This window comes from Macrobrachium rosenbergii, chromosome 53 (genome assembly GCF_040412425.1).
Source record: "Macrobrachium rosenbergii isolate ZJJX-2024 chromosome 53, ASM4041242v1, whole genome shotgun sequence".
In the NCBI taxonomy this organism is placed as follows: Eukaryota; Metazoa; Arthropoda; class Malacostraca; order Decapoda; family Palaemonidae; genus Macrobrachium; species Macrobrachium rosenbergii.
This window is the reverse complement of record NC_089793.1, coordinates 52,221,693-52,293,430: the sequence shown is the minus strand read 5'-3', so window position 1 is coordinate 52,293,430 and position 71,738 is coordinate 52,221,693. Positions and strand designations below refer to the sequence as shown.

General features: G+C 47.1%; 3 protein-coding genes across 3 annotated transcripts; 1 reads left to right on the top strand and 2 right to left on the bottom strand.

The window, feature by feature from the left end:
* Positions 1-5,646: 5,646 nt before the first annotated feature.
* Positions 5,647-7,020, bottom strand: LOC136834157 (zinc finger protein OZF-like). The gene is made up of 2 exons (XM_067096422.1): positions 6,775-7,020; positions 5,647-6,670 (listed from the first exon to the last, which is right to left on the bottom strand). Exons 1-2 carry the CDS (start codon positions 7,018-7,020, stop codon positions 5,990-5,992), a joined length of 927 nt encoding a protein of 308 aa, XP_066952523.1. The 3' UTR covers positions 5,647-5,989.
* A 28,695-nt stretch (positions 7,021-35,715) lies between these two features.
* Positions 35,716-65,905, bottom strand: LOC136834465 (gastrula zinc finger protein XlCGF57.1-like). Its single transcript, XM_067097069.1, has 2 exons — positions 65,817-65,905; positions 35,716-39,932 (listed from the first exon to the last, which is right to left on the bottom strand). Exon 2 carries the CDS (start codon positions 39,639-39,641, stop codon positions 38,193-38,195), a length of 1,449 nt encoding a protein of 482 aa, XP_066953170.1. The 5' UTR covers positions 39,642-39,932; positions 65,817-65,905; the 3' UTR covers positions 35,716-38,192.
* LOC136834156 (uncharacterized) lies at positions 36,550-36,924 on the top strand. The gene has a single exon (XM_067096421.1). The coding sequence runs from the start codon at positions 36,550-36,552 to the stop codon at positions 36,922-36,924; it is 375 nt and encodes a 124-aa protein (XP_066952522.1).
* Positions 65,906-71,738: the final 5,833 nt, after the last annotated feature.

Sequence of the window (71,738 nt, the reverse complement as noted above, 5' to 3'; positions counted from 1 at the left end):
AGAAAGAACTAAAAAATAATTTCACTTGTTTCAATCACTAGAACTGTGGGTTTCCACTTGCTCCTTCATAAACTCTCTCCTTCATTCCCCAAATGGTTAAGCCTAACCCTTCTCTCTGTCCAAACGACTGCCTAAGGCCTTTTCCAGATGCCTTCCTCGACGGCGCCAGACAATGGGCAAGGGTGGAGCCAAAAAGAGAAGTTGGCGCCCTGCCCTGCTCTAAAACCCTCCACAAGGGTTAAATGATGCCATGCGGTCATTATAGAAAATGTGACAAAGATTGACCTTTGCGCCATCTAGCGAGACACCACAGCATAATCTCTGAAGGTTTTTTATAGTCGATGCAACAGAAATCGAGAGAGAATCACTCAGAACTCCACCAAGGGCAGATGTCCTTAACCTTGCCTGTCCCTTGAACCTTCCACATATTTGACCCCGAGGCTCAAACCAGTATACTTCTGTAGTGGCAGTTTAATTCTCTCCCCCATCGCCAGCACCCTGTCGAACGAGGACACCGTCATCTTGATGAAGGTAATATACCAAAATAAGGTTACTTAGTCAGTCACGATTCCTGTTATTTCTCCGTCTGATTTTTCATTCATTTTTCCATTGTGCGATCACCTTCAGTGATTTGTTTTGGATCTCAGTGTTAACGTAATTATGCATCAGTGTTGAACTGAGTTATTGGCACCATCTGTGCATCCGTCAGTCCCATTTGAGCATCTTATTATTATTGCAAGTAACCGTCATGCGTATATTGCAGATGAGCCTTGACTGTGGAATCCCCCGGCTCTGTCCACGTGCAGTTCCCCTTCTACCCCCACTGCGATGTTTCCTGTTGCAAAGACGTCGTCAGTGTAGAATATTTATTCTGTGTAGGATTCATTATTTTAGCAGGCCCTTATTATTACCTGCCCAGTAATTTCTTCTGATCTGTGTTTGTTATGTAAATATAATTAGTTAAGAGAACCCTGAGTTTATGTAAATTTTCCCTCACATGAAGAAGGCCCAAAGCCATCCATATCCCCGTGTTTGTCTATAAATTGTCCTAATATTGAGTCAGGCATGTAACAAATAAAAAAACTCCCTTCGCTCATCCCTTGCTATCAGAATCAAGTAAGTATCCTCTGACATTCATAGCAACATATATATATATATATATATATATATATATATATATATATATATATATATATATATATATATATATATATATATATATATATATATATATATATATATATATATATATATATATATATATATATATATATATATATATATATATATATATATATATAATGTGTGTATATATATTATATTTATTTTATGTATATAACCAACTGACTACCTAGCAATACCTACAGCTTATTGTGGAATCCGAACCACATTATGATATATGAATTTCTATCACAAGAAATAAATTCCTCTAATTCTCCATTGGCCTCAGAGAATCGGGCTGGGCCAACAGGGTGTCTAAATTTTAGCTCTACCCACCCGTGAATGATGAACTGATATATATATATATATATATATATATATATATATATATATATATATATATATATATATATATATATATATATATATATATATATATATATATATACATATATATAAATTAGAGGAATTTATTTCTTGTGATAGAAATTCATTTCTATCATAATGTATTATTCACAATAAGCTGTATATCCCGTTGCTAGGTAGCCAGTTGGTTCTTAGCCACGTGTGTAAGTCTAATATATTAGATTTATTTTATAGGAGAGCTGTTAATCAGCTCAGTGGTCTGGTTAAACTAAGATATACTTAACAACTTTATCTATATATGAAGATAAAAAGGCTCATATAACACTATTTGAACGTTGCAATGATATTTTCATATATACCCAAGAAATAAAATCATCTGTCCATATTTTTCCAGTGAACAGGGGCACAGAAAAATGCTATATGGTTGCAACAGGGTTAAATAGTGTTTTATGGGCACCCCTTATATTCATATTATAGAATTACATTAAAAGACATTTATCTATATATATACAGTATATATTATATATATATATATATAAGCCCTTCGTTGGCTGATATTGAGCTTCAGACTGTCACTATATGGGCGGAGTTCAATGAAGAGTTAGAGGAATTTATTTCTGGTGATAGAAAATTCATTTCTCGCTATAATGTGGTTCGGATTCACAATAAGCTGTAGGACCCGTTGCTAAGTAACCAACTGGTTCTTAGCCACGTAAAATAATTCTAATCCTTCGGGCCAGCCCTAGGAGAGCTGTTAATCAGCTCAGTGGTCTGGTAAAACTCAGGTATACTTATATATACATACATATATTTATATATGTATATATATGTACATATAACATATATATATATATATATATATATATATATATATATATATATATATATATATATATATATATATATATATCAGTCAACCCCGTATTCCTTGGGGATGCGTATCACAACCCCTCATGAGTTACCTAAAATCTGCGAATACTTAGAACCCTTCTAAAAACACTTAGAACTGCTCATTTTGATAGTTCAATCACACACAAAAAACTAAAAATGCTTATACAGATATTATCCTACTTACAATTGGGTTAGGTTCCAAAAAACCCATTGTTTGTTGGAAAAAACTCATCTTGAATAGAGCCTAGCCTACTCTAGGGTATTCAGTACCATGTATACATATATGGTAGCCTAGCCTACGCTATAATGTATACTCTAAACATACACGGTGTAGTAATTATTAATGTCGGCTAATTCTGGAGGTTCATGCAGTGACATAATAATTCAATACCGAGAGAAATTGAAAAACAAACAAGAATTAGCTTAGCCTACACTATAGTACATCGTATACATATACGGTAGCCTAGCCTACGTTATTCTGTACTTTATATTCACATATTGTATTATACAAACATCAACATAACGAATATGCATCTTCTCCATGGGTCTTTTAAAATGTTATGCCTTAATTCACTGTATCCAATAATATTGTATATAGTCTTATATTGCTTTTGTATTATAAATTGTGATCATAGCGATCAATGTTTCGGTTTGGAAATCAATTATGCGGTAAGTTTATTTCGCCATATTAAACTCAGATCAGAGTCCTTTTCTAGCTTCTAGTTAGCAAAAATGAATGTCTAGATACTTTATTTATATGAGACAAGGTTATTTTTCATTATACAAAGTGTTTTTAAGTTGAAATATAACTTAAACACGTCTCGTTGTGAAATGAATTTAGCTATTCTTTTCGTTAATAGATGACGTTGGCCGTCTGGGGGAGTTTGTTTTGTGTAAAAAAAATCAAAATTCCATTTGCTATTTGCACTTGATTTCATCATAATACAAGCTTTAGATATTTATTGTTTATTGGCATAAAACTAGCAGTAATGTGTTCTTTCATGCCCAGTATTTTTGACTAAAATACTTTCTCTCCAATTCTAATTACAGTCAAGTTTCATCCATGTTGCCTATGTATGATAATTTATGGCCATTAGCAGCTCGAACATTGTTTTCTCAGCCTTAGCTATAACTTGCAGCTTAAATTTAGCAGTATGTTTCCTTGCCGCTCTTTTATCCATACTGAATAAGGGTATAATTTAAAAATATATCAGTCCTATTCTACTTGACGTCATTTGTACTATAACTACGGTAACTGTTTACCACCGAACGATGGTTGAAATACAAGCAAAACGGCTGTTATCTTATTCAGTGATAAGCAAAACAACAGTTTCTCATACAGTTGTTTATGGCTGTGCGCATTTACGCGTGAGTATAACGTTACTAACAATACTTTTATCATTCTCTTGCTGCCTGGTTGTACGCTGCTCCCACACGAAATTTTAAAATATTTTTCATAAATATTGTTGTATCGGTACTAACTGCTTACCCCATTGCAAAATCGAATTATCGTAAGGCGAATTATCGTAACTCGAGCACTTTCTGGGTGCCTGAGTATTTTAATAGTTTTATCACAAAGAGTGCATTTAGTCATGAAAATGAGATGAAAATACAGTAATTAGTGAATATTTCACTGATCAGTGAAAAAATACCGTGAATGGGCGAATTGTCAACGAATAATGCGTATATACGTTCCGTAGAGCAATCCGGGAATGGGCAAGTCTGCGAATCGTGAGACCCAGAATACGGGGGGTTTACTGTACATACTGTGGTATGTGTACTGGCCCCTACAAACCATTCTTCGCCAGTCCACCTTCAGGTGTCTCACTGCTTGTAGACACTGCTCGACCTTCTTCAGAAGTCACACTGCTAGTATAACCTATGCTAGATCCTCTTCAGAAGTCACACTGCTAGTATACCCCATGCTAGTTACCCCTACAATGTCACTCTACAACGTCACCCTCCTGTTACTCCACACACACACACACACACCCGCTAGCCAACCTTACGCTACTCCGCTAGTCTACTCTTCCAGCTTCAAGCCACTGGGTTTCTCCTGCTAGCCGCCTCCCACAAACGTCACCCTGATGAATTACCTGATGACGTCCCCCTGTCCAGAAGTCACCGAGATATTATGCGCTCGATCCTACTTGAAATAGTTCTACGCTGAAGATTGCCCTGCCCAGCTACGCACCTCTTCACGCTGATGCCCTAGTAGCCTACCAGTGCCCGTGCATTTCGTTGAATTCTCCTCTGGTGAGGAACCTTGAGTGACAATGCTTCTGCTGTCGCCCTACTGCAGAAACTTGGCTCTACAAACCTCACGTCTTGTACACGGACCTAAGGTAATGTGATCGGAAGTTGTCTGTTGGCCCCTTAACTAAACCCTACCTGTGCTTATATAACCGTTCTCCTAATTCCTGTAACCATATCCCTGTTCCTCTCCCTCAGAGATTCCTGTGATTTTAATTGTGGTGGAATTGTGATCAACAGTGACTCATTTTAATTTCATTCAAGTACGTGTGTTTATATGTAATGGTAATTATTACGTAAGACTGTGTCTTGTTATTTTGTCTGAGTGAACTCCACTCCATTCGTATGCGTTCAACTTTCCTGCTCTTCCAGATCCGTGATTTTGTGTCCCTGTTGTGTGGTGTCAACTGTAAGCCAACAGTGTCACCTTCCTGCATATCCAGGTGCCATACCCGTTAAGAACATGCAACGTTCTGGCCACTATGTGTGTGTGTGTGTGTGTGTGTGTGTGTGTGTGTGTGTGTTTTGTGTGTGTGTGTGTGTGTGTGTGTGTGTTTAATTTAGTGGACACCTTAAGTTGAAAATCCTTTTCATTTATTGGTAATTTTGAGTTTTTCACTTTAACGAATGAATGCTCTGTTAGGCAGCACATGGCAGCACAAACATGAACAATATATACATATATGTTGAAAATTGCAGTGAATGAAGGCTCTGTGATTAATGTGATGATAAACCCCATAGCACTGAATAATGTTTTCAAATTTCTTTAGTCTGTAAACTTTATCATTCACGCAGAAATATTTCATTTGCAGAATGAATTTTAACAGTTCTTAGTTGTCTTAGAAGAATAGAGAAATATTTTTTTTTTATTGATCATTCAGAAAATTCATTTATGCTATGATTTTGTGAGAAATATTTATTTCTACAAAGTCCTTAACATAATGTACAGTATCATAATTTTTAAAGAAAAACTGGTATCAAACAGTTTTTTATTACCATTTCTGGAAAAATTTGAGTTTGATTTGAAAACCTCATGTTGACAATATTTTTTCCTTTTTGTGAAAAAAATGTGGATAGTATCAGCACATGATTATTGTATTTAATCCTTTTTGATTTGGGAAATATCACTGAAATCATAAAGTAAAACCTTAAAAGCCACTGAAATTTTGCTAGTTTTGGAATAAATAATATTTACGATTTTGGCCACTGGTGTACCAATGAGCAGTAGAGAGTCTGAAATACGAAAAGGTAAAAGATTATTAGAAAACTTTGCATAAAACTGAAGCTTTCAATTTATTGTCCATAATCAACCCATCAATCATACTGAGCCCGTGTGGTTCCTCATATGGCTCTTGAGATTTGATTTCTTGGAGAACAACCTCCCACAGTCCTTGCACACGAAGGGCCTCTCCCCCGTGTGGATTGCCATGTGGCACTTGAGATCCGAGTTCTGGGAGAACGACTTCCCACAGTCCTTGCACACGAAGGGCCTCTCCCCCGTGTGGATCGCCACGTGGTACTTGAGATACCATTTCCGGGAGAACGACTTCCCACAGTCATTGCACGCGAAGGGCCTCTCCCCCGTGTGGTTCCTCGTGTGGGCCGTGAGATTCGATTTCTGGGAGAACGACTTCCCACAGTCACTGCACACGAAGGGCCTCTCCCCCGTGTGGTTCCTCGTGTGCCTCTTGAAATGTGACTTATTGGAGAACGACTTCCCACAGTCCTTGCACACGAAAGGCCTCTCCCCGGTGTGATTCCTCATGTGGATCTTGATATGTGACCTCTTGGAGAATGACTTCCCGCAACTGTCACAATTGTATGGCCTCTCTCCATTGCGGGCCTTCGTGTGTTCTTTGAGGCTGGACTTCTGGGCGAATGCCTTTCCACACTCACCAGAGGCATCCGGCCTCTTCCCGGTATGGCTCCGGAAATGTCGTTCCAGGGGAGTCTTCGAGGAAAAGGCTTTCCCACATTCCCTGCACGCAAGGGCTTCCCCTCACTGACTTTTTTTCCGACAGGCAGCGAATCGCCTTCATCTCCGAACGCTGACCTAAAATCCTCACAGTGATACTCCATGTCGCCATCAGACTCATAACACACCTCCACTTCCGTCTTCAGTTCCGTCTTGATTTCCGTCACTGAATCTAAAGATACGGAGGTATACCTGGCTGCGGCATCACTGCCACTGCCCACTAGACCCACATTTTCATTCTTGATGAGAGACGGGGATACTGGATCCTCGGTCTCGCTTTTCAACTGACATTCCAAGATGCTCATTTTAGCCTTTCGTCCAACATCGTTTTCATTTACAAGATTACCAACTATTTCACTTTCTTCTACTGTCATTCATTGCTTCTATCACTCTCATTTTTTTGTCTTATTTCATTTTTTCTTTTCTCTTTTCACCAATACACAAATCTGATATCCAGAATTTTTTCTTTACTATTTTGGGAACTTATTCAACATCTCACAGGAGCTTGCAATTGAATTCATTGCTAGACGTCCATTCGTTTCGAAACCTTGGCAACGTAAATCAACGACTTCTCGTTCAGGATGGAAAGTCTGAAATGTGAGACGGTGAAAGATTATTATAAAAATTCACATAAAACTGGAGCTTTTAATTTATTGTTCATAGTAAACCCATCAATCATACTGAGCCCATATTGAGGTCATGATTTCCACAGACACTTTGATTCCCGTCTTCTAGATGACCAATTGTCCACACGTAAGGGTCTGTAAACCAACAGTTCATTGGAACTACTTTGTTCATTCTGTCGTGCGTCTCTGATGGACATAATCTTGCTGTCAAGTGACCTGTGACGTGGATGTTAAGCGACGCTGTATGCCTCAAAGACTCACTGAAATAGTGTTGTATCACTTGATAATCATTCGTTTCCAAGTGGTGTTTCTGGTGATATGTGATGATGTCTGGTAGGAGAAGACTGAAGGTTGCAGGGATGGAGAAATAATATCCCGAGTCATAAGTTGCTTTATTCCATAATGATTTATTCCTTATCGTGGTGCGCCGGGGTGTGCACGTGTTCATGACAACCCCCCAATAACATACTGTACTGTGAATTTATCAAATTGCAAATTGCATAAGTGGCACATGTGGACTCTGTACACTATGTAGGCCTGTTTAATCTTGGAGACCTGCAGGGGGTTTTGGAGGGAAGTGATGACTTTTCTATGTTTGGGGCTAAGGACCACAAGGATTAGAGTTGGGAACTTGACCGGGATCAGGCACTGGATATAGGAAGCGACGGTTCTGACGTGGCACTCGACCACTTGGGAGGCCAACCTCGTACTCGTGTAATCGCATGATCCCAATCTTGTCCCATCAGTGGGATTTTGGGTCCTGGATGCGGACATGTTGGCCCACATTCAGCCTGGGCAGGGGGCGGGCGTGGGCGTCGTAGTTGCGCTGCACTTGAGCTGCTCTGGCAGCAGCTCGGTGGTCAAAGTCACGGGCCTTTTCTTGCCAATCTTCTGTGAACGACTGAAGAGGGACGGGCACACACGTACGGAGAGGGTGACCTTATAGTACCTGGGTAGGAGAGCGACCACAGTGGCTGGGCGTGTTGCGTAACTCAAGGCGGTCACGATCAAAGGCTTCACAGTCGATGTTTCCTGTAGGGGCCGTTTTGAGGATCAAGTGCTTGACAGCCTTGACAGCAGCCTCAGCGTGTCCATTAGACTGAGGGTGGTGTGGCGACAAGGTTATGTGGTGTACACCCCAACACACTCTGAAGTCAGTGAACTCTTTGCTGGTAAACTGGGGTCCTCCATCGGTGAACACCCACCTCTCTGAAGTAACGGCAGAAGTGCCGTATGGTCGAGGAGGCGGTGGTGTCACCCTTGCAAGGGACAACCACAGGCCAGCCGGAGAGGCTGTCAGCGACCACAAGAAAGGAGTCTAGTTCATTCTTGACAGGTTCATGGAAGGGACCCCGCTGCTGGCTGGGATTTGCCGTGGGGTGTGGTCTATCCCAGGCCAGAAGACGGTTTGTCGAGCCCGACGTTTGGTAGCCTCGAGTGGGACTGCATCCTGCCTATGAGGTGAATTTTCATGGGAGGACCTGCCATCGGCCTGATGCAATCAGGAGCTCCTTTGCTATCGTCCTCCTCAGACACAAGCACATCCTGGAAGGCATGTTCGTCAGGTTGGAAATATTCTCTGCCACTGGGCCTGTTGAGAGTGATGCGGTGTTTGTGGCAGTGGGTGAGCAGTCGTGTTGGCATGGAGGGGAGCTCACCACGGAGCAATAACATCGGTTAATGTGGGTGACCTGTCCATCTGGATGAGCCGTGGAAAGCTTGACAGGATGATGGCCAACTCAGCTAAGGGTGTGGGCGAGGGCCTGGTCAGGAGACTTGAATCGTGAGATCCAGGCAGGACCGCCTTTGCCAATGACAGGGTGGCCCATTAAAATGTACCTAAAGACGATGTCATCTTTGACCCATCTGCCGTGAGGGTCACTGATGTGGCAGGAGGCTGTAGCTCAGTCCTGGGAATCCCGAAGACTTGTAGGAAATATTCGTTCCAAGTACTGGGGGCCCATCACTGATACCTATAAGCTCCTGTGGATCAGGCAGCATCATAATCTTGGATATCTCATCCCTACAGGTGAGAGTGAGGGATATGAGCGATGGCGAGGGGGGCAAGCTTGTTGTGGAATCTCATCCCTATAGGTGTCTCCACCAAGTTGTTGTGAAAGGGTCTCCACACACTTGGAGGGCTTGTTAAAAGGGGGCGTGGCATTGGGCAGGCCGCCTTGCTTGGCACTCGTCTGCTGCCGGCAACAATTGTCGTAGTGGCCCACTCTGCTGCAGTGTCTGCATGTGGCCTGGTTGGCAGGGTACTTTGGGGTCCTACGCCAGTGTCCCTTGCTGCTACAATTTCCACATACCCTGTCGGTGGGTGGGCACTTGTCTGCAGAGCTGTGCTTCCTTGTGCAGGAAAGGCATGAAGTGTCCCATTTAGGGGCTGGGTGTGCGGTAGTGCCCTTGCTGCCGTGTCTTTTGGTCTTCTTGCAAGCAGAGACGGTACACAATCTAGGAGGAGGGGCACGTATGGCGTTGGTGGCTGTCCGTGAGGCCTCACAGGAGCAACATTCGTTGACCATGGTGGCCAGTGGCGCTGCAACATCTACAGCAATGAGTTTCTGGGTGAGCTCCTCGTCCCTGACTCCCATGATCATCTTTTTTAGCTGAAGTCTCTTCACAAGCAGCAGAATGGCCAGGACAGGCGTCGATTTCCTCTGCTATGTGCTTCAGTCGGATGTAGAAATCATTGAAGCTTTCCCCTTCCCTCTGTTTGCAGGAAAGCAGGTCCCTGCATCACAGAGCTTCATTCCGCAGGTTCTTTATATGTTCCTGGAGAACATTCAAGGCCTCGTCCACACTCCAGTTCGTGTCTGGTGGCACGTTGGGAATGTGTTCAAGTATCCTCTGTGTCTCCAGGCTAAGGCACACACGAAGTTGTATTAACTGCTTCCTGGTAGGCAACGCCCCTAGGTCCACCATCACGCTGTCGTCATCCCAGCGTCTACGCCATTCCCCAAACACCTGGTATGTAGCGTCAGGATATCGGGGCGGCGGGGTCTGGGCGATGGCCTTCTGTGGGGGCGGTGGCTGGGTGGGTGTTGGCACCGAGGGTTGTGTAGGAAATTGTTGCGAGCCTGCTGGTGTCGCTTGCTGTTGGGCAGGGTTGACTGGAAGTAGCTGCAACCAGGTGGTGAAACGTTGAGCTTCCTCCTCTCTCGCTAAATAATTCTACTTTGTTGTTCCTCCTCTCTCTGGCGTGCAGCCAACTCAGTGAACACTGGCAGGAGGAGAAGCATTTGGAGTTGTGGGAGCGGTCAGTCTGGGAGGGTTCCTGGCGGGGTGGGACTGGGTGTGAAGGCCACTGAAGGGTCCGGCCACTCCCCAGGTTCATCTTGAAGTGAGTTGGCCATTATGAGTCACCAGACTACACAGTTTAAAAGAAGAGTCGGCGATCGAGGCGAATTTCTTTTTTTTAATTATGAGGGTAAATAATTCTACTTTGTGGCGAGTGAACACTGTGGGTGGCTGGGAGGGTTCCTCGGGCTCCTTAGCTGGGTGGACTTGAGTCAATGGGGTCCCACCGCGTGGGCTGGGGCTGGGCCCAAAAGAAATACAACCCACTAAAATCAAAGCACTCATATTACACTGCACTGGCACTTCACAAACATTGCACAAACACTGTAAGGTCCTGCAGAAACACCACACCAACACTGTAGGATCCTCAGGCAATCAAAGAATATCCACAGGCAATCGAGGGGTAATGGCGGCTCGATCTGAATGCTGGATTCAGCGTTCCCTTGAAAATGCTGGATGGTTAACTCACTGCGCCATGGTGATATGTGATGATCTCTTGTAAGAGACGACTGAAGGTTGCAGGGATGGAGAAATAATATCCTGAGTCATAAGTTGCTTTATTCCATACAGCGGACAGGTACTATACACAGAGAGGGTACTGCAAGGCGTACAACTCGCGCCAAGAGAAGCAGGAAGAATAATCATGCGCATGTGCAAAGTGCAGATTCATGCGCATGCCTCAGCAATAGACAATGTTCATGAAACAGAGAATGCATATACATACAGTAATATATACAGTAATCCAGTTTCGTTCCAAATTCTTGTGTATACCCTTCATGGTGTACAGTAAAGCCCCTGTATTTGCGGGGATGGGTTCCAGAAGGCCACCCCCCCCATTAGTTAAAATATCACAATTTTTGAAAATTGTATTTTTCCTAACTATACAAACCTAAGGTCCTTTACATTAGGAATTACTTTCAGGCGTAGGCTGGAAACGGCCGTTAAACTCTTGAGCAAGGTGGTTAGGCAGCAACTACCGCCAGGTAGGCGGGGATAACCGCCTGCCCAGATGTAAACATTCCAGTTTGCCTTTCGGTCCAGGTTCAGATTGAGGGGTGTCATGAGGTGGGCACAGTATGTAATGTAAAGGACCTTAGGTTTGTATAGTTAGGAAAAATACAATTTACTTTCAAAAATTGTGATTTGTTCCGACACAATAAACAAACCGCCAGTCCTTTACATTAGGAAGACTCACTGGTTGGAGGGAGGAACCTGAGCGAGTCTCCTGAACTGACTGGAGTTCTGTACACCTGGGCTACTCCTCCTGTTGGAAAGAGCGGGGAGTACCGTGCCTCTGACATATTGATCGGAGTGTAGGAACTGCAAGATCAAATGTCAGATACTGGACCCTTTCGCATGAGTGAGGAAACGTAACTCCTAAGAAATAGGCTGGAAGGATCTAGAGTCGGAGGCAGTAAGGGAAAGCCGAGATAGGGTTCCCTTATTGCCAGTCTCTCCTTCCTCCCTTGCTAGAGGAAGGAGCGGAATTGCTCCTATGATTCTATAAGAAAAATAGAACAGGTGCTCGATGTGTCGTCTTACCGCATCAGTGCCAGTTCCGTCAGCTATTGGTTCCAGTCCTATTCTCATCCCTAAGGAGGAGAAGTTGGAGGATGGGGAAGGAGGAGGAAGAGAGGCCAGTCACTCTCGGAATCCTTCTCACTTCCAAAACCAACACCTTAGGCGAGATGCTACTCGTTCTCTTGAAGGAGCCGGGTAAGAAAACACAACTTGTTGAGCAGCCACCACAGGGCCAAGGAAAAAAGGTTCCAAGGGCCTGTGGGCAAGACCACAGGAAGACAAGAGCGTGGTCTATCAGACCACGTCTTGCTTCCAGACCAACAGAAACTTCTGGAATGCGAGGGATGGACCAAGCCATCGGCTTTGTGAGCTCTCGGGTGGAAGGTACCGGTATCGTCGTCGTCAGCTGCCGAGTACCTCCTTGATCGCTTCACGAAGTCAGGAGGAAGATGTGCCTTAGACAATTCTTCCTTGGGAGGAAGATGTGTCCATCCAGGTTAGACACTTCTTCCTTGGGAGAAAGAACAATGATCTGGACTCAAAACAAAGTCCAAGGAAAACGAAGGACGACATCCAGGTTAGATGCCGATGGATTTGAGTCTTTTGTTAAGTCGAGTACCACAGCTCCTTCTAATAGGACAAATGAGAATGAATGATCTGGATCATCAAAACAAAGTCCAAGGAGGGACAGGAAACAAGAAGGACTCCAACCAAGGAACAATCAGATGCCAATCCCTGGGTTTGGAGTCCAAAATCCCTTAACCCCGAGAAAGTCAAGGTTATGATCCCCTTCACCAGTTCTCCCATCTTCTAAGCCAAGGCTGGATCGAGAAAAATTAGTTTAGATGGTCCAACTTTTCAGTAATTCACATCTCTAACACTGTTCTACTTCCATACTCGTACTGGGCATAGTGCAAATCATGGGACACAAAGATGAACCCTAATCTCCTAGGGTTAGCAAATACCGCTCTATGCTGATGTTTTCCCAGGGACAGTTTCTCTGGGACAGCAAGACCCAATAACAGAGTCATGGCTTCTCAAACAAACAAGACGAAAAAGTAAACTGAAATCTTGACTGAGGAGAAGAAGGCTACTTTAGATAGAAGACTAGGTTGCAAGGGCCTGCGTTCTTCACAAATGAAAGGGAGAGAAGCAACCCTCGGCAGAGAAGACGAGGAAGTCCAGACCTGAAGAGCGACTCTGACCCAAGAAGAAGTTCCATCAATGACACCCACCAGCAAAGACGGATCCAGTCCCTGGGACAGTGTTGCAGAGGACTTCAAGAGATATCCAGCTATATCTGTTGCCGCTCAGCGAGAAAGCCTGTGCTTGCAAAGAAAGCTGGAAGATCTCCCAATCCTGAACACACAGGGATGTACTGCCTGAAGAACTGTTTCTTGTGTAGCTGCTACAGGAGGCTGCGTCAAGTAGAACCTCAAGCAGAACTCTTCTCGATGCCTCGGCTATCAGGTCAGGTGAAAGGCAAAGTCTTCAAACATTTGTCTGTGACTCGGGGTGAGCAATGCTTGTGAACCCCTAGCGAAACAGACAAATACAGAGGGAAAAACGTAGATATCGAATTTTTCCCCAAAAAGACAGCATGCTTCACTATAGCGGCCCCTGGGTCTGGTATGAAGGAGCAAGAAAAGCTACCGACTTGTTGTGCAGGGAGGCAACAGAACGAGGGTAGGGATTCTCAGTCGAGCATTCTCTTCATGAATCTTCATGAAGAAAAGAGTAAACAGCACGTTCCGTCCTGATCACTGAAACCCGAGGCCAAGCTCGCCTACCAGTACATCCCCACCGGGAATGCATCTGGTTAATTAAGCTGTTGAGTGCGCTATAGAACACTCGAGTACCTTCAAATGTCGAGATGAAACAGGAGGAAAAACGATTGCCTCCTGTTTGTCGACAAATGCCACTACTGTGGTTTTGTTGTTCAACGAAACCACTGAGTGTCGCAAAACTCATCCCGAATTCTCGGATGGACAAAAGCGCTGCCCTGAGCCCAGGACAGTGATGAGAAGGTACTAATCGTCTCGGTCACACACCTTCAAGGCAAAGTCCCACCAGCGTGCGCCTATTCCTCAGTCGGTGAATCCTTGAGCAGACACAAGATGTGAGGGGAACATGCAAGCATATTTGAAGGTTCCTTCAGTCAAGCATTAGCCTAACTCTTTCCTCATACATCGAAGAGGAAAGAAGGACGGGGAAAAGGAAGCAGACTTCCATTCTCCACCATGGGGAAGCTTCTGCAAGATGACAGGATACCGAGACAATTAGTTCTGGCCGGGCTGTCGTTTCCCGAATCGGGAGCAAGGGAGAGGAAGCGGGATGGAAGTTCGGTGAAAAGAATTGCCGAGAACTAAGGGAAATAGATACTTCTGCTGAAGGAATCCATTCCCAGGTCTCGGCAATGTCACTGCCAGCTCCAGAGACTTGATAAGCATCATTTCATCCAGGCATCAGCAGTAGGAGAACTTCTTCCCAGTCGATACTTCTTTCTCTCTTCCCTTCTTCCCTCCTCCCCATGGAAAAGAGGGTGGAAAGAGACACAGTTATGCACACTTTCCTAGAAGGGAAGATGGCTATGTGTTCCACAATCTTCTTCCGAAGCCTGGGACTTCTTAGGAGTTGAGGGGGGCTGGCTTGAACTCAAGGCCATTGTCCAAGGAACAAGGCAGTGCCCTGGTATGAACCTTGGTTACCAAGGTATCTGGCAAATCTCTGAAAGAGAAAGGCAGAACCAAGTAAAAGTTCATTCTTAAGGGTTGAGCCAACTCGGGACTTACGAAACCGGAGATACGAACTGGGACAAAGTCCTTCTTCTTAGCACCAGAACTGCCCACAGAACTGCAGTCAGCAAGGCCCTCCGAGGCACGAAGAATTCGTACTCTGTCGAGGCAGGGGAGAAGCTTGGTGTCTCGACCTGAATGAACTCCTTGTCCGAAGAAAAGAATTCATCTGGTCGAGAACGATCTCGCAAGCAAGGACTGTGGCAGCCCCCGACACTATCGGCCCCTCGGGAACTGCGAGGGTTGCGAGTGATGAAGATTATTCATTGGGGGAGCCACGGTCCTTTCCCGGGGATCCTTGTGATGACGAATCGTTGCGAAGTTCTCCGAAAAACTAGGGCGATCGCAACTTGAAGAGGAAGACCCTCGCTGTTTCCAAAGCATGAAACTCCTGTACCTCTCCCCTTGGAGGGAGACCTTGACAGATCCCACGAAAACCTCCTTGGCTGCCTGGTTTTACTGCGAGACAATCGGTGGACCGACACCCAAAGTATGCCAGGCAGCCGAACTCTGAAGACAAATTCATCAGAGCTCTCTGTGTCCATCTCACGCCTCTCGGAACAACGGAGAGGAGAAGAGAACAGGTGAGGAGAAAAGAGTATCCCTACCTGTCCTGCCAGTAAGATAAGCAGGAGAGGCGGACCGTGAGCAATAACCAACTGCAGGAGATTACTGCAACATGGGGAAGCCACACGGGGGAAGGAAAGCGCTTGTGCTGTGGCAAAGTGCTTTCCTGGGAAGAGCAGAAAGTTCAATTGAACAGAGCCGAGAACCCGATTCAGAGGAACCGAGTGGGGTCGAGCCGAGCCGCACCAAACCGAGCTGATCACATGGATGCGATCCAGGGATGGTATGTGGTGGACTGGTAGGCAGGTGGGTCAAGCCGAGCCGTGCCGAGCCAAGCAGAGCCAGTCTCGCAAGCGCAACCAGGGGCTGGGCGGGGCGAGCAAGCCGAGCGAACACAATCGGAACTGGACAGGGCGGAACTCGTCTGCTGTGAACTCTAAACTCCTTCGAGGCCAAGGCCCCTCAAGAAGAAGGTTCAAGGGGGAATTCTGTGAATGTTATCCTGCACGCTCAAACCCTAAGGTTCAAGACACGAGGATGAATCCCAGCCAAGCAACCGAAGCAGCTGGCGGGCAGCATCAAGGCACCTGGCGTCTCGGCACCCAGACACCTGGCGTCTCGGCACCCAGACACCTGGCGTCTCAGCACCCAGACACCTGGCGTCTCAGCACCCAGACACCTGGCGTCTCGGCACCCAGACACCTGGCGTCTCAGCACCCAGACACCTGGCGTCTCAGCACCCAGACACCTGGCGTCTCAGCACCCAGACACCTGGCGTCTCAGCACCCAGACACCTGGCGTTTCCTAAGCACCCAGACACCTGGCGTCTCAGCACCCAGACACCTGGCATCTCAGCACCCAGACACCTGGCGAGGCTCGCACCCAGACACCTGGCGCCCCAAAACCCCAGACACCTGGCATCTCAGCACCGGACACCTGGTGTCTCAGCACCCAGACACCTGGCTTCCATCAGCACCCAGACACCTGAAGTCCTGCGGCACCCAGACACCTGGGTGTCTCTTCACTTTCTCTCTTCTGGTGTCTCGTCAGGAACAGATAGGATTGAGACACCAGACTGGGAATCCAACCAAGCACTGGTAAGGTTTCACTCAGGAGAGGCTTGTGGTGCTGGAAGGAAGTCTGAAACACTTCTAAGACTGGCAATGAGGGGCCTTTCTCTGAGAGGCTGCTCCCAAACTGTGCCGGGAAAGTACTCTCAGGAGAATGCGATCGGTTCCTGACCTCGGCACGGGAACAGCCAACGATCAAAACTTGTCTTCCTAAGAGAGTCCGTCCCTTAGAAGTCCCTCTAGGACTCCCAACAGGACTCTCTTCCTGCTTCTTCTGGGTGCCTGCAGCTCCCGAAACACAAAACCCAGGGACACCAGACTGGTTTCCCAACCAAGCACTGGTAGGAAGAGCCAGGGAGACCCACTGCCTCTTCGAAGGAAGGCTGTCCCTAGGTGCCTCAAGGGCATCAAGGGGAAAACTGGACCCTCTACTCTCCAGGCCAGATCGGGATCAGTGTCCATATTCCATCGAACCTCGGACCTCGGAAGAGGAAGGAAGAGCCCTAAGCAGACCCTGTCTTAATCGGAACCTCTAGCTGGGAAGACAGGATCGGCTACTTCCAGTTCTGGGTGCCTTCCTTCACACAAAACCAGGGCATCTTCTATCAGGATGGTGGACAACCCGAAGGTCAGGAAGAGCCAACAACCCCCAGGGCCTCTTCGGAAGGAACACAGTCCCTAGTGGCCAAGGGCACCACCAGAAGAAGCAGCAGGCACTTCGATCAGGATGTCCAGCCTGATGCCCCCTTGGACCTCGGAAGAGGAAGGGAAGGGAAGCAGAAGGCAGGAGCTAAACAAGAAGCCAGGTGGCTACTTTCCACAGGGTGACTTCCTTCACCTTCACTCCAACATCTTCTACACTATGGTGGACACGAAACATTGTAACCTCCAGGGCAGCTAGGCAGGAACACAACGGAAGTGGCCCTGGGCACAACCAGCAGGAGAAGCGGCCCTGGCATGACCACCAGGAGAAGCCGCAGGCGCGAATAGGACAGCCGATGCAGGAGCTACGGAAGCGGTTCGAAAGGCAGGAGCTACAGCAATGGCCAGTAACGTCGCATGAAAGTCACCAGCAGCGACAGGAACAATCAGGACGGCTGCGGCAGGAGACCAGGAAGAGCCGCCCACAGACTGTTGTCGAGTTAACAGGAACATAACACAGGAAACAGCAGGAGCAATTGGACCACAGATATGCCAGAGGCAGTGACACAGCAGCGTACACGAAGGCCAGCAATGATAGCGATCAATCCCACACTGGCGGGAACAGAGTCGGAACGATCCCGATGTGGAACTATGTCATTCCAACCAGGAACTGTGGTCAATCCCAAAGCAACACTGAATGAACGTCGGGACTCCATCATGCAAGATATCCCCTGAGATATCCAGCCAACTACTGCTGTGTCTGTGATGCTCACTGTCAACCTGAAAGAAAAAGCAAAGATAATTAGTAGAGGGAGACTCCTCTCGCTATGAGGGGAACTGCCCTACGCAGTGAGAGGAGGCCCCTAGAAGAGGTCGCCTTCCCCCCCCCTCCCCCGCGGTCTTCGCCCGACAAATGAGCGAAGAGGGTGAAGGAGAGAGATCTCTATCGAAGGGGAGCTAAGGAAGAACCTACAGGGAGAGAGAAGGACAGAGGGGAGGCCACCAAGGGCACCGTGGAAGCGGAACTTGGCGGCGACGCCCGCAACCTCTCCCCCTCCCCGCAATTCTCCAAGCGCAGGTGGCGAAAACAACACTCGGCACAAGTAGGAAGGAAGTAGTCATCCCCCTGTACACGGAGGGCAGGAGCCCAAGAAGGGAAGCGAACTCTTACGTCCCGATCAATGTAGGGGAGCGAAGATATTACGTTCCGATCTAATATCTCCGAACGTACGGGGGAACACCTTCAGTGTCTAAATAAAGGGCTACTGGAAGAGAGGCATTAACACTCGGTTACGCCCCTCTAAATACGCCCTTGGCCGTCAAACCCAAGACACAGCGCAGGGAACGACGGCTTATGCACGACTATCACAAATCGTGGGTTTGTATTAATAAATATAAAACACATGTAATATATACACAAAAATGCATTACAATCCCACCGGGATAATAAAGAGCTTAACGACAGTCAGGCAAAGAGATCCGAAACCACATCTGCAATGCATGACAGCCAAAAGCAAACTGGAATGTTTATATCCGGGCAGGCGGGTATTCCGGCCCACCTGGCGGTAGTTACTGCCTAACCACCTTGTTCAAGAGTTTAGTGGCCGTGTCCAGCTTCGCCAAAAGTAATTCCTCCTAATGTAGAGGACCGACAGGTTTGTATATCGTGTCGGAACAACTAGAATGTTTACATTTGGGCAAGAAGGTATTCTCGCCTACCTGATGGTAGTTACTGCCTAACCACCTTGTTCAAGAGTTTAACAGCTGTGTCCAGCTTCGCGTAAGTAATTCATAATGTAAACTTGTAAAGGACCGATGGTTTGCACATCGTGTCGCAACAAACAAGCATTGGGTTTTTCTTATTGTCATGGTCTCCTTCCTCCCCTTGCAAGAGGAAGGAGTGGGGTTGCTTCTATGATCCTGAAAGGAAACATAATGGAAGCTCTGGAGTGCTTACCTGCATCGACCGCCAGATCCATCACATAGTGCCCGCTCCTTGCCCGTAGGAAGAGAGTCGAGATGAGGAGACGGAAGAGAGGCCAGTCACTCCACATTCATTCTCCCAATCACAACCGTACATCTTAGGCGAGATGCAACTTGTCCTGTTAGAGGAGCCGGGTAAGCTACACAATTTGTTGAGCAGCCACCACAGGACGGTCAGGAGCCGAGGAAAAAGTGTCCAAGGACTTGCGGGCAACATCCCGAAGGTAGAAGGAAGTGAAGGTGGTCTGTTGGGACCACACGCCTGCCTTCAAACCTGTGAGACCGACAGGTTCTTCCGCAATGCGAGGGACGGACCAATGCCGCAGACTTCGTGAGCTCTCGGACAAAGCGTATCAGTGTTGTCTACTCCAGCAGGAGAATACGCTCTCCTTTTCGTCTCACAAAGCCAGGAAGAGATTGTATTCTTGGACACTTCTTTCTTGGCCGAGCCAGAGCTAACGAAGAGTCATCAACACTCAGGCGGGAGGTGACGAGTCCTCTTCGGGCAGCGCCGCAGTACTCTGACAGGACATGATAGCATCTCTTCTCATTACCAACAAAGTCCTCTAGGGAGGAGATCGTGAAAGACTGGAACTGAGCATCAGAGACCGAAGGATTCTGTGTTTTCACCACGAAATCCATGACGAAACTGAGCATAACTGATCCCCATCCCCTCGAGTGTTTAACATCAAAGGAAAGTCCATGTAGTTCGCCAACTCTCTTCGCCCATGCCAGGGCAAGCAAGAAGGCGGTCTTGAGGGTCAGATCCCTGTCTGACGACTCTCATAAAGGCTCGTACGATGCACGAGTCAGGCTCTTTAGAACGAGAGTCACATCCCACGCAGGGGGCCTGAGATCCCTGGGTGGGCAAGGCCTCTCGAAGCTTCTCATCAGTAGGGAAATCTTGAGGACAAGGAGATATCTACACCTTTTAGCTGCAAGACTAGGCCGAGTGTGGCCTGATAGCCTTTTACAGCTGAAACAGAGAGAAGCTTCTCACGGGGAAGAAAGACAAGGAAGTTTGTGACCCACTGAACAGTAACTCTGACTGGAGATACCCCATCCATAACACCAACCAAACAAGACAGACCACTTTCCCTGGTATGCAGCTGCAGAGGATCGTCTGAGGTATCCAGCCATCTCCGTTGCTGCGCAACGCAAAAAGCCTCTCAGTCGCAGGAGATGGTGGATAACCTCCAGACCCGAAGACACAGGGGCAGCACTGCCAGGTGATACCCTCGGAAAGTAGAGCTAGCAGGTCGGGATACCAAACGGCCTGTGGCCATTTGGGAGCCACCAGAATCATCCTGAGATTTGGGGTGGTCATCACTTGGCTGATCACTCGGCGAATCAGACAGAATGGAGGATAGGCACAGACACCGAGATTGCCCCACGGATGTTGGAATGCGTCCGCCGCAGCAGCCCTTGGGTCCAGCACGACAGAGCAGAAGACCTGAAGTTTTCTGTTGTGCCAGGTGGCAAACAGATCGATGACTGGATGCCCCCAAAGGTCGAACACTTTCCGCGACTTCCTGGTGAAGTGACCATTCTGGTCCGATCACCTGATTCTGGCGGCTGAGCTTGTCCGCCACGACATTCCTCTTGCCTGGAATGTACCCGGCTGACAGCTCTGCCGAGCGAGCCAGCGCCCACTCGTGCACCTGCATCGTTAACTGGTGGAACAGGAGGGATACTAGACCCCCTTGCTTGTTGGCATGTGCCACTACCGTGGTATTGTCGCTCACCAGTACCACAGAGTGTCCCATCACTCGATCCTGGAACTCTTGGAGAACCAGGAAGGCTGCTTTGAGTTCCATGATATTGATGTGAAGGTGCTTGTCGTCTCGGTGCCACACTCCCGAAGTCAGCAACTCCTCCAGGTGTGCTCCCCACCCCTTGGTCGATGCGTCCGAGAACAGAAGCATGTCCTAAGGGGGAGTATGTAGGCATACAGTAAACGCCCCGTATTTGCGGTCTCACGATTCGCGGACTCACATAGTGGTTTCTCTGTGGAACGTGTAACAAATTATTCTTGGAAAATTCACCCATTCTCGTGTATTCTTCAAATCTGCAAACATTCACTAAAACTGTGTTTAAAATCATTTTCATGAAAAAATGCAAAAATGTTATAAAACTATTAAAATTAGGTATAAGCATTTATCACAAAAAGTTTTTTTATTTGAACTATCAAAATACAGTAGTTCTGAATATTTTTCAGGGGTTTTGAGTATTTGCAGATTTTCTATTTTGGCTAGATCGTTCCACAGAGATTCCCAGCGAATCTGTGGGTTTATTAACTCATGAAGAGGTTCCTGTCATCCATCTACCAGTCTAGATTCTCTCTAACCTCCTCGGAAAGAGGGATGAGAAAGGGCTGGGGTTCGGGGCTGGGACACTAAATGCACTTTTGTCTCCATTGTAAAGACCGAGGTGAAGATTTTATGAGGACCAGCTTCTCCAAATGGCGACAGGTGTTTTTATGACGACTTGCCACTGCCGAGCTGTTCCGTCGTGACAAGAACAGTGTGCCGCCTTCCTGAACTTGCTGATCGAGGGTTTAAAGACTTTACGCTTGTACTGTATCTTCAGCATGCCATCCTCCTCCCTGAGATTCGACTTCTAACTTACTCTCCCAAGATCGGATGAAAAAGGAGCCGATCCTGTCCTGGGGCAACTGGGGCGAGAACTCGCCAGGACCAGCCAGTCGTTGAGATACCTAAGTAGACATATCCCATTCGAATGGTCCCACGCTGACAAAAAAAGAAAATTCTCATGAACACCTGGGGGAAATCGTCGCCTGAAACAGAATGGATTGGAAGACAGACTCCTAGGATAAAACAGAGGTACTTGAAAACGGATGAATGGGTATTTTTAAATATGCCTTTTCAAGTCCAAAACCTTCAAATCATGATTATTCTCCCGTTTTGGAGCCAGCTATTTCTTCCGTCGGATCGTGAACTGAGTCTGGCAAACGAAATGGTTCAGGGGAGAAAAGTCTATGACGGTCTCAACCCCCGTAATTTCTCTGAAAAGATTTGGCTGTAAAAACCTGGAGACTGATCCAACACGACTTCCACAGACCCTTGCTCAGCATGGCTTGCACTTCTTGCATTCCATGCAATATCCTTTGGTGAGATCCATGGACCAGGTGTGGAGAAGGACGACAGGTGACGGTGATGGGTGCCAGACTCGAAAGGTGGCTGTCCCGTCACGACAGGACATCCACTATCCTGAACTCGGTCGACAGAGTAGTCCCCCACCTTCGGCAAGCAGTTGGGGGTAGTATCTATCAGCATGCCCAGCGTTTTTCTCCTTCTTCTTCCCCTTGCCCCCTTTACCAGACTGGGAAGGGGCTGAAAAACTGCAAAGCCCACCCTTTCCTGAGCGGAGACTGGGTGTTCCTGCAGGATCCAAAGACTGAGACTTCTTAGGGGCCGAGCTAACCTGACCCATGCGCCAGGCGGCAGTGGAACAAAAAGACCGGAGTCTCATGGCCACCCTGGGGAGTGGACAAGGCTGCCTGCCATCAGCCCGATGCTTGTCCACTGCAGGATCTACCAACTCTCTTGGGAAGAGGACGGATGAATGGGCTCCGTTCCGCAATGTCACTGCTGACTCAAGTCCCCACAAACCTGGCAAGCATGAAGAACGTTCTCCCTGATCTCTTAGGACCAGGTTGGTCCACCGGTTTCCCGTCTGGTGAACTGAGTCTGGCAAACCATCTGGTTCAGACTGGCACAGTCTCCGACCGGAGCCCAACCCCTGTGACTTTCCGAGAAAGATTCCACTGTGGATACTGTGAATGACCATCAGATCCAACCAGGAGACTGCCTGGAAAACTGCCATGCCGGTGGCTTCCAGGGTTGCTGTAGTATTTGGAAGTTGAATTTGACCTAAGACAAACCAAGATCTCATGTCAACCTGTTTTGATGATGCGACAATGCACCTTCCGAGGTGTGTTTTGTTTAAATGCTTCTGTCGAGGTTTGAAGGATTTTGTCTTTTTTTAGCAGTTCGATTGATTGATAATTGTTTTGCCCAGACACAGAAGACCATTCATTGATCACACCCCTTAAGATGAGGGACCACAAGCCCATCTCTAGGGTTACAGTGGTCCCCCAGAAGGATTCGAAGTTGAAGGACCCTGATCCACAAACATCAAAGGCCGTGGTCCCTTCCCCGAGTCATTTTTTTGGAACAAACTCTGTGTGCTGCAAAAAGTTCTCTGTATCTGGAGGTTTCCGTGTCCTGGGGAAGAGGACCCTCAAGTCCTTCCAAGGTGCGATCCTCCCGATCTGCTCTCCCTGCAGGAGGGAGAACCTCGGCAGTCCCGTGATCCTTCCTGCACTTATGTTTGACCCTGAGGTTGAACTCTCAAGGAGGAGACTCACTGGAGTTCCTCCAGTTGTGTAACTCTCACCTCCAGGGGAGCCCAGGAGGTTGAGGGGACAAATACAGACACACCAACCATGAAGGTCTTGCTGGCAGAACCAGCAGGAAGCGGCAGGCCGAGGGTCATCCCATCCGGAGGTGATGACAGCAATTTAAGTCGAGGAAGTTTTTGTCTTGGCAAAGCACTGTCCCAAGATTGAGAGCGGGGTTAGTTTAAAAGTCAAGCCCAAGCGCTCGGCTCCACCGGCCGGGCTAAGTAGTGAAATAAGTGGCAGGGGACCGGGAGAGTAAACACGTGGCTGGCTGGCAAGAACTTGCACTGTCCTCTAGACGGGCCCTAGACTTCCTCGAGGCCGAAACCTCACGAGAAGACTGAGCAGGGGACCTCTTCTCTGTCTCGCCAGGTGTTAATGTTAGAACCTTGTTCTTTTTGTTTTAGCTTAGTTTACCCAATTTTGCTGTTTATTTTAGTTTCCCCATCAGGGTTTTGAGTTTTCTTCCTCCACATCATTTTGAGTTTCTATTCCTGTTTTGATCCTTGGCCTATTTTTCTCAGAGTCCTGTTTTTGGTTTCCGAGACTGCGAAGGTGTAATCGATATCCCTCCCTGAGCCCCAGTAGAGCAGTCTAGTTCTGGCCACCGTGTTGGCACATTTGGATTACAGCAAGTTCACACCTGTATTCTCCGTATATATTCTTCCTTCATCGCAGTGATACCCTGACTGGAAAGAGGCTGCCTCATCTTGCTGTGCCCTGGGCCCAGTATCTGCCTGAGGGAACCTCGCTGTAAGCAGGTATAAGTTCTTCCCAATTTCCTTAGAGACGTGGACCTTCCGCACAGCCGAGATCGTTCTGTTGGTCTGCAGACCTTTAAAGAATTGAAGGGAATACCTTGGCCACCTCTTTGAGTAACGTTCAGCCACTGGAGTGTTGTGGGAAACCCCTTCTGCTTTGCCACTGCAGCATCTCCAACTCCTTGCAAGAACCTGCAGTTCCTCATATAAGGATTTTGTGGAGCTTAAAACTCTTTGTGGCCACTTTGTTTTTGTTAGGGCAACTTAGTTTTGTAAATTGTTGAACAGGCTTCATTCTGGACCAGGTTTCCTCCTTTCTTTGTTAAACCCCTTATTTTGAGAATGTGTGTTTTGGTTTCTCTAACTCAGAGTTTCCCAAACTTTTCAGGCTGGCGCCCCTTGGCTGGGATGGATTCCTAAGCGCCCCTCCCTGTGAACACACAGATCCAGTATTATTATTTTGGCCTGGTTTACTTCAAATTGAAAACAACAATATTAAACTTCAAGATGTATTTCACAAACAATACTTAATTTAGTAAATACTCTTCACAATTACTGTTAATGGGATGGGTGTGCTTGGCCCAGGGATATCGGTTTCTCCACATCAGGCTGGAACTCACTAAAGTCGACGATCCCCACGTTCGGTAATTTTAAGTCTGTGTTTTTTTGCTTTTAATTGCCCGAAAATTAAATGCTCTTAATTGTTTTGCCCCTGTCGCCCCAACCACCCCCTTTTGCCTCACCGCCCCGATATCAATCCACCGCCCCAGGGCAAGTAAACCTTGGGAACCACTGCTCCCCAATTAATAGTGTGGGTGTTTTGCTGAAGTTATTGTATACACATAGTAATTGTGTGAATCTTTTTCATATTTTGATGTATTTGTAGTGGTTCCGGCAATCACTTCTATCTGTACCAGTGCTTGTAAATATATTATAATATTTTTACTTTTGGTATTAGTATCACCCTCTGTTAATATTTGCACACTGACTGTTATCTCACCTTTCCTGACTTTAACTCTGGAGAACACTTGTTGAAATTTATTGTTCTTCTGCAAAGTCTTGTGTATATGTATGATAGCCCTTAGAGAGGTCCTGACATTCCGACTAGAGAGACCAGCGCACCTTCCTGGGAACCTTGCTTGACACTCATAGAAGTGCTAGCAGGAAGAGTTGGAACACCTGCTTGTCCGGACTTTTTCTCCCGTCCTGTGCCCGAGTCGGTACGGAGAGGGGTTCCTCCGGTACCAGACTGGGGTACCCAGGTCTCCTTAGAAACACAGGTACTCGGCGCAACTCGGGAATGAGTGTCCGACACAGTGCTGGCCTTAGAAGAGGACTTCTTCGGCACAGCAGCAGGAGTGCAAACCGTGATCTGCACGCCCTCGGCTCCTGACATGACTGACCTGGGGGTCAACGAATCGATTCCCTGGCCCGTGGGCTGGGAAGAGCCGAAGAGAGATCCCACTGCCTTCCCTGTAGAGGGAGGCAGTCCCTTCCAGTCTCGGGGCAATTCTTCTTGTTGGGGGGGGGGGGGAGACAGGCTGCTGCTTCTTCGGATGGCGAGCCTCAGAAGAAGAAGAAGAAGAAGAAGAAGAAGTAGCAGGCGACGAGGACGACGAAGATGGCGACGACACCTTCCTAGACCTCTTCTTCGTCATCTTCTTCAGGATGGCGGGGAGAGGCCCCAAAGAGGATGTCCTGATCGTTCGCTCCCCCACAGCCTTCCACATGCGACGAAGCGAGTGAAGAAGGTGAGGGGGAGTTCTCACCCGAGGGAGAGGCAGCAAGAAGGGGAGGCTTGCCGGGAGGGAGAAACGATCCCAACAGTTTAGCCACCAAGGGAGTCATCGGGGGCATATAACCCTCAGACAACGTCTTGGCAGGCTTCCTTCGGTACTGTCTCCTCCCCTCAAACTTCGCCCACTGCTCGGCACACCAGGAACAACACTCAGTACAAGGAGAGTTACGAGAACACACACGTCCTCTGCAGGTGGAGCAAAGGGCGTGTGGGTCCATATCAATATGCGAGCGGAAGCTATTGCACTTCTTCCCTTCCACCCCCGGACATACATGCTGGCGAAAGGAGGGCTTACGGGGTTAAACTACCAACATTCATGATTGCTGAAAACAAGAAAGATCCCACTGGGAAAACAGCTCAGCACTGGTCAGGGCAGAGAGCAAGAAACACGTCTGCAGCGCACGACAGCCGAAAGCAAATTGGAATGTTTACATCCGGGCAGGCGGTACTCCCGCCTCCTAGACGGTAGTTAACTGCCTAACCACCTTGTTCGAAAGTTCAACGGCTGTTTCCAGCTCTGCTGAAAGTAATTCCTAACGTAAAGGACCGACGGTTTGTATATCGTGCTGGAACAAATCAATCTCCAAAGTAATACCCCATGTGGAGATATTGTTTAGTTCTACCAAAAATTTACGAAAATATAACCTATAGTTCATTAACAATAACTCCAAACGAAAAATTGCATTTAATAAAATTTGTTCAGCGTGCCGAAACCTACCCAAAAAGTAACTTACCTGGACAGTTTGCACGAATTTGCCAATTGACAATTTTTTCGGCGGAACATAACTTTTTCTAAGTACCCAGTTGAGGTGAACAGTGCCACGCAGCACCGCTCTCCCACAGTTCTTAAGATGGCCACAGAGCGGCCCCCTCTCACCCCGTAGCTCCTAAGGCTGCCATTGTATGTCGCCCTGACCTGATCGCGGAAAATTTAATTCCATCCAATTATATGCCCTGTTGACCCAGGTCATTCCCTCGGGCCACAGATTGAATACTTATAACCAATCAGAACGTGTCTGATCGATGTGATTCACAGACCTGCACCCTGACGCACAGTCGCCCTTTCCTCCGTCTCTGACTGCCGAGACGGAGTGTCACGATAAAATTGTGTTCCCTATTATAGCGTCCACTGACGAATTTAACTCCCGAGGAACGGTTAAAATCTGTTCCGTGTCCATTTCGGGCGTTTCTAGATTGAATTAAACGTGTCCATCCACTCGAAAACCGCCTGACATCACCCGTCTCCGATTTACCTTCCCGGCCGAAAACGACAAGACCCGGACTCGGTAATTCTAAGCATTGGCTCCGTGCCTGTTTTTACCTTGGAAACTGGTTTTGTTCTACACTTTCAGGGCTTCTGATGCTGGCGGTGGGTTTGTCTGTTGTCGGCGAAATGGAACATCCCTTCGCCATGTTTAGTATTGGCCCGGGGCGGGGATTTACCCGGTTAAGACAGTTATTGCACCTGCCGGACGGGATATGAACGGTTCGAAACAGACATACCACTGCTGTCTTGCGAAGATCGCGCATGGCAGCCCCTTATCGGTCGGACTTCAGGGGTTAATTACATTTAGTCTGACAAAAGTTGAAGGTAAATCCATAATTAGCAACCGGAAACCTGTAAAAACACGTCAAGTTAGAAGGCAGTCGCCGCCGCGGAGCTACCTCAGACCCAGTACTTCCGATTCGCGCCAACTCCCAATCGCCGCAAAGCGGCCAAGGCTGGTGCCCTTGTGGCCGGACAGCACTGATATTGAGACAGAGTAAAGTAAGAGACGCAATTCTCTTTCTTTTGCGGTCAACATTGCATAATGGATGATGATTTGGACCTACTACCCTTAAGGGGTAACATACAACATTGCACAATGGATGAAGGTGATTTGGACCTCCTACCCTTAAGGGGTAGCCTAGGCTGCTCCACACCCCCTAACCAGGCCAGGGCACAGCACCCAAGCGAGGTTCGGTTTGGTTTGGGTTATTCTAAGTTAGAATTACGAAAATTGTGGGGTCATCGACCACCTCTGCGGTCCAGGGGCGAAACCCCAGTTTCCCAACAGGTCCCGTTCGATTTTTTTTTGCAACACAAATACGTGATAAATAGCAATGATTTGATTCCATTTACCTTTTTTTTTTTTTTTTTTCGGCGGGGCAGTAGCTGTCCCCGTGGTCCTTCACTGCCCCCAAAAAAATAAGATTCATTTTATTCCTCTTATGGGAGAGGCCTCTCTATGCCAGGCCCATGGAACAGGCGGCCAAGGTCGCAGTCTATCGACACCAAAGGCTATTTGACCTGACCTCCGACCTCAAGTGACCTTCAAAGCGATAAACGAAAAAGGTCACAAGTAGCAACTTTTATGAATGAAGCGGCGCCGGGTTTGTTTACGTAGTTGTAGTAGTAACTGAACAGTGCTCCCGTTGTAGCGGCTCTCCTTCTGGGCTCTGTTTCTCCTTTGGTTGGCCTTGTTTAAGCCTATCTTCTCTATTATATATTTCTGAATGGATTATTGCCTATTTTCCTATTTAAAATCTAAAAAATATATATGAAAATTGAGATTTTAGCCATTGTTTCATCTTTATCTTTCTGATATGGCTGCCAAATGATCTTTTAAGGCTGCTTTTTCCTTCGACGTTTTCCCTATTATATCACATACTTCAATAGATAATCGCCAATTTTCTATCTAATATCTATAAATGTATTAAAAGTGAGATTTGGCCATTAATATTTTCGGTCAGGTCCTGAAATTACTGTATTTTTATCATTTTAATAAATGCTGAAGATTTTAAGTCATCTATTTTTTTAAATAAATATTTAGTTCCTGTCCTCCTAAATCTTCTTCTGTCGTTTAGATCTAAAGTGTTCTTTTTGTAGATCTAGCTGTCATGGCAAGCTTCTTCTCTTATATATATTTTTTATTCATATTTTTCAATTGTTCCTCCTTCTTGTTTTTATTCTATTTTGTTTATTAATTTATCTTATCTATTTATATATCTTATTAGTTATTATGCTTCCTCTCCTGTAACTGACTCAGTTTTGCTAAAAAAAAATTGATGTGTAAATCCTTCACATACCTTTAAATTTATTCTCATATTCTAATCATTGTTTATAAATTTAATTATCTATTTCTCAAGCAACTCCAACTTTTGAGTTATTAATTTTTACAATCTTTATTCCCACAATCCATTGCACATGCTCTGCGTCATCTATATTGTAGGCCTACTCCCAGTCGTTGAAAATTAATGCAGTAATGTAATATGTTTAATCATTGTTTCTCCTATTTAGGCCAAATTCTGATATTTCTTCCAAGGACAATCTTCTGTCACTTGCAAAAGAAGAGGCTTCCAACAAATCTCAATGTACATTCCTGAATCATAGTAAAATCAGAATTTTTTAAAAGTAAATTGTTTTTTTCTAACTATACAAACTTGAGGTCCTTTACATTTGGAATTACAGCGAAGCTGGAAACGGCCGTTAAAACTCTTGAACAAGGTGGTTAGGCAGTAACTACTGTCAGGTAGGCGGGAGTCCCACCTGCCCGGATGCAGACATTCCAATTTGCCTTACGGCCCAGGTCTCAGATTAAGGGGTGGCATGAGGCGGGCATAATATATAATGTAAAGGACCTCAGGTTTGTATAGTTAGGAAAAATACAGTTTACTTTAAAAAACTGTGATTTGTTCCTACACGATATATAAACCATTGGTCCTTCATATTAGGAAACTCACTTGCTGGAGGGAGGAATCTGAGTGAGTCTCTGAACTGACTGGAGTTCGCCACACTGGGCTACTCCTCCTGGTTGAAAGAGTGAGGAGAAGTACCGTGCCTCTGACACATTGATCGGAGTATAGGAACTGTGAGATCAATCGTCAGACTCCTGGATCTTTTCAAACGAATGAGGAATCGTAACTCATACGAAAATAGGCTAGGGAGAATCTTAAGAGTCGGAGGCAGTAAGGCAAAAACCAGAAAAGGGTTTGTCTTATTGCGGGGTCTCCTTCCTCCCTTTGCTGGAGGAAGGAGAGGGATTTCTTCTATGGTTCTAAGAAAGAAAAATAGAACAGGTGCTTGATGTGTAAGCTTACCGCATCAGACGCCAGTTGCAGCAAGTGTCGGTTCGAGTCCCATTCTCTGCCTGAAGGAAGAGAAGCAGGGGGACGAGGAGGAGGAGGAGAGGCCGGTCGCTCTCGTAATCCCTCTCACTTCCAGAACCGTACACCTTAGGCGAGATGCTACCTGTCCTCTTATAGGAGCCAGGTAAGAAAACACTTGTTGAGCAGCCACCACAGGTCCAAGGAAAAAGGTTTCCGAGGACTCGTGGGCAAAAACCCGAAGGTAGAAAGACATAAATGTGGTCTGATGAGACCACATCTCTGCTTTCAGATCGACAGAAACTTTCGGAATGCGAGGGATGGACCAAGCCATTGATTGACTTCGTGAGCTCTCAGACTGAGTGTACAGGTGTCGTCAATGTGAGCTGCAGAGTACACCATTCCGACATCTCACATGGCCAGAAAGAAAGATATGTTCTTGGACACTTCTTCTTGGGCGAGTTAGTACTAGCGCAAAGTCGTCGACATCCATTAGAGATGTCAAGTCTTCTTCAGAAAGTACCACAGCACCCTAAAAGGGCAAAGCAGCAATTGATCTGGATCATCGACTACCAAGTCCAAGGCGGAGGAGATCATGAGGAACTCGAACCTGGCGACAGATGCTGATGGGTTCGGAGTCTGCAATGACATCTGGGGCAGAGTTAAGATACTAATCCCCATCCCTTGAATTCTCACAGCAAAGAAGGTCCATGTATATCGTCTATCCTCTTCTCCAATGCCAGGGGAGGATGAGAGATGGTCTTGAGAGTTGGGTCTCTGTCTGACGACTCTCGCAAGGGCGCGTGCAGAGCACGAGGCAGGAACCCTAAACGAGAGTCACATGCCACCCAGGGGCCTGAGGTCCCAGGGAGAGCAAGACAGATTGAAGCTTCTCATCAGTAGCTAAATTTTGACTGAGGAGATAAGGGGTACTTTCAGATGAAAGACTAGGCCGAATTTGGACCTAAGTCTTCACAACTGAACCAGAGGAAAGCAACTCTCGGCGAAGGAATTGTACTACCTGAGAAACCGCTTTACGTGTTGCTGGCACGGAAGGTCGGGTCAGGGAGGAACTCTTCTCGGTGCCTTAGAGGCAAAGCTAGCAGGTCGGGCAAAAGGCGAAGTCTTCCGGCATTCGTCAAAATTCGGGGTGAATGACACTTGCTGAACACCTTGCGAATTAGACAAACATGAAGGGATGACAAAGATGTTGAGGTTGTACCACATTGTCAGCATGCATCACCGTAGCAGCCCGTGGGTCTGGTACGATAGAGCAGAAGACCTGCAGACTTCTGTTGTGCCAGGCAGCGAACAGAAAGCCGATAGGGAGCCCTCAAATTGAGCAACCTCTCTATGAAGGCTTGAATGAAGGGAGCTCTCTGTCCCTGTCACTTGACGCCAGAGGCTGAGCTTGCCTGCCAATACATCCCACTGCCTGGAATTTAACTGGCTGACAGCTCTACAGAGTGCACCAAAGTTCACTCGAGTACTTGTAAAGTCAACCGGAGCAACAGGAGTGAAACAAGACCCTCTTGTTTGTTGACACATGCAGTCCCCACGAAACCCCTGCAAGGAGCAGTGAAGAGTTATTTACGGGGGATGCCGTGGTCCTCTCCCCGAGATCATTGTGCTGACAAATCAGTGTGAAGATCTCTGCGAAAAGAAAATAACCTCGCCAGAACCCAGAAAACCATCCTCAACTACCCGGATGTACGGCGAGCCAGTCCGAGAACCAAGCCCGAGACATAGATCCTTGTATCGGAACTCCAAAAAGAGGCGAAACTTGTCTGAGTCCTCTTTATCTGGCTTGCATTCCCCGGCAGCAACCGAAAGGGTTTTAGGAAAGAAGAGAGGAGAAAAAGCACTCTTACCTGTCCTGCTAGAAGAACCAGCAGGAGAGGCTGACCGCAGGCGATCCTCAACCAGAGGTGATGGCAGCAGCACAGAGGAAGGAGAGCACTGATGCCACAGCGAAGCGCTAACCTGAAGAGAGCAAAAAGTTCACTCGAGCTGAGTCTTCTGAAGGAAGGAGAACCTCGACAGCATTCGGTTCACCAAACCGATCATGTAAACGCGATCAGGGGCTGGGCGAGCAAGCCAAATCGTACGAGCCAAGCGAGCCCAGCCGATCCCGTAAACGGTATCAGGAGAGCAAGCCGAGCGAGCCGAGCCAGTTTCATAACACGATCAGGGGCTGGGCAAGCAGGCCGAGCCAAGCGAGCCAAGCCGATACGAACTGATCACGTAAACGCGATTGGTGGCTGGGCGAGCAAGCAGGGCTGAGCCAAGCCGAGCCGGGGAAGCTCAGCCGTGAACTAGCGCTGTCCTCAAGACATGCTTTAATCTCCTTCGAGGCTGAAGCCCCTCAAGCAGAAGGTTTAAAGGGGATTCTTGTGTGCTAACCCGGTGCTCAGACTGGAGACACAAGTTTTGGAACTGACCAAACACTCAAAGTGAGGTAGGCAGGAAGCGTCAAAACACCTGAAGGTCTCGACACCTTCTCTCATCCTGTGCCTAAACCAGACTGGAAAGCACACTCCCTCGTACTGGTTGGGGAGTGCCCGACATTCCGCAGAGTTCCGGACACTCAACAACTCGCTAGTCGAGCACGCACTATACCAAGGAATCAGGGTGCTCGAGATTCCAAGGAGTCCAAGCGCTTGGTAAGACTCCTGAATCTTGTAAGAACAATCATCAGGAGTAATCTTCCCTCAACTTCCGAAGAAACTGAGGAGGGACAGGCACAGAAGCAGTCTTAGGCGCAGACTTCCAAGAACTTGAATCGAGAGCGCGGGCTCGAAAGGTCGCGCACTCGAGGCCCCCCCGAGACACGAGACCCCAGTAGGGAATGAGAATCAGTTCCCGACCCCTAGGGCTGGGAAGAGCCAAACAAGAGAACCCACTGCCTCTCTGGGGAAAAGTAGTCCCTCAGAAGTCCTGCAGGACCTCTAAAGGGAACCTCCTTGCTCATCCAGGTGCTCGAACCCTCGGGACCAAGACACCAGGCTTGGAACCTGACCGAGCGCTATCAGTACTGGCAGGAAGAACCAAGGTTCTTTCTCTCCCCGTGCCTGAACCGGGACAATGAGAGGTCTCTCCGTCACTGGTTTGGGGTGCACAAGACTCCAAAGGTTCTCAAGCACTTGGTGTGACTTGACAAAGTTGAACACCTGACACAGCACCAGTCTAGGAGCGGAATCCTTAGAATGGTCATGGGAGAAAAACCGAAAATCTTATAAAGGGAGACTCCTCTCCCAAACACAAGACCCTGGGGTAAGCGATTGGTTCCTGAGCCCAAAGGCCCTACGAAGCAAGAGGAGGCCCCTGAGAAGAGGTCGTCCGACCAACCCCCCGTGCCAATCTTCGCTTGATGAGCGAGCAAAGGGGACAAAGGAGGAGCCACCTGAAGGAATGATGGGGCAGTCACCAATGGCGCCATCAGAGGCAAATAACCTTCCGACAATGCCCGGCAACCCCCCCCCCCCACCAATAAGGCTCCTCCCGGCAAGACCACCAAAGCCCAGGCAGCGCAGAGCAACACTTACACAAAGAGAAAAAGGTTACAGTCACACCCCAGAACAAGGAATGGAGGGCGTGAGGTCCAAATGGTAGGGGAGTGAAATTGTTACGGCTCTGGTCGCCAACACCAAGAAACACACACTGGGGAAAGACGGCCTCACCGCAAGGCTATCAAAATTGTGGGTTTGTATTAAATAAAATAATATCAAACACACAGAAAATGCACACAAAAAATCCCACCGGGAAACAAGAGCTCAACGGCAATCAGGCAGCGAACTCCGAAAACACGTCTGCACAGCATGACGGCCGAAAGCAAATTGGAATGTTGACATCCAGGCAGGCACGACTCCCGGCTACTGGCTGGCAGTTACTGCCTAACCACCTTGTTCAAGAGTTTTAATGGCCGTTTCCAGCTTCGCTGTAAGTAATTCCTAATGTGAAGGACCGATGGTTTGTATATTGTGTAGGAACAAGTATCTTTTAGCTTTTTTATAACTATGTACTTCTATTATATGTATATATTATACTCAATTCATCTTTATATACTGTATTATCTATTATACATTAATTTCCTTGGCTGCCTTTCTGTGTGTGTGTTCCTCCCCTCCCCCTCTCCCTCTCCTTCCCCGCTCCTTCCTCCCCCTCCCCTCCCCCTCCTCCTTTTCCATCCCTCTTCCCATTACCAAGTTTTATGATGAAATAAAATGTATAGATTTGTAAGGACATCATTTTTTTTTTTTATAAAAGTATATAATACAGGTTTTTCAAATCAAAATATAACTTGCTTGACCTTTAGAATTTATGAAGTGTTTAATTAACCTTCTGTGGTGACTATGAACCCCCTGCATAATGAGGATCACAGTAAGTACTACTGTTATACAACTGGTGTTTTTAAGCTTAAAGAAGACATTATAATCCAATGGGTGTTTCTCCAGCAGGTGGAAGAAATGATTCCGAGGACATATTCTGGATTTCTTTCGGACATCCTGGAGTCTTTAAGAATTTAAGAAGACGTTCTAATCCAACGGGCATTTCCCCAGGAATGCTTCAGGAGCTGAAGACTGTTTCAGTGGGTCCCAGAGTCGTGAAGACATCTTTCGAGAATATTTTAATAACTGTCCAGAAATTTTCAATATAATAAAGGATTTTTGGCTGAGATTCGTTATTTTCATTTTGGAATGGACTCAGTGGGTAATTCCAAAACAACGGTAGGCACTACTGGTGGCCGTCCCGAACGACGCCATTGGTTCAGAACCCGTCAACAGCTGCTCCTGCGCCTACACCAAGATATGGTCAGTTGTTAGCATGCGACTGGAAGGTCAACTGGGTTGGTGCTGCTCGTAAACTATTGCCGACTATCATTAGTAGGGTTAATTTAGCTCTGGGTATGGGTATGGGAGTGGTGTGGTATGGTATGGTATGGGTAAGAATATGAGTACGGGTATGGTAAGGATATCAGTATGGGTATAGGTATTGGTACGGTACAGGTATGGGTATCAGTATGGGTATGGTACAGATATGGGTATGGAATAGATATGGGTATGGTACAGATATAGATATGGGTATGGGTATGGTACGGATATGGGAACTAGCAAATGCGAGTGACAGAGCATCTGCTAATATATATGTTCATCTACATTAATGCATTGCGATAGTCCTTACATATTTTTCTGGTACTCTCAGTTAGTGTTGCTGGATCTGAATCTGTCCAACGACAGTCGCTCAAACTGTTCTATTTCTCGTCCTCGTTGGCTTAGCAGTCGAACACAAATCGACCCTTAGATAAGACAAAGTCCCTGCTAGCTAATATCATTCTCTTCAACATCAAATTCTGCCTTATATCTTCCCTAATGAGTTCTTTATTAAACCTTATCCCGAGAGAGAAGTTGTGGATGGCAATGAACCAGATTTTAAGGATGGCTTCTGAGAGCCTCTAAATCAGCTCTCATACTGGATGGGTTACTTAAATACAAGCATGGTTAGAAAAACAATTTAATGAATTGTAAATTCAATGACTACATCCCTAATTAGCCTACGGGGGTCAAATTCACAGTGTGATTTACAAAACGAGAAAAGTACATCGTACAGTCAGAATCAGTGACTTGGCAGCTGAAGGGAGAGAATGCAAGAGTTCAGGAGTAAAGTGGAAAGAGCCAGAGAAGAGAGAAATGCAAATGGAATGTCAGAACTGCCTGAAGAGACATGGGATGATATGGAAGAGACTGTGGTTCCAGCAGCAGCAGAGGTTTGTGGGAGGTCAAGTAGCAAGCAGCAACAAGAAAAAGAAAATGGTGTAGGAATCATGAGGTTCAAACAGCTGTGAAGGAAGAGAGTCCAGTGAACACCCCATATTCGCTGGGGATGCGTACCGTATCCCCCCCGGCAAATAGCGAAAATCCGCATGAATACTTAAAACCCCTCTAAAAACACTTAGAACTGTCTCTTTTGATAGTTTAAACACAAAAAAACCTCTAAAATGCTTATACCTAAGTATTGTAATAGTTTTATCACAAAAAGTGCATTTAGTCATGAAAATGATATGAAAATACAGTAATTAGTGAATATTTCTCAGTGAAAAATACAGTGAATGGGCAAATTTTCCGCGAATAACGGGTAGATACGTTCCACAGAGAAACCCGCAAATAGGCGAGTCCGCGAATAGTGAGACCGCGAATACGGGGGGGTTTACTGTACAGCCACAAGAAGGTGGGAAGAAGATAGCAACTCCCAACCAAGAGAGGAGTATAGACAGACAAAGAGAAAGGTAGCTATTGCAAAGGGAGAAGCCATGAGAGAGTGGTATGAGAAGATGGGCCCACCAGAGCGAGAAAAGACAATCTACAGAATTGCAGAAGCGAGAAGGAAAGACAGGCAGGATGTAGGAGGGGTAGGAATTATCGAAGATGAAAATGGAAATATCCTAACTGAGAAAGAAGAGGTCAAGAGAAGATGGAAAGAATATTTTTCACAACTATTAAACACTGAGAATGAGTACGGAGAGCTGGAGAATGTTCCCCCAGTTGAAGAACCAACGGCAAACATGAGAGAGAGTGAAGTCGAGAATGCCAAAAAGAGAGGAAAAGTAAACAAAGCTGCAGGAAAGTCAGAAGTAACAATAGAAATGATTAAAGCATTGGGAAACCTAGGTGGGTGCACTCACTACTGGGAAAGATTCGGGATGTAGAGGAAACGCCAAGGGACTGGAACGGTATTTGCACGATTAAAATGTATAAACAAAAAGGCGACGTGTTAAACTGTGGGAACTACGGAGGAATAAAGCTTTTGGAGCATGTGTTCAAGATGCTAGAAAGAAGAGTAGGAGGGAGGTTGAGAGAGCTGATAGATATACATGAACTTCAGTTTGGGTTTATGAAAGGAAAGAGCTCAGTGGGTGGTATTTTTGTAGTACGAAAAGCCCAAGAGAAGTATTTAGCAGGAAACAGGAAAGTTTACATGTGTTTTGTGGATCTTGAAAAGTCATATTACAGGGTACAGACAAAATATGGGGAGACTGAGACATTCCCCGTGGAGGTTGGCCTCCATCAAGGATCAGCTGAGTCCATTCTTGTTCCTCGTCGTTACAGACACTTTGACATCAGAATTAAGGAACAACGAAGAACTGTGGGAACTGATGTTTGCTGATGATTTAGTCATTACAGCACACACAGAAGAAGAACTGCAAGAAAGGTTTTTAGCATGGAAAGGAGCCCTAGAAAAGAAAGGATTGAAAGTGACCATTGGAAAGACAGAGCTAATGATTATTAGTAAAGGACTTGAAGAAGTAAACATTCAAGTGGAAGATGGTACACTGCTAAAACACAACAATGAGTTTAACTACTTGGGATCAATAATAACAGAGGAGGAAGGTACTGAGAAAGCAGTGAGACAGAGAGTGAAAGATGGACGACAAAAATGGATAGAAGGAACTAGAGTTGTTTTCGACATGGAAATGCCATTAAGGCCCAAAATGAAGATTTATAAGACAGCATCAGGCCCGTACTATTATATGGGGCAGAAACTTGGGCACTTAAGAGGAAAGAGGAGGGACTGTTGGACAGAATCGAGATGAGGATGGTGAGATGGATTGCTGGAATATCACTGCTGGAACGGAGGTAGAGACAAGATATAAGAATGTGTGGTATATGTAGCGTAATAAGAAGAGAGAAGAGGTGGAACCAATCAAGAGAGCTAAGAACATACCAGTGATGGGGAGGAGGAGTGGCGGGGCGACAGCGGATCAGACGGATGGATGTGGTGAGGAGGGATATGGGTGAGGTGGGATTGGGGGAGGAAGATGCAAAGAATAGAAATAGACGGAGAAAGTTGACTCGAGCGGCTGACCCTGCTATATGATGGGACTAATAAAGTCAAAAGAAAAAGAAGAAGAAGAAGAAGAAGAAGAAGAAGAAGAAGAAGAAGAAGAAGAAGAAGAAAAGAAAAGAAATCAGTCACTCAGGTCAATGAATCATTGGAAGACAGCTCGCAGTCAAGCAGTGACTTCAATGCCTCGTCATGTGCCGATCGAGTCTCTCCTTCCTCGATCCGGGAATGTTGTTCTAGGTCGCTCCTCCAGGAAAAGGTTTTCCCACCTTCCCCGCACACAAAGGGCTTCTCCCTATCCGCTTCCTTTCTGGAACGTGCCAAATCGTCTTCACCTCCAATTGCCGACATAAAATCCTCAGAGCGATGTTTCATGTCTCCACTGGACTTGCAACATACTTCCACTTCCGTCTTGATTTCTATCAGTGGCTCCAAGGAGAAGGAGGTATTGCAGTCCTTGCAGACGAACGGCCCCTCTCCTGCGTGGACCTTCAGATGTGACTTCCGTAAGAACACCTTGCCGCAGTCGGAGCATCTGAGGGGCTTCTCACTTGTGTGAGTCAAGAAATGTCGCTTCAGGCTGTTCCTCCTGGAGAACGTTTTCCCACACTCGTCGCAAGCAAACGGCTTCTCCCCGAGATGGATCCTCACGTGGCACTCGAGGTGCGACTTCCTGGGGAACGACTTCCCACACTCCTCGCAGGCGAAGGGACTCTCCCCTGTGTGGATCACCATGTGGGTCTTGAGACTCGACTTCAGGGAGAACGACTTCCCACAGTCCTTGCAGGCGAAGGGCTTTTCACCCGTGTGATTCAGGAAATGTTGCTTCAGGCTGTTCCTCCGGGTGAACGTTTTCCCACACTCGTCGCAGGCAAACGGCTTCTCCCCGAGATGGATCCTCGTGTGGGTATTGAGATGCGATTTGTGGGAGAACGACTTCCCACAGTCCTTGCAGGCGAAGGGCCGCTCCCCCGTGTGGACAACCATGTGGGTCTTCAGATGCTTTTTCAGGGAGAACGACTTCCCGCAGTCCTTGCACACGAAGGGCCTCTCTCCCGTGTGGATCGCCATGTGGTGCTTGAGATTGGATTTCTCGGAGAACGACTTCCCACAGTCCTTGCAGGCGAAGGGCCTCTCCCCCGTGTGGATCGACATGTGGGCCTTGAGGTACGACTTCCTGGAGAACGACTTCCCACAGTCGTCGCACGTGTACGGCCTCTCCCCGGTGTGGCTCCGGAAATGTCGTTCCAAGCCGCTCCTCTTGGTAAAGGCATTCCCACATTCCCTGCACACGAAGGGCTTCCCCTTGTCGACCTCCTTTCCGATAGGCAGCGAATTGTCGTCGTCTCCGAACGCTGATGTAAAATCCTCGCAGTGATACTTCATGTCGCCGTCAGACACATAACACACCTCCACTTCCGTCTTCATTTCTGTCTTGATTTCTGTTACTGGATCCAAAGAGACAGAGGTATAGCTGGCTGGGGCATCACTGCCCGCTAAACCTACATTTTCATTCTTGACGAGAGACAGGGATGCTGGATCCTCGGTCTCGCTTTTCAACTGATATTCCAAGATGCTCATTTTACCCTTTGGTCCTTCAATGTCTTTTTTTTTTTTTTTATTTATGGGATTACCAACTTTTTTACTTTATTCTATTGTCATTCATTGCTTCTATCACTATTATTTTTTTCCTATTTTATTTTCTCCATTTCGTCAGTGCACAAATTTGATATCTAGAATCTTTTATTCACCATTTTAGGAACATATTCAACACCTCACAAGAACATGCACTTAAATTCATCGCTGGATGCTCATTCATTCCCGAGACCTTGACAATGCAAACTGACGACTTCTCGTTCAAGGATGGAAAGTCTGAAATATGAGAAGGTAAAAGATTATTATAAAAAATTCACATAAAAATCAAAATCTTTAAAAGTAAATTGTATTTTTCCAAACTATACAAACCCGAGGTCCTTTACATTGGGAATTGCTTTCAGCGTAGGCTGGAAATGGCCGTTGAACTTTCGAACAAGGTGGTTAGGCAGTTAACTACAAGCTGGGAGGTGGGGGTACCGCCTGCCCGGATGTAAACATTCCAATCTGCCTTTCAGTCCAGGTATCATATTGAGGGGTGGCATGAGGTGGGCATGAAATGTAATGTAAAGGACCTCGGGTTTGTATAGTTAAGAAAAATACAATTTACTTTTAAAAACTGTGATTTGTTCCAACACGATATACAAACCCTCGGTCCTTTACATTAGGAAGACTCACTGGTTGGAGGGAGGAATCTGAGTGAGTCTCTATGAACTGATTGGCATTCACCACACTTGTCTTCCCTTCCTGGTCGGTGAGAGCGAGGAAGGGAAAACTGCCTCTGACAAAATGATCGGGTTGTAATAAACGCGGGATCATTTGTCAGACTTCTGGGTCCCTTTGCATGAAAGAGGAATCGTCAGTTCATGCAAAGTAGGCCAGGAAGAACTTGGAGTCGGATGACATTAAGGCAATCACAAGCATTGGGTTTATCTTACTGTCATGGTCTCCTTCCCCAAACCAGCCCCTTTGCAAGGGGAAGGAGTGGGGTTGCTTCTATAAACCTGAACGGAAAATAGAACGGGAGCTCCCGTTGGGTACTTACCTGCATCGACCGCCAGATCTAGCATGTAACGGCACGTCCGCTCTCTTCCCGTGGGAAGAGAGCCATGATGGGGAGAAAGAAGAGAGGCCAGTCACTCCACATTCATTCTCCAATCACAACCGTACATCTTAGGCGAGATGCAACCTGTCCTGTTAAAGGAGCTGGATAAGCTAAGTAACTTGTTGACCAGCCACCACTGGACCCAAGCTCTCCTAGGAAAAATTTATTTTATGTGGCTAGGACCAACTGGTTACCTGCAATGGGACAACATCCTGGAATCTGAACTAGGATAGCTTGAGGGTGGTCTGTTCACCAGAAATAAATTCCAATTCTTCATTGGCTAGTCCTTCAGCACCTGCAAACGGTACCACCCATCCAATGAGGAACTGGAACTTGTTGAGCAGCCACCACAGGACCAATGCTGTGGACTTGTGAGCTCCTGGAGGTAGAAGGAGGTGAAGGTGGTCTGTTGGAGACCATTCAGAACTCCAATGCAGCAGAAATGCTACGCTTGTGAGCTCTCGGATGAAGCTTATCGTCTTCTCCAGCAGCAGAATACGAAGCCAGAAAGAGATCGTGTTCTTGGACACTTCTTTCTTGGTTGAGCCAGTACTAACAAAGAGTCATCGATACTCAGGCCAGAGACGACATGAGTCCTCTTCAGATAGTGCCGCAGCACTCTAACAGGACACAGTAGCATCTCATTCTGGTTCATTACCTACAAAGTCCTCTAGGGGGGGATCGTGAAGGACTTGAACTGTCGTCAGGGACTGAAATTCTGTCTTCGCCACAAAAATTGACGCAAATCGAGTAACCCCCATCCCCTCAAGTGTTTAACATCGAAGGAAAGTCCATGCAGTTCACCAACTCTCTTCGCCGATGCCAGGGCCAGCAGGAAGACGGTCTTGAGGATCAGATCCCTGTCTGACGACTCTCGTAAAGGCTCGACACGGCACGGGTCAGGCTCCTTAGAACGAGTCACATCACACGCAGGGGCCTGAGATCCCTGGGTGGGCAAGACCTTTCAAGCTTCTCATCAGTAGGGAAATCTCGAAGAATGAAGAGATGTTTACTCCTTTCAGCTGCAAGACTAGGCTGAGAGGGGAGCGGTAGCCTTTTACAGCTGAAACGGAGAGAAGCTTCTCTCAGCGGAGGAAGATGAGGAAGCCCGCGACCTGCTGAACAGTAGCTCTGACCAGAGGGATACACCGCCCACTTGCACCAACCACACAAGGTGGATAACCTCCCTGGTATACCATGAAGAGGATTGTCAGGGACTGCCACCTGCCCAGTGGTAAAGCTCTTGCTCGCGGGGGTGGATAACCTCAACCGTTGGACCAGGACTGACTCCTGATGGTGCCTCAGAGGGAGAGCTGCAGGTTGGGCCAGGGGATTGTCTCAGCACCTCAGAGAGCCATTTAGCAGGTCAGCCACCAGAATCATTCTGGGATTCGGAGTGATCATCACTTGGTTGATCATTCTATGAACCAGACAGAAAGGAGGAAAGGCTTTAACGTTGAGGTTGTCCCATAGGTGCTGGAACACGTCCTCCACAGCGGCCCATGGGTCCGGCACAACAGAGCAGAAGGCCTGGAGTTTTCTGTTGTGTCGGGTGACGAACAGGTCGATGACTTGATGCCCCCACAGGTCAAATAGCCTTTTCGTCACTTCCGAGTGAAGGGACCATTCGGTTCCTCTCACCTGATTCTGGCGGCTGAGCTTGTCTGCCACAACATTCCTCTTGCCTGGAATGTACCTGTCTGACAGCTCTACCAAGTGAGCCACAACCCACTCATTCACCTCCATCGTCAACTGGTGGAGCGGGAGGCGATACTAGACCCCCCTGCTTATTGACGTATGCCACTACCATGGTATTGTTGCTCATCAGTACCACGGAGTGTCACATCACTCAATCCCGGAACTCTTGGAGAGCCAGGAAGGCTGCCTGAGTTCCAGGATGATGTGAAGGTGCTTGTCGTCTCGGTGCCACACTCCCGAAGTCAGCAACTCCTCTAAGTGTGCGCCCCATCCTCGGTCAATGAGTCTGAGAACAGCAGCATGTCTGGAGGGGAGTAAGCAGGGATACTCCTATCAAGAGGTTCCTGTCGTCCATCCACCAGTGAAGGTCCTCTCTTACCTCCTCGGAAAGAGGGATGAGAAAGGACTGGGGGTCTTGGGACTGGGACCAATACTCCTTTAGTCTCCATTGTAGAGACCGCAGGTGCAGACGCCCATGAGGTACCAGCTTCTCCAACAACAACAGGTGGCAGATGACGACTTGCCATTGCCAGGCTGGCTGTTCCTGTCAAGACAGGAACAGCTGTGGACAGGAACAGCTGTGCTGCCTGCCGGAACCTGCTGATACAAGAGTCCGAGGGAAAGACTTTTACTACTACCGTGTCTATCAGCATGCCCAGGTACTTTATCCTCTGCTTGGGGGAGAGATCCAACTTCTTGAGATCCACTGTGACCCCAAGATCACGGCAAAACTTGAGGAGTTGATCCCTGTCCTGTAGCAACTGCGAGCAGGAGCTCGCCAGGACGAGTCAGTCGTCGAAATACCTCAGTAGACATATTCCATGCGAGTGGGCCCAAGCTGACATGAGAGAGAAGACTCTCGTGAACACCTGGGGAATGGTCAAGAGCCCGAAGCAGAGTGCCCTGAATTGGAAGACCGTCTCCCCGAGGATAAAGTGGAGGTACTTGCGAAAGGACAGATGAATGGGTATTTCGAAATATGCATCCTTCAAGTCCACCATAAGCACGAAATCGTTTCTCCCTGATGGAAGCAAGCACGGATTGCACCGTTTCCATCATGAACCGAGTCTGGCGAACGAATCGGTTCAAGGGAGAGAGGTCTATGACTGGTCTCCATCCCCCTGTGGCTTTCTCTACAAGGAAGACACGGCTGTAAAGACTGGAGACTGGTCCGATACGATTTCCACAGCATTCTTGCTCAGCATGGCTTGCACTTCTTGTTGTAGTGTAGAGTCCTTTGGAGTTCCTTGGACATATGTGCGGAGACGGACCGGAGTGTAGGTGACGGGAGGCCAAGACTTGAAGGGTAGTAGATATCCCTCCCGAAGGACATCTACTATCCAGGTCTCGGCTCCGTGTCGCTGCCATGTTGCCCAATGGCTTGACAGGCAGCCCCCACCTTCGGCAGCATTTGGGGGGGAATGCCGCCCCTAGCATTTCCCCTTCTTCTTCTTCTTCTTCCCCTTGCCCCCTTTTCCGGATTGGAAAGCGGGCTGAGAGGGGCAGGAAGACCCACCCTTTCTAGAGGAAGAAGAAGGCTGGGTGTTTCCACGGGACCCCTTCGAAGACTGGGACTTCTTAGGGGCTGAGGAAGTACCAGCCTGACCCGAGGGCCTGGCCGCAGTGAAACGCGAAGACCTGGAGGTCTTGGCCACTGCCTGGTGAACAAGGTGGTCGCTGTCATCGGCCGGGCACTTGTCCACCGCAGCGTCCACCAACTCTCTAGGGAAGAGAGAGGAGGAACCCAGCAGCGGTCCGTTCCGCAGGGTCGTTGCTGACTCGGACCCCACAGACCTGGAGAAACAAGAAAGAACGGCGTCCCTTCGCTTCAGGACCAGGTTAGCCCACAGGTTTGCCATCTAGTGGGCGAGGTAGGAGATGGCCCTACCTACAGACTGGCACAGTTTCCCGGGTAAGATAGCGCCTGAGGAAGCAGCCACCTTGGATATTGTGAAGGACCACAGAACCAGTCAGAAGACTGCCTGGAAGGCCGCCATGGCGGTGGCTTCCAGGGTTGTGGCCTCTTGCTGAGAGGGGGAGATACTCTCTGCAGTAAGTTGCTGCAACGAGAGACCCAGATCTAGACGAACCAGGTCCGGGTCCGCCAACCTGCTTAGGTGGCAATGACCCCTCCGACGGTGCGTGGAAATGCTTCTGTCAAGGCAGAGGAGGGGGAAGAAGCTTGTCCGAGCTGTTCGATCGGAGAGAAATTGTCTTGCCCAGACAAAAGACCATTCACCTGATCGAGTACCCCCTCGGCAAGCGTGGACCACGGCAGCCCCACCGAAGCCTTGGGTTCCTTCTTGGGTCCCCAGTAGGATTCGAGGCACAACGGACGATCCACAGACGAGGCCATGGTCCCTTCCCCGAGGTCGTTGTGCTGACGAATCAGCCCAATTACCTCAGCAAACGTCCTCTGTATCTTGGGGGTGTCCGTCCTGGGGAAGAGGACCCTCGAGTCCTTCCAGGCTGCGGTCCTTCGGATCTACTCTCCCTGCAGGAGGGAGAGCCTTGGCAGACCCCCGTGATCCTTCCTGCACCATGCGGGCGTACGACCTGGCCGAACCGAGGACAGAGCCAGGTACATACACCCCCTGAGGTAGAACTCTGGGGAGACAACTCGCCAGAGTTCTTCCTCTCCAACTCGTGCCCCCTGGCAGGAGCCCAGGAGGTAGAGGGGACAGGCGAGGAGGATCAGGCGCTCCCACTGGCCTTGCTGGCAGAATCAACAAGGAGCAGCGGGCTGGGAGCGGTCACCAACCCGCGGTGGTGATGGCAGCCAGGGTCGCCGAGAGCGCTTTCGCCTGGGCGAAGTGGTCCTCTTGGGAAGACTGAGCAGGGGACCTCTTCTCTGCTTCTTCAGGTGTCCAGACCCGAGGGACCAGTGCACCTTCCTGGAAACCTGGCTTGGTACTAAAAGAAGCACCAGCAGGAAGAGTTGGGGCACCTGCATACCCGGACTTTTTCTCTTGTCCCGAGCCTGAGCCTGTATGGAGAGAGGTTTCTCCCGTACCAGACTTGGGTACTCAAAGCGACTCGCGAGCGAGTGTCTGACACAGACCCGCTGGCCTTAGAATCAGGCTTCTTCGGCGCAGTGGGGGGAGTGCAAACCGTGGTCTGCATGCCCTCAGCTCCCGATACGATTGACCCGGGGGTCAGCGCAGCGGTTCCCTGATCTGTGGATTGGGAAGAGCCAATGAGAGAACCCACTGCCTTCCCTGTGGAAGGAAGCAGTCCCTTAGAGGTCTTGGGCCAGCAGCTACCAGGGCAGATACAGCAGCACGGGAGCCAGGACAGTCCAGGTGCAAAACCAGGGTCGGAAGCATGGGTGGCGCAAAGGAAGCCAGGCCGGGCCGAGTGTCAGGGAAGCGAGGCGCCGGAACCGTGGTCAATAACGAGCGTGGAGTCAGCAACAGGAGCAGGCATAGTCATGGAAGGCACCGACGACGTCATCATGAGCGAGGGGCCAGGCAGGGACAACGGGGCCAGGAACCCAGGAGGCAGCGGCACAGAGTGGAATATGGCAGGAGCGGCCGAAACCTGGGTGTCCAGGTGCGAGGCCACCGTCACAGGCAGCTTGCCGAATGACGACACGGTGACAGCCGTGGTGGTGGAAGCTGTGGCTGAGTGGGTCGTCACCGGAGTGCCAGACAAGTGTGACAGAGGACGCTTCCACCCCCAAAATCTGAGGACAAAGTCGGGTCAAAAAGGGAAGCCTCTAATTGCTCCGGAGGAAAAAATTCGCCCCCGGAGCGAGGAGAGACCCCAGAGAGGGTGTCCTGAACCGCTCCCCCGTGGCCTTCCACACCCGATGAAACGAATGAGGAAGGGGAGGGGGAGTCCTCACCCGAGGGAGAGGCAGCAAGAAGGGGAAGCTTGCCGGGAGGGAGAAACAATCCTGACGGATCGGCCACCACAGGAGTCATCAGGGGTGCGTTAGCCTCGGAAGATTCCTTGGCAGGCTTCCTATGGTAACGTCTCCTCCCTTCAAACTTCTTCCACTGCTCGGGAGACCAGGAACAACACTCGCTACAAGGCGAGTGCGCTAACACACACGTCCCTGTAAGTGGGGGCAGAGAATGTGTGGGTCCATGTCAACGCTAGATCTAAAAGTATGGCATTTTTTGCCTCCTACTCCAGGACACAAACACTGGGGGTAGGAGGACTTCAAGGGCTTATCAACATTCATACTTAAGAAAAAAAAAAAAAGGAAGTTCCCACCGGGAAAAGCACAAGAGCAGTCAGGCAGAGAGTGAGAGAAACAATGTCCGCAGTCTACGACGGCCAAAAGCAAACTGGAATATTTACATCCGGGCAGGCGGTACTCCCCCTCCCGGAGGGTAGTTAACTGCCTAACCACCTTGTTCGAAAGTTCAACGGCTATTTCCAGCCCACGCTGAAAGTAATTCCTAATGTAAAGGACCGACGGTTTGTATATCGTGTCAGAAACAACTGGAGCTTTTATTTTATTGTTCATAGTAAACCCATCAATCATACTGAGCCCATATTAAGGTCATGATTTCCACAGACACTCCGATTCCCACGTCTTGCAGACGACCAGTTGTCCACACAGAAGTGTCCGTACACCAACAGTTCACTGGAACTGCTTTGCTCATTCTGTCGTGTGTCTCACAACTCTCTCCACTCTGATGGACATAATCTTGCTGTCAAGTAACCTGTAACATGGATGTTAAGTGACGCTGTGTGCTTCAAGGACTCACTGAAATAATGTTGTACCAATTATTTCTTGGTTTCCATATCACGATTACTTCAATATACTTTCAAGAGTAATTTTTTGTGGTATTCTTTTGACAAAAGGCCTAGCAATAGTCCTGTCGACTGTAGTTAATAAGGAGATTATCTACCTTGTTACAGAGCTCCAGCGACCTTGAAAACTCTAGCCTTCACTCCTAAATGTATTGAGTTTTCGTGAGCTGTGCTCGTTAACAATTTACTTACCACAGTTCCCTTGGGAAGCATTATCAAAAATCCTGGGTCAAAAAGCTGGGCTTCCAAATTTCATCGTGGATATTTTTCTTTGAAAAATAGCAAATTTTAACAGAAATTTGCATTTTTTCCTAACATACAAAACTAAATTTCTTTACATGCGGATTTTAGCTCGTGACCCGAGCCGGAACAGCCATTCAAACTTACTGACAAGGTAGTCAACTACCAACAGATGGGAGAAGCCCCATCCACCTTTTCTGCACTCCACTTTGCCTTCTGGCCTAGGTCCCAGTGTGAGGGGTGGCTGAGGTGGGCCATAAACACAGAGACCAGTGGTTTGTATGTCGGGAAAAATACAAATTACTTTTAAAAGTTTGCTATTCATTCCTCCACAAATACAAACCTTCATTCTTTGCATAGGAGACTTACCCACTGGTGGGAGGAGTCTGGGCAAATCTCTGAACCGACTTGTAGGTTCATCCAGCCTGGGGCGAGTTACCTTCCTGGTCCGTTAGGAGCAGAGAAAGGAACTCCATACCTCTAGCTTAATGCACATATGGGATGTAGGGGATGATAGACTTCTGGACCATTAAGTATAGTAAAGGGTTTGTACTCCATTACCTAATCAGGCTGCAAGAACCCAACAGAAGTGTCGGAGACAATAAAACAGGTAAAATACAATCAACGAGCTTGCTTAATCATCTGTCCTCCTCACCCCTTGCCAAGAGAGGTGGGGATACTTGCATCCCTTCCCTGGCAATGAAAAGACTGTTGCTCAGCCAGATAGCTAACCTGAACCCACATCCATCCAGCCTGGACATGGAATGGCACTCTGAACCTCTGTTACCGAAGAGGGAGGAAGTACAGGAGAGGGAGGCGAACAGTCACTCCTATCCTGCCAACTGGATACCTAGACGAGGTGCTACCTACACCCAAGGGAGCTGGGCTTGCTAACTGACCCGTTGAGCAGCCACCAATGGTCCATGGAAAGCGTATCCAAGGCTAGTGGGCAACATTCCGCAGGTAAAACAATGTGCAGGCGATTGTACCCAATCACCTCCGCACATAATACCCAAAAGCTGACAGGTTCCTACCGAGTGCAAATTACTCTATAGGGTGATGCCCCTACTAACATGAGCTCTCGTCTGGATTGCAATTCTTCCCCACCCTGGAGGAGAAGATGCCCATGGATTAACTTCCAGAGCCAGGAGGAAGTTTACTTGAAAGACGCCTTCCTTGGCTCAAAAAACGAAAGACTGCCGACATCCAAACCTTGGCTACCTTCAATATAGTACTGCAGTAACCAAACTCAGTAGTACAGTATCTCACAAAAGTCCCTACTGAAGTTCTTCAAAGAGACAAGGAGACAGGTTCATGACCGACTATTCTTTATCTTAGTTACAAAATTTGGGGAAAATAACAAATGCCAATACACGAGAGCCCAGATGACTCGCCAATACCTTGCTGATGTCAGGGCTAACCCAGACAGTCTTTGAATTCAGACCTAAGTCTGATAACCCCCTGAAAAGACTCACGCAGACTCAAACTCCCACGTGCTAAAAAGGCAAGACGGCGATAAAGACATACCAGGAGAGAATCTTTTCCCCATGCTTAAATAGAAGTAAGCGTGAGAAGAATGCGCCCCAGAGCTACCACTTGTGCCAAGCTGCAGTCAGGCACAAGCTCAAAACCTCGAATCTCAGCAACTTCTTTGCGATACAGGTGATTGGGGACCAACGTCCATTACTTGTATCCAACTCTACAGCTGGCGCTGAAGGATCTACTCCTCACCTCTAAAGACAGACTCACCGATTTCAGTAATGCCCAGAAGTGTCTCCTACCACTCACTGGATGCATTTGACCATGAGGGCATCCTTTGGGAAACTAGCTGGCACCCCCATGTACAGTTGTCCTGACGTAGTCTCAGTCAACTGAAGACAACTTCGTGAGACTGTGTTGTGGTAGGTTAAATTTGGGTTTGTGTGAATGGATTGTTCCGTTTTGTTGTTGTGATGTTTTTTATTATGTTTATATTTTGTGTTTTTGTTATGAATGTCTGATGTAAGTTTTAATGTTTTTTTTACTTGCAGTTTGCTTGAGAGTGGTGGGGTAGAGTAGACTCCCCTTCACCTAAGTGCCCACAGTGCTTGGATTGAGAGAACCTGGTTGAGAGACAGTGAAGGAAACAAGGCCTTTATTTCCCTCCTGAATGCTTGCCATGCTTTGCAGCAGCAAGTATTATTTACAAATTAGTTGTGTGAACCAGAGGCTGACTGATTCAAGTTTGCAGTAGAAAGTGATAATGCAGGACACTCACTATAAACTGATTGTTGTAGATTTGTTCCAATGGAAGTGGAAAAACATTGGGAGAGGAATCACAGTGTGAATCAGGTCACAGTGAAGTTGTGTACGGAATACTACTTAAAGAAGAATATGTTTGGTTCTCAAATGATCTTTGTTGGACTATACCAAGTAGATTTTGAAGACTGATCTTTCAAGCATTGGATGTGTTTCCATTTTGAGGATTAAGAAATAAAATTAGATTAGGTTCTTAAAATTATTGGGCAAAACAAACTATAATAAGCTAAGTTAAGGAACTAAGGATGGGTTTTGGTGATCTATAGTATTAAGTTAGGCTAAGTTTAAGTATAGGAAGATTGTTTTGGTAAATATTAAGAGTAAGTAGGAAGTAAGTGTAATGTTAAGGAAATAAATTAGGTTAAGGAAAATCAGAGTTTAATTTAATAACCTTCAAAACTGTTCCCATCATACTGCCCCAATTGTGTAATATAAAAAGCCCCAACAATGTAGTGAGAGGAGGAGAGCGAGGTCTCTAAGAACCCGCTTCTAAGAGGAACTAAAGAACAGTGACAACCTCAAGCAAGGTGCGCTTGAAACAACAACTTGTGTGCACCCTCCCTGAGTTTGCTAACGCAAGCACCCTTAGAAAAAGATTCTTTTCTGCCGTAAACCAGAATTCAAAAGCAGGTTGTCCTATAGTGAACACTGCAACAAATTAGCCAGGAAAAATCAGCCTCTGAAAACATCCAGCGTACCCCTCACGAAAGAGTATCGCCATTGTGCACTATTTTAGGTCTTGAGGAAGGTGACTGAAAGACCTTCCTCTCAGAGAGGAAAGCTGACGTGTTTCTGAAACTGATTAAAATGAGTGTATTCGAAAAACACTCACCCCTTTTAGTCCCTGAAAAGAAGAGAGAAGTCATTCTCCACTGACTTCTAGTGCCAGCAACCCCACCCCCTCGAAATGGGACCACCTTGATGTGGTGAGGTGCTCTTGAAACCCAGGAATTTGTTTCCGGGTTTGAGTGCAAGAGTCCCATTATATATATTGGTTTGGATTAATTTTTGTGGAATTTTCCAATTCTGATAAAATTTATATAGGACCTATCATAGCTGGGATAAACTAAATAGTGGGAAAGATATCAACTGCTGGGGATTGGGTTTACTCAAAGGCTAAATTCTTTAGGGCTGGACCATGGATTCCAGGGGTCTGATTCTTGAAACTATTCTTTTCTGGTTTGCCCAAGATATGATTAGGTTTGGGACAATTGTATTCTTGAAATACTCTAATCATTTGGCTTACACTTGGGCCACTCAATCATGCTGTGCCCCCTGGGGTAGGGCAGGGGCGGACATTTGGGAGTCGGTTCTCTCTTGTGCCATTGGTGGAAGAACAAACTCCGTGAAAGGCTGATGATATCTTTTTCAAGGTTTTCAGGTTTATTTGTTATTTTTTTCTTATACTTAAATCTTTATGAATAGTAACTGTAAGGATTCAAGTACCCCTGGGCCCTTTGATGACACTGACTCAGCACAATTAACGACCTCTGAAACTGCCTCTGACATCCTTTGTCTAGGAAAAGCCAAAAAAAAGTCCTAAAAAAACAAATACCGTCTTGACCCAACCTTGACTTACTCCGACTCCCTCTTCGGGAGTGGCGAGTGGCAGTTGGTCAAGGTTTCTAACCTATGAAACTGACCAGAAAATATCAGCACTCAAGTTGGAAAATTATTTATTGAGGAGATACTCTACAACTGGAATGTCATTTAGACAATTAAAAGAAAAGACATGGCTTGTAGAAGCCACGACAAAAAGTCAGTCTGGAAATTATTTAACAATAAAAAAATATAGATAAGATAAATATAACAATTTTTGAAAGTAAATTGTATTTTTCCTAACTAGACAAACCTGAGGTCCTTTACATTAAGAATTACTTTCAGCGTAGGCTGGAAACGGCCGTTATACTCTTGAGCAAGGTGGTTAGGCAGTAACTACCGCCAGGTAGGCGGGAATACCCGCCTGCCCGGATGTAAACGTTTCAGGTTCAAACTGAGGGGTGGCATGAGGTTTGTATAGTTAGAAAAAATACAGTTTACTTTCAAAAATTGTGATTTGTTCCGACACAATATACAAACCGTCGGTCCTTTAAATTAGGAAGATTCACTGGTTGGAGGGAGGAACCTGAGCGAGTCTCCTGAACTGACGAGTTCTGCACACCTGGGCTACTGCCCCTGGTTGAAAGAGCGAGGAGGAGTACCGTGCCTCTGACATATTGATCGGAGTGTAGGAACTGCAAGATCAAATATCAGATACTGGACCTTTTCTCATGAGTGAGGAAACGTAACTCCTACGAAATAGGCTGGGAGTATCTAGAGTCGGAGGCAGTAAGGAAAAGCTGAGATAGGGTTCCCTTATTGCCAGTCTCTCCTTCCTCCCCTTGCTAGAGGAAGGAGCGGAATTGCTTCTACGATTCTATAAGAAAAATAGAACGGGTGCTCGATGTGTAGTCTTACCGCATCAGCGCCAGACCCAGCAACTATTGGTTCGAGTCCTGTTCTCATCCCGAAGGAGGAGAAGTAGGAGGATGGAGAAGGAGGAGGAAGAGAGGCCAGTCACTCTCGGTATCTTTCTCACTTCCAGAACCAACAACACCCGAGGTGAGATGCTACTCGTCCTCTTGAAGGAGCCGGGTATGACAACATGACTTGTTGAGCAGCCACCACAGGGCCAAGGAAAAAGGTTCCAAGGGCCTGTGGGCAAGACCACATGAAGACAAGAGTGTGGTCTAAGAGATCACGTCTTGCTTCCAGACCGACAGAAACTTCCGGAATGCGAGGGATGGACCAAGCCATCGACTTCGTGAGCTCTCAGGTGAAAGGTACCGGTATCGTCGTCGTCAGCTGCCAAGTGCCTCCTTGATCGCTTCACGAAGTCAGGAGGAAGATGTGTCCTTAGACACTTCTTCCTTGGGAGAGACAGTACTAGCGAAAACGCTGACAACATCCAGGTTAGGAATGTCGAACCTTTCGGAAAGTACCACAGCTCCCAGTAGGACAAAGTAACGAATGATCTGGATCAACGATACAAAGTCCAAGGAGGAAGGGAACAAGAAGGACTCGATCCCAACAGTCGATGCCAATGGATTCGGAGTCCACCTACGACATCCCAGAAGGAGTCGAGGTATGATCCCCATCCCTGTTCTTCCATCTTCTACGCCAAGGCCAGGGTAAGATGAGAGATGGACCTAAGAGGGCATATCTCTATCCGACGACTCTCGTGAGGGCGTGCAGTGAAGAGCACGGACAGGAACCCTAACGAGAGTCGCATGCCACCCAGGAAACAGTTCCTGGGACAGCATGACTGAAGAAGCTTCTTGTCCGTAGCTAACTCTCGACTGAGGAGACGAAGGCTACTTCAGATAGAAGACTAGGTTGCAAGGGCCTAACGTTCTTCACAAATGAAAGGGAGAGAAGCAACCCTCGGCGGAGAAGACGAGGAAGTCCAGACTTGACAAGTGACTCTGACCTGAGAAGAAGTTCCGACAACAACACCACCAGTGAAGACAGATCCAGTCCCTGGGACAGTGTTGCAGAGGACTTCAAGGGATATCCAGCTATATCCGTTGCCGCTTGGCGAGAAAGCCTGTGCTTGCAAGGAAAGCTGGAAAGTCTCCCAGTCCTGAACACACAGGGATGTACTGCCTCAAGAACCGCTTCTTGTGTAGCTGCACAGGAGGTTGGGTCAAGCGGAATTCTTCTCGATGCCTCGGCAATCAGGTCGGATGAAGGCGAAGTCTTCAAGTATTTGTCTGTAACTCGGGGTGAGCAATGTTTGTGAACCCCTAGCGAAACGGACAAATACAGAGGGAAAAAACGTCGATATAGAGTTTTCACCAAAAAGACAGCATGCCTTAACAGAGCGGTACCTGGTCTGGTATGAAGGAGCGAGAAAAAACTACCGACTTGTGTGCAGGGAGGCAACAGAAGGACGGTAGGGATTTCTCAGTCCAGCAGTCTCTGCATGAATCTTCGTGAAGGAGTGAGCAGCATGTTCCGTCCCGATCACTCAAACCTGAGGCCAGGCTTGCCTACCAATACATCCCCACCAGGAATGCATCTGGTTAATTGAGCTGTCGAGTGTGCAATAGAACAACACTCGAGTACCTTCAAATGTCGAGATGAAACGGGGAAAAACGATTGCCTCCTGTTTGTCGACAAATGCCACTACTGTGGTTTTGTTGTTCAACGAAACCAGTGAGTGCCGCAAAACCCATCCTGATTTCTCGGACGGCCAAAAGGCTGCCCTGAGCCCAGGACGGTGATGAGAAGGTACTAATCGTCTCGGTCACACAAATTCAAGACAAGGTCTTACCAGTGTGCGCCTATTCCTCAATCTGTGAATCCGTAAGTAGACACAAGATGTGAGGGGAATTTGCAAGCATATTCGAAGGTTCCTTCAGTCGAGCATTAGCCTAACTCTTTCCTCATACATCGAAGAGGAAAGAACGGGGAAAAGGAAGCAGACTTCCATTTTCCACCACGGGGAAGCTTCTGCAAGATGACAGGGTACCGAGCCAATTAGCTCTAGCCGGCTGGCATTTCCCGAATTGGGAGCACAGGAGAGGTGGTGGGATGAAAGTTCGATGGAAAGAATTGCCGAGACCTAAGGGAAATAGATACAGTACTTCTCCTGAAGGGATCCATTCCCAGGTCTCGGCAATGTCGCTGCCAGTTCCAGAGACTCGATAAGTATCATTTCGTCCAGGCATCAGCAGTTGCAATCTTCTTCTGAAGCCTAGGACTTCTTAGCTAAGGAGTTGAGGGGGGCTGGCTTGAACTCAAGGTCAAGTTGAGATGACTAAGACCCAAAGTTCTTGGCCATTGTCCAAAGGACAAGTCAGTGCCCTGGTGGGAACCTTGATTACCGGGCTATCTGGTAAATCTATGAAAGAGAAAGGCAGAACCAAGTAAGGGTTCGTTCCCAAGGGTCGAGCAACTCGGGACTTACGAAACCAGAGATCCGAATTGGGACAAAGTCCTTCTTCTTAGCACCAGAATTGCCCAAAAAACTGCAGTCGGCAAGACCCTCCGAGGCAAGAAGAATTCATATTGTGTCGAGGCAGGGGTGGAAGCTTGGTGTCTCGACCTGAATTAACTCCTTCGAAGAAAAGAATTCATCAGGTCGAGAACGCTCTCGGAAGCCAGGACCGCGGCAGTCCACAACACTCTCGGTCCCTCGGGAACTGCAAGGGTTGCGAGTGATGAAGGTTATTCGTTGGGGAGCCATGGTTCTGTCCCGGGGATCCTCGCGCCAATTCGTCGGCTCGAAGTTCTCAGAAAACACGGGGCGATCGTAACTTGAAGAGGAAGACCCTCGCTGTTTCCGATGCGTGAAACTCCTGTACCTCTCCCCTGGAGAGAGGCCTTGACAGATCCCATGAAACCCTCCTCGGCTACCTGGTTATAATACGAGAGAATCGGGGGACCGATACCCAAAGCACGCTAGGCAGCCGAACTCCGAAAGAAAATTTCGTTGGAGCTCTCTCTGTCCGTCTCGCGCCTCTCGGAACAACCGAGAGGAGAAGAGAACAGGTGAGGAGAAAAGAGTATCCCTACCTGTCCTGCCAGTAAGATAAGCAGGAGAGGCGGACCGTGAGCGATAACCAACCAAGGAGATTACTGCTACATTTGGGAAAGGAGAGCACTTGTGCCGTGGCAAAGCGCTTCTGGGAAGAGCAAAAGTTCACTCGAACATAGCCGAGGGGCGCCAATCGAAAAACCGAGTAGGGCCGAGCAGAGCCGAGCCGATCACGCGAACGCGATCCAGCTGGTTGGTATGGCGGACTGGGAGGCAGGCAGGGCGAGCCGAGGCCGAGCCGAGCCAGTCTGGCAGGCTGAGTCGAGCCGAGCCAGTCTCGTAAAGTGCGACCGGGGCCGAGCCGAGCCAATTGCGCAAACATAATCGTAACTGGGCAGGATGGACTCGTCTGCTGTGAACAATTGCTAGTTTCCTGAACTCTAAACTCCTTCAAGGCCGAGGCCCCTCGAGAAGGTTCAAAGGGGAATTCTGTGTCTGCTATCTTGCATGCTTGAACCCTAAAGTTCAAGACACAAGAATGAAGCCAGCCCGAGCAACCGAAGCAGCTGGCGGGCAGTATCGAGACACCTCGTCTTGGCACCCAGACACCCGGGCGTCTCAGCACCCAGACACCGGCGTCTCGGCACCCAGACACCCGGGCGTCTTGGCACCCAGACACCCGGGCGTCTCTCAGCACCCAGACACCTGACACCTGGGTGTCCGGCAACCAGACACCTGGGTGTCTCGGCACTTTCTCGCCCTGTGCCTCTTGTAAGGAGAGAGCTGGATTCATAGAATTCGAGCTACCCACGAGACTTCCAAAAATCGGGAGCAGCTGCTTTGTTTCCTAATAGATCGAAAGAGCCAAGCACAAAACCAGTCTTAGAAGCAGGCTTCCAAGACTGGCAACGAGGGTGTGGCCTCGAGAGGCCGCGCTCTCGTGGCCCCCGAAACGCACGATCCCACAGGAGAATGCGAATCGGTTCCCGCCCAAGGGCGGGAATAGCCAACGAGAGAAACTTGTCTCCCAGAAGAGAATCAGTCCCTTAAACCTGTCTCCCAAAGTGAATCTCTTCCCTGCCTCTTCTGATGTTCGAACTGACAGGATCGAGACACCAGGCTGGGAACCCGACCGAGCACTGGCAAACACTCGGGGAGCGCTTGCGGTGTTGGCAGGAAGAGGAGCCGAGACACCTGGGTGCCTCGGCCCTTTCTCTTGCACTGCTCCCGAACTGGGCCCAGGAAAATCTCTCCAGACCAGATCGGGATGCTGATATTCCATAGAATCTCGAGCACTTTAGCGGCTCGCGAATGAGCGCCTGAAGCAGCCCCATCTTAGAGGCGGACCCTCTAAGACTCAGGAACGGATCGCAAACTGAGGTCTGCATATGCCAAGCTTCAAACACAAAACCCAGGGCTATGCCAATCGGTTTCCTAACCCGAAGGTCGGGCAACACTCAGCATAAGTAGGAAGAAATTAGTGAAGCCCCTTAAACACGGAGGGCGGAAGCCCAAGAAAGGAACTAACTCTTACGTCCCGACGAATGTACGGGAGTGAAGATATTGCGTCCCAAACTACATCTCCGAAAGTACAGGGGCGCCTTCAGTATTTACATAAAGGGCTTCTGGAAGAGAAGCATCACCACTTGGTTACGCTACTCGAGTTACGCCCTTGGCCGTCAAACCCAAGCCACAGGCAGGGCACAACGGCTTATACAAGGTTATCACAAACCATGGGTTTGTGATAATAAATATCAAACACACGTATACATAAACAAAAAAGATCCCACCGGGATAATAAGAGCTTAATGACAGTCAGGCGGCGAGAGAGACCAAAAACACTTCAGCAACGCATGACGGCCGAAAGCAAACACGACATTTTTATGATAAAATGATGTTTCATTATACTTACCAAAACACTGTAAAAGCTTTTATCTCTTTAAAATCGACACGTCCGCGATTTAAATTTTCAAACTTTGTTTGGAACGCTGATACAATTGGCGGGAGACCCAACCCCACCGGATGCCGGTGGGGGTAGCGTGGCAGGAGACATACCCATAGACCCAGGTCAGTTTCATTCTCGGTATACACAATTAGTGAAAACCTGAGATAACGTCTCCCCCTGCGGGGAGGAGGAGGCCTTTACGTTACAGTGTTTTGGTAAGTATAATGAAACATCATTTTATCATAAAAATGTCATTTTCATTATAATGACTTACCAAAACACTGTAAAGCTGATTCCACATTTAAGGTGGAAGGGCAGGGGATGAGGTACCCGTTATTGAAAGGTTACACACACCAACAAAAAAAGAAAAAAGGAACAAACTCTAACCATGGGTATCTTAAGGATCCATACCAACAAAAGGGCAGGAGTCACCTTACCTGGTAGATGGGCTTTTGCAGGGAGGTACTGCTGCTGGTTGAAGCTCCATTACCTGCAGAGGCCTTGGGCGTAAGCACTGCTAGCCGCTCTGCTCCATAACAACCCAAGCAGTCAGGGAAGTACACCGCTGACTGAGACAAGGGGTGACTTCCTCTTGCTCTTGCCCTGAGCAATTGGAAAGCAACCAGACTGAAAAAACAGGTCTCACCGCCTAACCTAAAAACAGTTAAATACATCCCCCTTCCTTATACCCTCAGCAGCTCAACTAGGATGGAGGGTACTCCAGGTGAACTGAGCACCCCCGGCTTCCCATTAACTCAGCAACCATAAAACCACAGGGGGAAGGAAAGATAAGGAACCTAACCCCCTAGTGTGTTCCCCCTAAAACCAAGCCTGCTACCGATACGGGACCTAACGCAAACAGGTCCTGATACGCAACTTCGACCTCCCTAAGGTAGTGAGATGCAAACACCGACTTCGACCTCCAGAAGGTGCTCTGTGTGATCTGCGAAAGTGACTTATTATGACGGAAAGCCACTGAAGTTGCTATTGAGCGCACTTCGTGAATGTGAGACTTGACTAGGCGTGTCGTCCTCTTCTTGATGTGCCTGTGCGCCTCTAAGATGAGTTCCTTGACGAAGAAAGCCAGGGCATTCTTGGATAACGGTCTGGTTGGATCTTTCACTGAACACCACAGGTTAGAGGAACGCCCTCTGATGCTGGCCGTTCTGGCTAAGTAAGTTTTGATAGCTCTAACGGGCACAAAGAAGCCTCAATTCTTGAGGGCCAGCCACTTCGGAGAGGTTCTGAATGGTAAAGGACCGAGGCCACGGGTTGGAAGGAGACTCGTTCTTGGCCAGAAAATTCAAGGTGAACGAGCAAACAGCATTACCTTGTGAAAAACCCACTTCCTTGTCAATGGCTTGTATTTCACTAACCCTCTTTGCTGTTGCTAAAGTAACCAGAAAAAGGGATTTCTTAGTGAGGTCTCTAAGAGAAAGATCTTCTAAAGGTTCAGTACCTTGGAGACATCAACCACCTCAAAACTACATCTAAATTCCAGGCAAGGGCAGGTTTTGGGGTCTTAGCTGTGTCTAAGGACTTGAGGAGGTCTGACAAGTCTCGGTTATTTGATAGGTCTAACCCCCTATGGTAGAAGACGGAGGACAGCATAGCTCTGTAGCCCTTGATGGTTGATGGCATCAATTTTCTTGAATCCCTCAAGTAAATGAAAAAATCGGCAAGATGAGTTATAGACGTTGAAGAAGAGGAGATACTATTTTTTCTACACCAGTTCCTGAAGACTGTCCACTTGGATTGGTATAATTTGCTCGAGGAGTCCCTTCTGCACCTCGCAATAGCCTCTGCAGCCTTGCTTGAACAACCTCGCGCTCTTCTGATGGAATTTCACTTTGTTTATCAGTTGCCTGATGAGCCCGAAAGGAGGGAAGGCATAGGCAAACAGGTTCGTCCAGTCTAGGAGCATGGCGTCCACCAAATGAGTCAGTGGGTCTGGAACTGGTGAGCAGAACACTGGGAGACGATGGTTCTTGGAGGTAGCGAAGAGATCTATTATGGGAGTGCCCCACAGATTCCACAGATCTAGGCACACTTGCGGGTGCAGGGTCCACTCCGTAGGGAGAGTCTGGCTCCGACGGCTTAGTTGGTCCGCCAGGACGTTCAGCTTTCCCTGCACAAACCGAGGGAACAGGGCCACCCTGTTGCTGTCCGCCCACAGAAGAAGGTCCCTCGCCGCTTTGAACAGGGCGAAGGAATGGGTACCTCCCTGTTTCCGGATGTAGGCTAGAGCCGTCGAGTTGTCGGCGTGAACAGCGACTGCTTGGCCTGAGACGTGGGTCGAAAAGTCCTGGAGAGCGAGGTGAATGGCCAACAGTTCCTTGACATTGATGTGGAGCTTCTTCTGTTCATCCGACCAAACTCCTGACGTCCTGAGGTTGGCTAGATGTGCTCCCCACCCAACATTGGACGCGTCTGAGAACATCTGCAGGGATGGTTGTCTTGGGAGGAGATCTAGACCCTCCGAAAGCCTTTCCGGCAATTTCCACCAGAGAAGATGCCCCTTGACGTCGGGGGGAATGTTGAAGACCGCGGAGTCCGTTTGGGTCCTTCTGTCCCAAGAGCCCCTGAGGAAAAACTGTAAGGGTCTCATGTGCAGACGGCCTAACCTTACAAATTGCTCCGCTGACGACAGAGTTCCCAGGAGACCCATCCACTGACGGGCGGAGCAACTGTCCAGGAGGAGAAACTTCTCCACCGTCTGAAGGCAGGAGGAGACCCTCTTGGGAGACAGAAAAGCCCGAAAAGCTAGACTGTCCAGAGTCATCCCCAAAAAAAGAATCCTCTGTGAAGGAACTAAGCTCGACTTTTCCGTGTTTATCAGAATCCCTAAGTCCCGAGCTAACCTTAGGGTTCTGTGAAGGTCCTCCATGCAGCGTTCCCTTGATGATGAACGGAGTAGCCAGTCGTCTAGGTACAAGGAGATCCGAACTCCCCCAGGTGGAGCCAATAACCTATCGGGCGAGAATCCTGGTGAACACTTCTGCGGGCTGTCGACAGGCCGAAGCAGAGGGCCCGGAACTGGTAAACTCTGTCCTTGAAAACAAAGCGAAGATACCTCCTGGAGTCCTGATGTACTGGAATGTGGAAGTAGGCATCTTCCTTGTCGAGGGTCACCATCCAATCCCCCCGAGTTAGTGCCTGAAGAACTGAGCGGTTCGTTTCCATGGAGAACTTGGTTTTCACTAAGTACAGATTGAGAGCACTTACGTCGAGAACTGGCCTCCAACCCCCTGATGACTTGGGGACTACAAACAGGCGGTTGTAGAAACCTGGGGTTGACACGTCCTGCACTACTTTGATGACCGCTTTCCCTAAGAGAGACCTAAGAGAGTATGCTGTCAAGGAAATGGGAGAACTGGAGAGAGGAGGAGGTTGGGCGAACGGAAGGCGGTAGCCTAGCTGGAGCACTTGCACCACCCACTGATCTGCACCTCTGTCTCTCCATTCCTCCCAAAAGAGGCTGAGTCTGGCCCCCACCGGCGCATGGAGGACAGGGATCCTACTTACTGGGATGACGACCTTGTGGCTTCGAGGAGAACTTGTGACCCCTGGAGTTGGAGCGGGACCTTGAGTAAGGTTTGGACCTGGAGTTACGAAACGGATGCCTGTTAAGAGGAGATACCATCTTGGTCAAAGGAGCGGGAGCAGGCCTCGGTCTGGTGGAAGACATAGACAGGATGTGCAATGATGCCCTCTTATCCATGGCTGACAGGACGTCTTTCACTACTGCTTCTGGGAAGAGGCCCTCCTTGTCAAAGGGTGCGAACATCAACGCCGTTCTCTGCGAAGAAGTCACAGCCTTAGACAAGAACGAGCACCAAGTTTCCCTCTTCTTCAGAGTGGCCATGGCGAAGAGGGAGGAAATTTCGCCTGCCGCATCATGGATAGCAATACCGGTGCAGGAAAGGAACCCCGTGATTTTCTCCAAGACGTCTTCTGCGACATTAGCCTGCTCCACCTGTTTAAAAATAGCTCCCATTGACCAATCGATAAAGCTGACAATCTCTAGGAGCTTGAAGAGGTTCCTGGAAAAATGTTCTACATCTAGGGCAGAAAAGAAGGTCTTGGCTGCCTCGAATGAAATGCGTCTTGAGGGGTCCACAAGAGAGCCGAAGTCCCCTCGTGCTGAAATTGCGGATCCCAGTGAAGGAGAAGCTCCTGTGCTGTAATAATTTTGCCTCCTTTTCGACAGCTTTGAAGGAGGGTGCACGCAAACGACGACTTACCCGAGGACCTCTTAGCTTCCAACCACGCCTCTACCTCTTTAATGCTCTCTTGGAGGCGGTGGAGAGTACCAACTTGGGAAGTGAAGTGGCAGGACCTTGTTTTCCTAGACGCAACGTAGAAGTCGGAGAAGAGGGGGCTGTCGGCTGAAAATGTTGCGGGTACAATTGCAGCAGAAAGCTGAGTAGAGAAGCGTAATGTGAAGAAGGCCCCGATTCACCTGGGCCTTCCTCTTCACCAGAAAGAATCGGTTCCGTGCCCAGACCGTCCAGGAGTTGAGGAGGAACGAGTTCTTTATCCTCAGGAATACCAAGGACTTTGCGGACTACCTTTTCTAGCTTCTCTTCCAACAGAATAGACTGCTGGGAGGGCGAGGATGTAGCCAAAGGAGCAGACACTTCGTGTGTAGGAGGAGGAGTAAGAGGCCCGGGCACTTGCGGCGGAACTTCCTGGAGAGGGCTAGGCCTCTTGACTGCACTAGGTGACCTGGGAGGAAGCGTCTGAAATGTATTTTCTTGATCGGATCCCCACGCTGAGCAACCAGGTATAGGGCTGGCTGTCCTTTTCTTGAAGAGTTTAGTAACCCTAGGGCAGGAATTATCCGAAGATTGCCTCTTTAAGGGCCGAGAGGTCTGATCCCACTTGCGATGACGAGGAGGGGGGGGGGATCCGAAGAGCTGGAATATGAAGAGACTGAAGATGAACTGCTGCTACTCTCACCTGAAGAGCTTAACCTTAGGTAGTGCCGCTTCGACTGCGACCGCCTTGATGAAGCTTCTGGGGACACCATCCTGCGATGTCGGCGATGGCGAGAAGATCGACGCGTCGATGGATCACTTTCACGTCTCCCTGAAGCTTTCCGACGCTACGAAGGCGAGTCAAGCTTACTACTTCCGCCACCAGGACTAAGGCTTTCCTGTGCCTTAGAGGACGAGCCTGCTCGTGGGCAATAATTTCTGACCTTTTCACCAGCGCCGGACTGTCTTCTAGCCTCAGAAGGCGAGCGGGACAGTTGCCTTTGCTCAAAAGATTCAGAAAAACGAGCAGACTCGCCTGAAACGCGATCGCGAACAACCACATTGTTATCACCAACACCAACACTGACGTCATCACCGACGCTAACGCCCGGACTACGGTGCGAACGCACTAAACTTAAGACCGACTCCATGAAACCGTTCATTTGCGCTTCCATTTGATTTCTGAAAAGAACGAATTCTGATTTATCAGCCTCGAGGCTGGGCTTGGCTTTAGGGAAAACATACTGGGAAGCTGGTGAAGAAGAGGGGGGAATATGAGAGGGGGAAAGAGCAGCAGTAGAGGAGGGGGTAGGAGAGGAGGAAGGAACAGCCGGTAGAGGAGGTGACGCCGATGCCACCACGCTTAAAGGCTTTCCTATCCCTATCCCTAACCAGCTTTATCTGATGGGAACTGCATGTTTTGCCAAAACTCCTGACTCCATTCCATACATTCACTGCATGTGTTCTCCTGGGAACACTCTTGACCCCTACATGCTGTACACAAAGAATGGCGACCGTATTTAAGTTTAGCTAGTTTGGCGGAGCACAAATTACCTGCGCAAACTCTGGATCCCGAAAGCTTGAATCCGACACAGCTACGAATTCCCAGAGCTAGGCTAGCTAGATTAATGAACAGGCAATTGAGTACTTCCCCAAGGAGAGACGCCACAACTAAGCGCAAGCAGACAAAGGAACCCAAACAGTTTGAGGCAGACGGACGCGCGAGATGCGTTCCCAATACGCCCGAGAATGAAACTGTACCTGGGTCTGTGGGTATGTCTCCTGCCACGCTACCCCCACCGGATGGGTCTCCCGCCAATTGTATCAGCGTTCCAAACAAAGTTTGAACATTTATATCTCGGACGTGTCGATTTTAAAGAGATAAAAGCTTTTACGGTGTTTTGGTAAGTCATTACAATGAAATGGAATGTTTGCATCCGGGCAGGTTTGGTATCCCCGCCTACACTCCATCGGCTCCTTCATGGCGAAAAGGGCAGGGCATGGGAGGTGACCGGCGCTGCCACATCAAGTACTCCCACTCACGTTGTATGGTATGTGAAGGCAGCGTAAGTTATACAACACAGATGTAATTGGCTGCCAATAAATTTTTGCCCAATGTTAAAGGCCCTCGTAATTTTCTAGCATTTGACAACAATAAAACAACACGTTCATTCTTAAACGTGACAGAAAAACTTCCAGCGCTGCCAGTTCCTCCCTCACGTGTTAAGCTGACCTCAGGGGCATGAGGATGTCAAACAGCCCGTGCGCTGCCAGTTCCTCCCTCACGTGTTAAGCTCAGGCATCAAACAGCCACTCCACAAGACTCATTAAAGGAGTCTGTCGCCTTACAAGCAACATGGAAGGAAGTCCTCGTTCCCGCATTAGTCTTCATCCACAGGCTCGAGAAATCGTTCGCGGGGTCGTTAAGTCCTTTCCTAAAGAAAAGGCGAACCGTGGACCCATTGCGGATATCAGGAAAACACTGCAACGCGCCTCAGAAGCAACGATGATACCGGAGAGAACAATCGGCAGGATTTGCAACGATACGGGAGAGAGATGCGGCGGCGCAGCAATTTTCCTGGAACGGGAGGAGCATCAACCGAGAACCGTGACAGATTTCGACGACTCTGACGAGAGCGTTTTACGTAGCACCGCTTCAGACTTTTACGTGCGGAAGGAAGTACCGACGCTTGGTTTAATCGAAGGCGCGTTAAAACGCAAGAGATATTTTTCATCGGGTATGGGCATTCATGCCAAGGTATCTTGTACGTCATAACGATAATATCTGATACGAAAACAAAGAAAAAGCAATTAAACATTCCGAGGAAATGGCAAAGCTGGAAGTACGTCTGTAAAGAAGAGAAGATATATGAGTAGAAAAATGTTATGAATGCTCTCGCTGGAGAGAAACGAAGGACCGTATTACGAATGGATGATAAATTAAATAGCTGCCGGTAATCTTATTTGTGTGACCTACGTATATTTATGCTGCGCTCTCTTATCTGTCCACACAAACAATCCTTTTCAAATGTCAACAGCTCTCTCTTCTCTCTCTCTCTCTCTCTCTATACACAGTTGTTGCAGCTCATTTTCACATAATCTCTCTCTCTTTCTCTCTCTCTCATATACACAGTTGTTGCAGCTCATTTTCACATAATCTCTCTCTCTCTCTCTCTCTCTCCCATATACACAGTTGCTGCAGCTCATTCTCTCTCTCTTTCTCTCTCTCTCTCTCATACAGTACAGTTGTTGCAGCTCATTTTCACATAATCTCTCTCTCTCTCTCTCTCTCTCTCTCTCTCTCTCTCTCTCTCATATACACAGTTGTTGCAGCTCATTTTCACATAATCTCTCTCTCTCTCTCTCTCTCTCTCTCTCTCTCTCTCTCATATACACAGTTGTTGCAGCTCATTTTTACTCTCTCTCTCTCTCTCTCTCTCTCACAGTTGTTGCTCTCTTTTCTCTCTCTCTCTCTCTCTCTCTCTCTCTCTCATATACACAATTGTTGCAGCTCATTTTAATCTCTCTCTCTCTCTCACATAATTCTCTCTCTCTCTCTCTCTCTCTCTCTCTCATCTCTCTCTCTCTCTCTCTCATATACACAGTTGTTGCAGCTCATCTCTCTCTCTCTCTCTCTCTCTCTCTCTCTCTCTCTCTCTCTCTCTCTCATATACACAGTTGTTGCAGCTCATTTTCACATAATCTCTCTCTCTCTCTCATATACACAGTTGTTGCAGCTCATTCTCTCTCTCTCTCTCTCTCTCTCTCTCTCTCTCTCTCTCTCTCTCTCTCATATACATAGTTGCTGCAGCTCATTCTCTCTCTCTCTCTCTCTCTCTCTCTCTCTCTCTCTCTCTCTCTCTCTCTCATATATACACAGTTGTTGCAGCTCATTTTCACATAATCTCTCTCTCTCTCTCTCTCTCTCTCTCTCTAATCTATACACAGTTGTTGCAGCTCATTCTCTCTCTCTCTCTCTCTCTCTCTCGAAAACAGAGACCCGGAGGAATGGAAATATTTTCGAAGGAGTGTCGAGGCAACAAGGAACACCCAGACGCATACTGCCCCGAGGAGACACTAACAAACGCCAAGGAGGTTAATGGCCAACCACCTTGCTCACGAGTTTAATGGCCGTTTCCAGCCTGCGCCTGAAAGTAACCCCTAAAATCCCTAATGGAAAGGACCTTAGGTTTGTACATCGCGTCGGAACAACTTTCCTTTGGGGTCTGTTAACGAGCTGCAGGCGCGTCCCTTGACCTGACCTCAAGTGACCTTGATTAAACGCAATGTGACCTTCAAATGATAAATGGAAAGGGTTTTCAGTAGTTACCTGATCATTGAGATAAGCTGGGTTGTGTATAAGGAGTAATAGTAGTAGTATTAGGGGCGAGTTGCCTTTGAAACAGCTCCTCCCTTTTAGTTCATGTTTCTTCTCTCAGTAATACCATAAATATTTTATAAATAAACTCTTTTTTTATTTTCAATTTATTCTTTCGACACATTTTCAAATAGAATTATAATTTAGTCGTCAATTCCTCTTTCTTTTCTTGATGTGGCTGCTGAACAAATCTATATTTCTAAAATGTCACTCTATATAATATGCTGGACAGTAAAGTAAAGCAATGTTCTAAGTTTTCAGTTATTTCTTCACAACACAAACATTTTGTATCTTAGTCTATTCCTGTCTTTTAATTCTAGTCTCGCCCCCTGATTAGCATTTGTTTTTTTTTTTCAGGTTTCTTCTCTCATGCTTCCTTTATATTTTCTATGGATTTTTAAGGTTGTCTTATCATTCATTTCTCTCTGACATGCTTTTTTTTTTTTTTTTGTCCCAGTTATTTATCATTTCTTTTAACTGCTTACCTTTAAGTGATTCAATTTTTACTTAAGTTTATGTTTAATTCTTTCAGATATTCTTTTATTTGCAGAATCCAATGGGTTTTCTTACTGATCTATGGTTATCTCGTATAGGACCCTATTTCCACCACTCTCAAGTGTATGTTCCAGATAGAATATAGTTTATATTATTCTTCATGTCCCCTCGAGTGGCAGGAAGAGGCCACTATTTCGGATCTTTAAGCACAAATTATGTACTTGGTGCTTTCAGGGTTCTGTACACTTGGTGATCTACCTTTTGTAGTTCATCTATGTCTTTCTTGTCGAGTTTCATGACTTCCAATGTAGTTTTCCCTTTTTCACCCTGCTACAGCTTTTGCTGATGACTGCACGAGCCATATTTGCCTTCCTCTGCTTTGCTTTCATTTGCGCCCTTTTTATCTCTCCTCTGAATTTTTTGTCCTTCATGTTGCTGATCGTTGCACCCAGGTATCTTATCTGCTTAGCTGCATATTTTCTAAATCGTCAATACTATACCAATCGTTGAATATTAATATATTGCTTTTATCTTTGTTTATATTTAGGCCACGTTCGCTTGCTTTTCCCATAAGAGCCTGCATTGCTTTTGTTATTTCTTCAAGGGTGTGTCCGCACACAATAATGCCACTATCCTTGGGCCTATGAATTCATTCCTGAAATCTTTCGTTGTACCTTCTAACTTTTCGACTTTCAAGTAAGTTATTAGCAGAAAGAATACGGTTGAGCCATTGTACCCCTGCCGCCTTGTGCCATTTGCTACATTTCGCACTTTTTGTTCTACATGGCTGAGGCTCAGACTTCTTATGTCTTTTGTTTTGTGTAGCCTGTATTTCATCATGACCTCTATGAGCTCTTTTCTGTTAAGTGAGTCAAATGCTTTTCGGAGGTCTATTGATACCACATATAACGCAAAATGATGTCGGAGTTATTGGTGAAATATGGCTACGCGTCTACAATTCCCTTTCCCGTAGGAGAAGAAGAAGAAGCGAATTGTGTGAAATGGGAGAATGTCATGACCACAGGGAAAAGATCCATTACGGTCATATTTCAAATGGAAGTAAGGGGAGGATGTGATATGGCACAAATTAAATTTTGCTATAAAAGTTTATTTTATTTATAATTGTGTAGAGTAAAGGACTCTCGCTGCAGAGAAGTCTATAAATGCTGACTACAGCGCGCTGAGCAACCGGTTCTTGGGGGTGTCAAAAAGTCATCCTGAAAAATATTAAATTAAGGGGGTTTCCTCGATTCAAATCGAGCTCAAAATTGATCATCTTTAGGTTTCCCCTGTTTTCCAGCGCTGTAGGCCCCCGCCCCCGAAGCGGTTGAGTGTGTAGTGTTGTCATATGAGTAGCCATACATTTATTGTTTATACGTTATTCAGGCTATTGGTGTCTATATTTTTTTATAACAGTGCAGCAAGATATTTTATGATGATAATTTTTTCCTATTGATTTTATAGAGAGTTATCAGTGATAATATTGCGTTCTGGGTCCACTGCTATTTAGCATTTACACAACTGAATTATCTAGCATTCTAAATGAGCACAAGGCTAAGTATAAATTGTATGCTGATGACACATTTCTATTTTCCTGTCGAAACGGTAGAAGACGCCATTAGTAAAACTGATGCAATAATGAAAGATATAAAAAAAATGGATGTCAGCGAAGAAATTGAGACTTAATGAAGACAAAACTGAATGTATGCTATTTGGATCCGACAGTGCACAGCGAAAATATGGACACTTCAGAAGAATGACTATCGGTTCTTCAACAATAAATATTGTAGCAGCAGTGAAGAACTGAGGAGTATTTATTGATAATAAATCGTCGATGAAGAACCTTATATTGCATATTACAAAAACCTGTAACTATCATATTAGAAACATTACGTTCATTAGAAAATACCTAAACGGAGATACTCTGAAAGCAGCGATTTGCAACCAAAATACTTTCGAGGCTTTACTGCAACATTATATACTGCCGTCTCCCTAACTACCTACTAAGAAAATTGCAAGGAGTACAAAATAGAGCCGCCAGGTTAATAAAAGGACTACGTTCCCGTGACAGAATAACCCCAGCACTAACTGAGCTACAGTGGCTCCCAGTAAAAGCTACAATCGAATATAAAATACTACTTACAGTCCTTAAAGCACTGAAATATGATGAACCAACATATCTGAGAAACTGCTTAAGCTTCTTTAGACCCGAAATGAATATTGTAATCAAACATGCAAATGAAGCATGTAGGCTATTTGAACCTAGAACAAATTGTAGGTCAGGGAAGAGAGCATTTGTACACTGCGCACCAAGACTATAGCCCATAACAAAATACAGCCTGAAGTGAAGATTACAGAAGAAGAAAGCAAACTTAAAGAGGAACTGAAAGACTCCATTCCGCAGGAGCTACTATGCTAACGAGAAAACACTGAAAGACAATTAAGAAATATAAGAAGCACCCTATTTGGAAAACGTACGTGGGTCCGCCAGAGAGGGGATTATCCCTGTGGAGGGCTGTACATATAGATTATTAGGACTTTGCTCCCTTTGCGGGTTCTAAATTCATTACTAACGAGGATAACACATTAATGTCATTACTGATCGGTACCACAGTTAAGTACTGTGACCTCTGAGCACCCCCTATAGACGTGACCTCAGGTCATAAGTTGCTGCGAGATACGGCGAGAGGTAGGCCCTACGCGCCTCTCTCAAATTCTCGCGAGTACTGCAGGTTGATTTTCAGACCTCAGAGGACCGCTATAATATGTTACCTTGTTCCTGTAAGTTACTTGTGTAACCTTAAAGTATGAACACAATACAAGCTCATCAGATCAAATTACATTCACCATTCTTAAAAACTGAAACACGGAAAAAGGAAATAAAATGGAGGGATATTGAAACGCATTTGTTGAATTTAAAGTTAAGATTAATTTAATAACAAAAGTTTAAACACATCAAAGAGCAATTACATGCGCGGCAAATGAAATGAATTACTCAAAAGGGAATTACAACTCAAGGGACAAGTTATACAATAACCACGAATGCAGAACAGATAATTCTCAAGTTCGATATCAAAAATAAATTCCAAATATATCATTGCGCAATTTAAACGTATTGGTTAATTGATTGGTGGTGTGTGACAATGCAATTTTGGGCGACGTCACGCCCATACGCATATACATAAGGATACATGAATTGTTATAACTAAAACAGTGCTCTACACTTCATGCTAGAATCATAGGAAAAAATCAGGCAAAATAATGCATTCTCGAATTAGATGTGGTTCTTTCACCCTCATTACGATAATCAATAGAGACGTAAATATTTCGACAAAATACACAAGCATGCGAATGAATATATTTGGACTTCACATGACTACACGTGCAAATGCAATTCACAACGAGAAATCAAATCAATAATTTCTTATGAGAGAGACGATCCTCATAACTACGCAGTAAGTGGTAGGTCGCAAGTGAAAACACAAAAACACTGGTATTAATTTGTAATCATTTAGTCTGAAATGTTAATCAATTAGACATTTATGGATCAAACTGTATGAGATTTTGAAATGACAATTGCTGTGTAAGATTATATTCAGACGATTGATGCTTGTTCTAAAGATTGAAAAAGTTCTAACAATTTTTAGAATTATCTCAGAAAATAATTGTTGTGAGAAGAATTTCTCACAATAAGTGTTTTTGGGTAATATTTCTTGATAGTTACCCATAAGACTTTACGGCTTTTAAAGTCCGTTTTCTTTGTCAATAAGTTATATAGAAACGTGTATGTTCGTTTTGCATACTCAAGCATAATAAGGAATAAATATAACTTATATCGTTTACACATTTATTAAATTTTTTGCACTCATGACTTCTCACTTGTCAACACTTTCTCTTCATTGAAAATACCGACTGAAAATATTGCATTCCTTTGATTGGAAGTTTATTCCGAAAATCGTCCACTGGGAGAAAAATTACAATATATAAAATATATATTTTGTAATAGATTAAGTGGTATTTATTATTAGTTTTACCATTTTTTTGTATTATGTTCCAGATTTTTAAGGTAATATTTTTAATATTGCATAGCCTGTCCTTGTGCCTAGTATATAAACTATGTAGATCAGATTGGTGTACATCCACGTATTCATCACCGACACTACTCTGCAAGAAGCGTCCTATCTTTGTCGAGTGCAGCATTCATTGCTGCTCCTTGGAACGAGTGTTCATGGTTATGTTCTGAAAATGGTTTCCTTAGAACTCCCGACTACTCCGCCACACACTTTATGACCCAAGACCTCAGAGTCCCCTCTTCATTTATGTGCAAGGTGATTTGGTCCCCCTCCGCGGATCGTGGCCATGTCATAGGGCAGCATTAGAGCTACATATTAGACCACTGAATGGCTAAACTCCGTAGCGGTTTACTTGAGGTTCTTGGCAGTGTGCAACCCCTTTTGTTCATTTTACTGTACGTCCTTTCGTATTCTCTTTTAAGAAGAGGATTAATTCTGAGATAGAGCGTCGCCTTACAGTAGACCTCTTACCTACAGTATGTGGATGCTACATCTTCAGATAGAGTTGATGCCCTTATACCCCTTCTCATTAAACTCGTTACCTACTACCATAGACCGGGACTATCTAAACCGGTCCTGGTCGTTTCGGCCATAAGTCGCTTTAGGCCGTAACATCCAAAACAATGAAAGACGTTATGTTTGTGGTATTTACAATTATTATTTCATGTTTTACGTACATCCCAAGGGGGCTGGTGCTAAACGCAGTGCCCATTTTGCAAGTAAATGTGCTCAGGGCCGAAACGACCCAGATTTTGAGCTTGACCACAAACGGTGCAATGAGAAGTTCAAGTTCATATATCAGGGAATAGATGCATTCCAAGAACAGTGGGAGCAGGAATACTTGCATTCCCTAAGATTAAAGTAAGAGATGTGGTGTAGTGCATAATGACACCTCGCTGCATGTGGAAATTGGCAAGGGTGCACTCGTCTGATGCCCAGCTCTGATGGACTGGGCAGAGTTGTGAAGTTACAGACCAGCAACTGAGTGACAACCAGGTCAGTTGACAAACTTTATCTGCTGGAGGTCTCTAAGCCAGAAGATGTGTACAGTGAACCCCCGTATTCGTGGGGGATGCGTCCCACAACCCCCCCCCCCCCAGCTAAAATCCGCGAATACTTAAAACCCCTCTAAAAACGCTTAGAACTGCCCATTTTGATAGTTTAAACACAGAAAACCCCGTAAAAATGCATATACCTGAGTTTTTTTAATAGTTTTATCACAAAAAGTGCATTTATTCATGAAGATTATATGAAAATACAGTAATTAGTGAATATTTCTCAGTGAAAAATACCGCGAATGGGCGAA

What these genes read in the sequence shown, in the direction of transcription:
- LOC136834156 (XM_067096421.1), top strand. Translation starts at nt 36,550, where the DNA reads ATGGGCCCACCAGAGCGAGAAAAGACAATCTACAGAATTGCAGAAGCG.
- LOC136834465 (XM_067097069.1), bottom strand. Translation starts at nt 39,641, where the DNA reads ATGAGCATCTTGGAATATCAGTTGAAAAGCGAGACCGAGGATCCAGCA.
- LOC136834157 (XM_067096422.1), bottom strand. Translation starts at nt 7,020, where the DNA reads ATGACAGTAGAAGAAAGTGAAATAGTTGGTAATCTTGTAAATGAAAAC. An exon ending in AACTGAAGACGGAAGTGGAG is followed by an intron (nt 6,671 to 6,774) that starts GTGTGTTATGAG and finishes AAAAGTCAGTGA; the next exon opens with GGGGAAGCCCTTGCGTGCAG.